A 72089-nucleotide genomic window follows, 5' to 3' on the forward strand; every position below is an offset into this window, starting at 1 on the left:
AATATACATAATGTATAGTTTAGCTTAGTTGTGATAAGATAACAAAATTATTTTCACTGAAGCTCCGGATATCTATTACTGAATATTAAAAGACGTGCTGGCATATGCAGTATCGAACTTACGTGAGGATCCTCCCGTAAAAGTTGCAGACAAAGCAGACAGGCTTCATTTCAGGTTTGTCTGAGATTTAGCTTTTTATTCAAAACAGTACATGACACTGAGTGAAATTTCTTTTACCTCTTTTATGGCCGTGTAAAAATTAGATATGTAGTCTAACTAGACCTTTTGTCTGCTTTTAAATTCATTGTGGATAAAGAGTTACCCATCGAGGACTATTTCTACCATCGTTCCTCACTTACCAACTACTATTGGACTAATTAATTTCCAGAGAAGATGATATCAGAAAGATGGTACAAGGCCGATCCTTTGTATGTTTCACTGGAATAAAACATTATGCAGATATAATCTTAGCCACACACTCATTCCATGTGTGCTCCAGGGAAAGGTTTGCAAGACCAGTAAAGTTTTTAGATCTGTTTCAGCTGCTGATGCTTTTGCCACATTGATGAGACCCTGGCAGCTGGCTTTGTTATGATGGCTCTGCAACCAAATGTGTACATGCCAGCCTTGTGCCTACAACTGTCTCAACACCTGAGCTGGAGTGATTACAGTGATGACTGCAGCAGCACAGAGCTCAGGACAATCTAAATGCTAGGAATTTGACCAAGGTTGGTTTGGACTCCCTTCTGCCATAACTACACAACTACTGGCATAAGAAGTAGCTGTCCCAAAGCCAACTCAGGGAGCTCCTACCATGATTCAGTCTTAACTTTTGTTGTGGTATAGACATGTCTCAGATGTTATTTAAATGCCAAATATCCCTTGTGCCAACAAGGATTTAATTCTTAGTTTCGGAATCTTTAGGAGTTGGTACCTCACCAAGAGAGAAATATAGAGAAGAAGGTCTCCTGGTCTCAGAGGTAAGGAAAAGCTGCAGAAGCGATGGACAGGATCTGGAGCAGCTAACTCCTTTCTAAATCTTTTGTAACTACTAGTGGAGCACACATGCTGCAGTTCCTCACATAGTCACCGGAGAGAGACAGTTCTCTTTGAAAATACCCAAGAGTGTGAACCACCAGAACCAGTTTTACTCTGCTCCAAATAAAGGAATAATGGAAAAAATGCATTTTCCCATAAGGTTTTTTTTATGTCATCTGTACCAGATTACATCCCTAGGATCCCACATGCATAATGTTCTTGTTATTTACATCCTGAGCCCTTAATAACAAGAGGTTTCACACTCAAAATAAGTAAGGTATACCCTATAGCTAAGATGCAGAATTGAAGTTTAAATAGTTTTCTCTGTTGCTTAGACTGCTTCTGCAATAGTATGAGCACATGGCATGGAAACGTCAAGCAAGAAGCCAAGATCAGCAAATATTTAAGACAGAAATTTGTGCACTGGAACATATAGAACAATCAAAAATATTCATTGAACTACTGACATGATCCAGGCATAGGGCTTTTAACTACCATCTTCACCTTTATGGCTCTATTAAAAGTTGCACATTGACTCTGCTGAAGTTGTTGGGGTTTTGGGTGATGTCCAGAGTAGATGGGAAGAGGGAACTGATATGGCAAAGATAACAGAGGGTTCAGAGGTAAAATAAATTAAGCTAGAGAAAGGCATTGAGGTAGTTTCAGAAGGTAAATGGGAATATAAGAACGCTGGTGTGTCAAGAAAGAGAATAGCTATCCTACATGGAAGAAAAGTGCATGAAGAAAGGAGAGGAAAAGGTGAAGGATGGAAAGGTGAGATGACAGCCTGTGGCCAAGGATAACAAGGTATTTGTGTACAATAATAAAATGTGACCTGCAGGCTGGAGTTGTAGTTTGGTATGGCCTGACTAGGAAGGTATGCGACTTCATAGGATTTTTTTTCGTATGTCTCCAGACCAATATGGTTTACTCTTTCAGATTGAAGGATCATGAGTAGGGAATGGGTTTGGCCCTGAGTTTCTTTTGGCACTTGAATCCTCTTCACAACAACACAGAACTGAGGCTGAAGTCTCTTGCTTTAAACACTGAAATCTCATAAAACAAGAAAATCTATTTGGAGATGGAAATTGCCTGCCAAGTACAGTTTCCTGTGAAGGAAAGCTTTCCTGTAAGAGAGGTTCCAGATAGCATGGTTGACATCAACTAATGCTGACGATTAGTGCTTGTCCGGAATGGACTTTCTTTTTAACTGAAAAAAACAATTACGTATTTGTTTCAAACCTGTATGGTTTTCAGTTCAGAAGTTTCAGTTTTTCTTAGGAAACTGGTGTAAAGTATTACACAAAGAATGCTCTTTCACTCCTATGTTAGACTGCAAGATAGTTTAAGCATAAAAAATGTGGTGATACCACTAAGCCTTTTCAAGAGGTTTAAATAAGCCTAATTCATATGTCTTATAATAAGTACATGATCTCTACACATAAATAAAGTTTGAAAGGGTACGTAATTCACAGACAGGAGGTCTGCAGAAAGCACCTCTAAAGTTGGTCTATAGTCTCTCAATCTATATAGACTTCATAGTATTGATGCATCTCAGTATAGTTTCTATTAGAAAAATAAAATTTTTTCTATGGTCCTGATAACATGAAAGAAAACAAATAATTGGGTGATACATCGTGTCTATAGATCTATTCTTCCCATAAATATTGCATTGAAATATCATTTTACTCAAATTATGTACTGTAAACAATAACATAAATGTGGCCTTGATGTTTTAAAATATAGACTGAGTCTGTTATATAGACTATTTTATGGAAAATTTGTTTCAATAGATTGGGACAAACTCTGGTCACATTTACACTAGAGTAAATCCAGAGTATGTTTGGGAAAGTGGCATACTAACAGAAAACAAAAATTTACTTCACTTTAAAAAAAGAAATATTTTGAACTATCAGTTGAAAATAGTAGAAGGGAAAAAAAAAACACAATCTGATGTGGCGATATAAAATGTTACATTCAGTTAGAAAATATAAGGAAATTAACGTTCAGGGACATGCTGATTTAGTATATATTAGAATACTGGACAAGTTACAATTTCTTGGGTCCTGGCATGTTTTGCTATGATAAAGGGTTGGCAGGGTTGGTAGGAAAAACTTCTTTACGCATTGTATGTAAGCTGTATAGCCTTTGCTGTATCAAGTTTATGCTCCAATAAACAAGACAATAATGACAAATTATCAAAGCAGTCCTCAGATGTGACCCTCAATTGGAAGAGCAGCAATTTAATGAAGACAAAAGCTAGGTGAAAGCTGCTAATATCATTTACTGATAAACAGATTTTCTCAAGAGGCTCCTAGCTCAATCCCCTGAGGCCCCATAAACCTGCATAATTCCATTTAAAATATTGTGCAATTCACTAAATTAGTCTTTGAACATCCTTACTATCCAATTACGAAGCCCCAGCATGGACAGAATAATGAAATTTTTCAAACCTTGGAATGCATGTGGTCTTAACAAACTTATGACAAACACTGAAATTAGCTTTCAGTTTTGAAGCCAATGTAGACTCTTGCTAATGCTTCAAGTCAGAGATAAAACAATAAAACACCATTGCAGTGGTTAAACAGGATGTAAAAAAAATAAATCTTTGGCTTATACAGAATTCTCAACACAGCCTACCTTCAGGAAAAAAAAATCATAAGAACTTGAATGATGTTTTTGCATTTGCAAGCTATTTGGCCTGCTTAAGTTCTAGTAAAAGCTTTACTGAATAAAGGGTACAAAATACCTCCTGGACAGTTTTATCTTCCAGGCAGGCGGAAAAAGGCGAGAGTTTCAGAAGTGAAATTTATTTCTCTTCAAGCATTGCAAGCTGTATTATTAAAGTCATTTGTCATGGTTTGAATATTTCTGCCTGATTCACCATTAAATTGGCCTTCTAATTACCAACTTTGTCATGAAAAGCAGTTGGACTCCTTCATTCACCAGAAAACTTCAATCCCTTAATAATAGCTTGGTTCAAATAGTGGGGGAAACATGGTTATGCTTAAAATTTAAAGTAGATAGGACAGACATTATAAAAAAAAATAATCAAAATTGAAACAAAATCCATTAACGATGTTTTCAAATGCTATCCAGAGAATATTTAGACTTTATTTTTAATGAAAGATTTATTAATTTGGGTGATAAATATTTTATCTTTTAAAAATACAAATTCATTTATTGTGAATATATATACAAAACTGAAATGAATCCGTGTAACTTAGAGTAGTGAATATTCACTTAGATGAAAACTTACAGCCCACTTCCTGATGTTATAGAGGCTCAGGATGAAAATGTTTGTGCAATTATTTGTCAAATTTGTGCATCCATTTAGAATGATCGTGCATACTGATGTTGTAACAGCACTTCTAAAGGGTTAGGCAAACATCAAACTGCTTTCACATATCAGATATGTTCATGAAACTGTGACAGAGAGGTTGTACATGCAGTTGTGAATGACTGACTTTGATATCTGTGACATGCCAAGCACTTGCCCTGGCAGTTCTCTATGGTGAGCACTCAGCCTCAATGGAGTTCAGTTTATATGCCAAATCATATTTAAAAGGTTTTTGAAAGGTAAACGTGGGCTTTATTGCATAAATTTCACTATATGAAAAAATTTTATCTTCCCTCCGTGACAAGCATTTTAATCACATGGATCAGGCCACATACATGTATAATATATAGCCTATACATTTACACACAGTCTACATCTGTTATCTATCCATCTATGCATTTCTTTTAAGTTACTACTAATCTATCTCAAAAATTTAGGTAGCTGAGGATTAGTGCCTTTTTCTGTAAAACAGATAGACTTTTAATCAAAACTTGGTATCATTCTGCTCTCCTGAGGCCCTTCTTGCCCTAGCATAAAAAGAAAGATTTTCCACACTAGGTTAAGGCAGTAATTGCATTAGTTCAAATAGCTCCCTTTCAGTATTTGACAAAAGATCAGGTGAAAAACCTTCCCAGTGTACTCAAACAAAAGATGTAAAACTTTGTTAGTTATATCTAAACCCACACTGGGATATCAAGTTGACCTTCTAAGGGAAAGATGACCTTTGCTTAAAGAAACATGTTTTAGAAGGAGTTGAGATGATTTGGGTCCTTAAAATTGTCCAGAGTTTTACCACTGTATCCTATGACAACTGAGGAAGGTCTGCTAAGCAATTCCAAAAAAACATGGGTATGGCTGTCAGAAATGGTGATAGAATGAGGAACCAAAAGGTAAACTAAACTGTAAGGATTTTCCATTTTTATTACCCAGGACTGCTACTGACAACATAATGATGTGTTTGCAACAGTTGAGCAACAGGAATAGCAGAAGACAGGGAGGAACAGATACTGAATATGAAAATATGAAGAAGAAGAAAGCAATGCAATGAACGACCTTCTGTTACTTCTTTCCTTATTGTCTTTGACATAAGCACAATGCACTCCCTTTTCTGAAACAATAGTCGTAAGAGAAATCAATGCAGGAAGAAAACACACTTACGAAGGTGTTTGGGATATCAGTCCAAAAAAGTTGGAAGTTCTTCAGGTTTCAGAAATTTATGAAATGCGAAAGCCTGCGAGTACAGCTGCTAGGTCAGGATGCGTAATAATCCACTGGCTAGTGCCCTGGTGTGCAGTAAGAAGTCTTCGGTCCTTCTGAAGCCTATCTCAAAAGCCTGCAGCATGAAACATTTTGCTTTGATCACGATTGTACAGAGTATCTTCTAAACTACAGACTGTGAATCAAATCTACCAATGACAAAAATGTCATGGGTACCATAATTTCTGCAAAATCCTTCTGTTTCAGTAGGAAAACGTATTTAACTGCAGGGTAGTTTCACAGAGGATGTTCTCATTGACTGCTGTACATGACCCAGGGGATCATGCACAGGAAATTGGCGCAGATTACAAGAAATTACAAATAAATGAATCAGAAATTTCGAGTGCTAGGATGGGAAAGAGTGGATGAAGGTATGTGGTAGCAGCAAACCTTCGGAAGATGACAGTGCAGTGAGATGCACATAGAAAAGGAAGGATAAATAGACAAGGACCCTACTTGTTTGAGAAAAGTCAAAGGATTCTGTCACTTGGATTTCTGTCTGTCCTTGCCCAGTATAGTCCTTCTTCATAGTCTTTCCCCCCTGTCCCACTGCAGGTCTCCATGAAATACAACAGGAGTTGTAGTTGGTAGCTCTGCTAAGTTGAGTTTCTGCCCTCAAGGATGAAGTAGCTAAAGCTAACTGTTTCTGGGTTGTCTAAGTGACTGTGTTTGAATGTGAATCATTTGCCCGCTTGTGTCTGAACATCCTTGCTAGGGAGGGCAGTTGGTCTGCTCTGGACTAGGGTCAACACAGGAGCCAAAATGAGGGAGACAATTGGGTAGTTTGGGCTACAGTGCAACTCTGAGACCTCATCTGTTACAGCAGCATAGACAGAGCCAGAGGAGCCAGTATCTCTGTCAGCAAAGCACAAATGGAGAATGCAACTGACACGTAGCTTCCTGCGGGCAAGTTGTAAGCATATCTGACCAAGTAGCCAGAGAATACCTAGATTTCGTCACCTGAAATACAGGGATCTGGAGAAAATCAGGGACTCATGATCCCACAGAAAATTGATTATATTTTGATGTTTTTTTTATTGTAGCATAAGTCTCATATCAGCATCCTGGAGGAGATAACGCTTGAGGTCTACACTATGGAGAAAGGGGAAGATTAAAGGAAGAAAGAAACGTAGAAGAAGAAAGGAAATAAACACAAAGATCTTTCTAGTAGAGATTCTGTCTTTGTACAATGTCAGCACAACGATGTCCTGACTATTTTCTAGATAACAGCCTAATACAGATGACAAATTAAAGTTATAACTAATAAGGAGACAATGGTGGAAGAAAGACATTCTCAGAAATAAAACGTATTGCCATGATTGTAAAAGATTAACATTTTTCTTGTTAAATGATGAGCTTGCTTTTTAATATCGGCATTATAATAGACTATACTATGAATCTCTTTATCATACCTAAAGCACTGTTAATTCATCTTTCATGAATACATTAGAAGAGAGGGTTTTCCCATAGGCAAACACATCATACATATTTGCAAATGTCTTACATAATGATGCAAACACTATGCATAGAGAGTAGTTGTATTATGGTGAAAGGAAGAAACAGCACATGCACAGAAAAGACTTTCATTCAATTTCATTAAATACTTAAACCGACAAAATAAAGTAAGTCCAATTTGCTGTATATAAATCTTGCAGGCAAGGAAAAGGCTGCTACTTAAATTTATTCTTTAGTTTAAATTCAACTATTCATAATAAGGAGTTGACGAGTGTAGATAGAACAAATGATTTGTTAACACGTCGATTGCATTTGTTCTTAAAATAAAACACTGCTCATTTTGCAGCTATATCTACCAGTAAATTCCTAAATATCTTCTTATGTGGGAAACAGTGCATGCACCAAACTCTGCTTTAAAAAATCTTATTGATATACTAGAGTACGGAAATGAAATTGGAAATCTCAGCCATGGACACAAAATAAACAGTAGTCATTTTATTTAGCTTGTTACCATCTACTCTAGTCCAAGAATATTACCTTAACGGCAGACTCTGAATTCATGAAGAGTTACATAAGGGCCCTGTTTTCAAACATAAAAACAACCCATTTAGTCCTCACTTTGCATCTACACAGGAAGTTTTCCTTCATTATCCACCAACCCCTAGATCTTATTATAGCCGTTGTTTAATTTGGGCTCAGTTTTACAAGAAGCACTTGTACAGGTCTCATGGGGCTGCTGATAGAAGTGTGGCTCTCTCCTTCCCTTGTGTCAATTCTTTTGTGAACCTTTATAATTAGCCACTTAACAAATTGAGGAAAATGAATCTGTGGTTGCGAAGTGCTCGCTGGTGCTAAGTCAACCATGTGACAGTCCAAGCTGATACCTAGAAAGTCATGGTACTCAGCTGTCCAAAGAGTTAACAAAACCTCATTACGGCAGATTGATATATAGAAATGAGGTATGCGATCACCAGGAGAACCTACAAAAGTTAGAACCGTTTTCTTCAGTTAAAATACATATAATTCTTTCAAAATCGTAAAATCATAGAATCATAGAATGGCATAGGCTGGAAGGGACCTTAGAGATCATCTAATCCAACCTCACTGTCATGGGCAGGGACACCTCTCAACTAGATCAGCCTACTCAAGGCTCCGTCCAACTTGGCCTTGAACACCTCCAGGGAGGGGGCATCCACAACTTCTCTGGGCAATTTATTCCAAAGTCTTACTACCCTCGTACTGAAGAATTTCTTCCTAAAATCTAATCTAAATCTGTTCTCCTTCGACTTAAATCTATTTCCCCTTGTCTTATCGGTGGACACTCTTGTAAAAAGTCCCTCCCCAGCCTTCCTGTAGGTTCCCTTCAGGTATTGGAAGGCAGCTATTAGGTCCCCCCGAAGTCTTCTCTTTTCAAGGCTGAACAATCCCAGCTCCCGCAACCTGTCCTCATAGCAAAGGTGCTCCAGCTCCTGGATCATCTTTGTGGCCCTCCTCTGAACACAATCCAACAGATCTATGTCTCTCTTACGGTGGGGGCACCAGAACTGGATGCAGTATTGGAGGTGGGATCTCACAAGAGCAGAGTAAAGGGGGAGAATCATCTCTCTTGACCTGCTGACCACGCTTCTTTTGATACATCCCAGGATGCGGTTGGCCTTCTGGGCCGCATGAGCGCACTGCCGGCTCATGTTGAGCTTCTCATCTATAAACACCCCCAAATCCTACTCTCCACCCACTCTGTGCCCAGTTTGTATTTGTGCCTAGGATTGGCCCGACCCAGGTGAAGGACCTTGCATTTTGACTTGTTGAAGCTCATGCAGTGAGCACTGGCCCATTTCTCAAGCCTATCAAGGTCCCTCTGGACGTCATCTCTTCCCTCAAGTGAGTCCATGGCACCACACAGCTTGGCGTGTGGTGCCGTGAAGGACTTCAACTCCAATGCCTTTCTCGGCGCAAGTTACCAAATTACTCAACAGAGTGAGTCACATGTCATGGCTTAAAGTCTACGCTGGACAACTCTCAGTGTTTTATCTGTGGGACTTTATAGGCAGAATGTCAACTCGGCATTTGTCTCTTGCAGAGAAATACGTGTCCCAGCTTTTAGGATGTCACATTTCCCATGTTCCTGTAAGATACACCACAGTTAATTTTCTGACGTTAGCTTGAATAAGTAATGCTATTTCTAACACAAATGTAGCCTTCATTCATACACATTTTTTCCTACAAAACACTCTTTTATCTACTTTTGCAAAATATTTCAGTCTTTTTTGTCTTTTCTATTGAAAAACAGTATCTTGCTTCAGTTTTTAGTAATCAAAACCTGACATTTTATTTTCTGGGTTTGGCTTTTTTAGTGTATGTGCAAAAATGATTTCCTTAAAAAAAAACAAGCTGATTTTTTTTGTCAAAAATTGTTTTTTACTGGGATTTTAAAAATTGGATTATTGTCTGCTGGTTCTATTGTCAATATAGCAAAAGGATTTCAGGGTGTTAACTTCATATGCATAAATATACATATATACATACACACATACACACACACTTAAGTGTTAATACATATCTGTAGATGTCCACCCAGAGCTCATCATGCTTACAGCTATTAATGTATCTCAAGATGTGAACACTTATTTATATGAAGAACATATTACTTACTGCAGAAGCAACCTCTGAACCAAGAGTAGGAATCAGAATCTCCCTCATTCTCAGGTGAGTGATTTAACTACTAAGCCCAATTAGTCATGACATCTTCTTCCTATGTAGTGGGAGGACACCAGTGAGGAAAGTGGAGGGAGCCCTCCCCCCTTACCCTGAACAGATGGTTGCTCATTGATGAGGGTGTCCCTTGAGAATTGGGAATGGTGAGTTTGAACCTCTGCCAGTGGAAAAGGAATTAAACCCACGTCTTTTTTAAAGCAGGTCTTCTAGCCACTGAAAAAGAAAGCTGCACCATGAAGACATTTTGCAAGAAAGACTGCTCTTTGAAAGGGATGTAACACAGTTATCTGAATCTGGAAATAACATTTCAAGCTATGAATTCAGGATCATGTTGGTTCTTCACTGAGCAGGGCCTCTGAGCCACTGGGATATAAACCACGTTCCTCTTCTAAGCATTTCAGACTAGCTAGCCAGGGCAACGTGACCCCCAGTAAAGTAGCTCTGGTGAATGTTGTTCTGATGACACTGTCGGTATGAAGTACCTAACATTGCTCAGGTACTCTGGGAAGGATTTAAATCCAGAACACAGCCCTGTGAATTTCACTTCAAACTTTTATATTTCTGGATTTTACATTTCAAAAATGTTTTTTGTACTATGAGAATGCTCACCAGCAGTGAATTCAGCTGCGGAAGCACTCACTTATCTCTGTATCTATTGTGTTGATATGGGCAGCCCCATAATAACATAATATATACAGATTTTAAGAACTGAGACCTATATTTGTGTGTAGCGTAGTGAAGACGGTATTTCTTTTCATACACCCATCTAGAGCAGAGAGAGATGTGAAACTTAGTAACAGGATTGTGTTTGTGTTCATCGGGTTTTCTCACGCAGTCGTTAGTGATGCCAAGTAGTTCTGCAAGAAGATGGAGCACGCTTCCCACTGTCCAGGCAAATTCTAACCTTTGTGACTGCACAGCCCAGCGGCTGCGGTACGCTGTTACAATAGACACCTCATTCCTGAAAACATGTGGCAACAAATGAGACTGGGGCTGTGCATGTCATAAAAAAGCCGGCACATAACAAGATATGCAACATTTTAACACTTTTCCAGTCTTTCAATGAATCACATTATTATAGCATCAACATCAGACATGAAATTCTTTCTTGGTCAGTATCAGCTGGGCAGCCCTTACAGGAAAGAGGCTGGGAAATGCTTCAAACAGATGTGGTGCAGTATATTGCTTTCCTATGTGAAAGGAAGGTTGGTGGACAGGAGAAGCAGACAGATGAGACTGTGGACTCGGTCGGCTTGGCCGTAGCAGAACAGACACCTATAGACAGGTTTTATCACTTGTTATGGTAGTGTACATGATGGAAACAGCTTCACATGCTAAAGGCATGAAACCAAGGAGCCAAGGTGAGCAGAAGACTACTCATGGTGTGGACAGTTGAAGACAGGTACAGAAATGTAGAGTCTGAAGGGAGAGAGAGATGAAAAATAAGACCCATCTTGCACCATCAGTAGTGATGCACATACCAGTGAGCTGTGTAGGGGATAGCAGGTCCCTATCTTAACAAAAATCCTACCTTACGATCCCCTTCTGGAACATAGTCTTTATTGTAAGTGCTTCCCACTTCCTTTATCTTCGGAGTCATAAACTCCTCTGAGGCTAATGAGGGAGATGGCAGTATTATCTTCTCTGAATACAGTATGTACCTAAGTTTTCTAGCTTAATATTATTCCACCTGACTGCAGAGAATTAAATCAAAGAGGCTGCTAGGGAAAAACCAAGCCAGAAACAAAACGGCAACACAGATGAGCTATCTCAGAGAAATGCCAAGCAACAGAGAAGAAGGCAGGGAGCTATTAACTGCAAGACAGGTATCTGCTTGTCTCCAGTCAGGCTAACAGGTGTATTTTCCCTGACCAAAGCCTAAGAGAAAAAGAAAATTAAATTTTTTAGAAAAGAAATAAATCCCTGGCTAAAGAAGGGTGTTGTAGGGAGTATTTAGTTATAAGAAAATGCTGCCGGGAGGCAGTGAAAGTAGGGGAGGCAACAACTGCCTGTATCTGCCAGGCTAGGAAAGGGGTGTCCACTCCAAAAAAAAAAAAGTTAACAAAACTCACAGGAATAAGCAAGATTCAGAAATAGGTCTTCTGCTGTTTTATCTTCCTTCTCAGAATGCTGTGTACTCTGCAATGAATAAATAATGCTCTGGTTTGAAGAAGCGGCCTTGCGGGCGCCAAATACAGCTGGATTTGCTGCTTTTTCACAGGTGAAAAAACAGAGGGTTGTAGACCAGTGATCTAGTCTAGGGGCTGTGCAAGTACCTCTAAAGAGAGGCTGTGAAACCTCTCACTAGCAGGGTGTGTTTGGGAGAGATGAAAAGGGCCTAAAACTTAGCTCACTATGATAGTGATAGCCACAGTTTGGGCTGCTGGAAGTTGTACTCTTTTGCTTCTTTCAGATTCTGTTGTGGATCCAAGAGAAGCAGATGCCATATATGCTGGGTGCAGTGGAGTTTACTATGCTTTTGTAACCGTGCAGATTGCCAGGAGTCATGAGAGCATCAGAAAAACAGAGAAGCAACAAAAATAATGGCCCAGTATCCCACCAACTTTGGAAATAACTGCAGAACTCATCCTGGAGACTTGTGTAAATTTGGGGCCCTGAAAGACAAAAGATATTTTAATGAGAGTTCATTAGGGCTGTGAGTGTTCATGGACCTCATAAGCATTTTCATTTCTAAATAGCTATTGAAAACCACTGCACATCAGTAATAACCAAAAGTGGCTGCTGACTTAGTGCCATCTATAGCCTAGAAGATACATATACACCGTAGGGATGGTTTCTACACTTACATATTGAAAGCCTCAGTGATGAAATGATGCTTAAAGGAAGAGAATAGTAATGTATGATTCTTAAGGACATTCTCACCACGGAAAAAGCAGGGTGTTTCAGAAGGATGACATGCTGAAGCTTCTTCTGCTACAAACTCCATTGCACTTATTCTGTGACTAGAGATTATTTATACCACTTCGATTCTCAGCCTGGCCGATCACATAAATACTGAATTCCCTTCTAAAATATATATATACACACACACACATAAAATGACTACAGGCACAAAGACATACAAACATATACACAACTTAACTATATAGTTTTCCTTTCTACATTTAATTATTGCATTATTGAACCATATTGACTTATATCTCTTCTAAGCGTGTATCATACAAGTAACTTACAATTTACTCTGTGTATTTAATTCCCCTTGGCAAAGTGAAATTTTAAATAAAATGGCCTAGAATATATGATCATGATGAATTGAAACAAATAAGATGTATTGCTCTGTGTAGGAGGCAGTATTGACCTATTCTGAAATGCATTATTGGACCGATTTTAAAGCAGAAGAATCAGAGCAATTGATTAGCAGCTGTTGGAACGCATCTTACATCAATACGTAAGTATGTTTTCAACAGTTTTCAGTGTGCTGTTACAAGAACTCATCTGCAGCCTAAATTTTACTCACTCCTCCTCCAACTAGCTTGAATATCTTTATCTGTTAATACCTAGATGTGAAGTGGCAAATTCTCTGGACTCGATCCTACTATCCATGCTGCTAGTGTAAATCACTTAGAAGGAAATGGGATTATTCAGGATTCACACTGGTTAATCAAGTGCTTCCCTTCAGAAAGAACTCTGCTGTATTGGATAAGATTCCCTGGCAGTCATATACTTTGGAAATAACTTCAAAAAGTCGGGCAAAAAGCAGGAGGAAAGTTGAGCTTTTTCTCACTGCTCGGCTGCATCTGCTCTGTAATCTATACTGTTTGTGGGACTACTCACATTAAAAAGAAACTCTTTGAAAATCTTCAGGCCACAAAGCTACACAAAAAGGAACAAATAATCAAAATCAATATTTGAAAGAGACTGTTTTCCTCATATTAGGAGTAAAAGCATTTAGAATATTCTTCATTAAAATGCAAGGTAACAACAACAACAAACACTGTTAATTAATCTCTTTATGCAGTTGAATTAATGGCCTTTTATATGTATTTATATTCCCTAATTAACACACAATAATTTCTATCAATTTCTATCTAATTTCTATCAGTTAAAGAGCAAAGGTTGTTTTACTCATAAGGATAAAATAGAAGTAAAGTCTTTGGTTAAAGATTAAAAGGCATCTGTGCTGAAACAGCATGAATTAAAGGCATAACATTTAAATACACAGGATTCTATTGTATTTCACAGCTTTTTACATACAAATAAAATCTGTGTGTGTGTGTATGTACTCATTTTATATATACAATAAAAGGCGTTTTCACCTAGGATGAATTGTATTTCTCATTTGGTACAAAGCCCCTTTCAGAGAAATTGTTGATTTTTCACAGAGGCTCCTATACTTCTCCTTCCTTTTGTATTATTTCAATCAGCAATGGATATACATCTTTGTTAGCCTAATTTGGGGGCCTACAGAGCAGGAAGAAGGAAAGCACAAAGGAGCACACTTGACATATTGGTCTATTTGCTACCTCTTTTAAGCTCAATGCATACTAATGAAAGTGATCCAAACTATTCGTCTCCACTCCTCACTTAACAAGCATAATAATAAATGAATATTTAAACTAGCTGCAAATATATTAAGTGGAAACAAATAGGTTTCATTTGTAACAAGTGCACACAGGTTAATTAACAAGAAGGAGCTTTTGTGTTGAAACAAGGCTCCCTGATGCTGTACATGCAGGTGCCGTTAAGGGCCAATTGAGCTCTATAGGATAATTATGAAGTACCATTGTGCTCTACCGTTTGTTAACAAAGTGCTGCCTGCAATTTGCCTAAACCTATAAACCATCATCTGTGATCCTCAGCAGCAATTAAGTGACAAACATCTTCTCATCGGAGACTTGGGAAAACAAAAGAGACATGATAGCATTTAAGGAGCCAGATGGATATTTCAGAATGTCAGCCCTGACAGCCTCCCTTTCAACAACAAAATATAAAACAGGAGTCTGCTCGGTACCATGCTGAGGGGGAGAAGTCACATCCAAATTATTAAAAGGAGGGCAGCGTTAATAATCATAGGAACGCTCATTCCAACAGCTCTTAGTGGGGAAGCCTCGGACTAGCAAATAAGCGAAAGATAAAACCCTTTCCTCTCCCAAAACAGCTGTAACTGCAGCTCTCTCGAGTCTGGATTGGTTTCTTTTCCTTTTAATTCCTCCATCTAGTGTCTTATCTTCACAGAAGATAGTTTCTTGCTGTGAAAAAAAGTGTTAAAATTCTTTTTTTCTAAGGGGACAAACCAACAGACTGAATTTTCTCCAGGGCATAAGTTACTAATTAGTTCTGCAAAAATAGCCTGTATTAGGAAAAATGATAGATCAGCACAAAGAGACATTTTAAAACAAGAGATCTACTCCTACTGTAAAATAATTGATCTAGAAGTTTTGAGGATGTAATCTTTAAAACGCTTCTGTAAGCTCAGCAATAATTCCAGAAGCTATAAACTTCATAAAGGCTTAGTTGAATTAGTTCAATTAATTGCCTCCAAAACTTGTGGAAGCTCTTGTTTTCATAGATAAGGATCTTCTGGGCATTTTGTTGCCTGTATTAAATGATGTTGTCTGACTGATTTGTGTAATTGGTAGAGCTAAAAGGCTATTCAGTAACATGAAAAAAAAAATTATAAATGTATGACTTTCACTAGCTAGTCTACATTTTTTTTCCCCCTATTGCCAAAACAACAGCATTTACAAATGTTTTCAGTAACCATTTTGAAGCTACAGCTGAGTGTGTTTTAATATACCATCAGGTCAACAGCTCTCTTGAAAGAAAAAATCAACCCAGGGCCAAACAGTCAGACAGGCCTAATTAAGCACTTCAGGAGTAGGAGAAGCGCTCAGATAACTACAGCTGACTTGACCCTTTTCTTTGTACTTCACTGGGTTCCTGTATACCTTTGCCACTTTCCTCTGGATTTATGTTTTTATGAATTATTTAAAAACAGCAACTTCTGATCTACAATTAGTTTTCAAGGAAACAGATGTGAGAAAATAATCACAACTTAAACAGCTTAAAACTGGCTCTGATCTTGACAGAATGCAAAATGCCAGGTTTCCAGGCCCGCAGAATTCATCACTTGGCAAAGTGTCATTAATCCCTGCGTGCTTTCTGGCCTTTCCATACAGTGCTCTGTCAAACGTCATGAATCACCTGGAAATCTGAGAATCATGACAGGGTATTTTTTTCTTTAACATAAAAGAAACAGTGAATTATTTCAGTTTCAAGAAAAAAAGACAAGATAAACCAAAGGTAATCCATGTAGGCATGCTTTAGCTTTGTATAGCCTTGCACCATGTAAGCTCAATTGTAACAGAAAACTGATGATAAAGTATTTTGTCATGATGGGGATTTTATATTTGTTTTCCACTGTGTATTTTTTTACTGTAACAAATACAAGACTGACTGAATCTAGAGTAATGAGTTCTTTTGCTACCTCCAGTGGCATCCCTGATGACCCAAGATTCATGAGTTGTTTCCTCCTTTCCCTCCTGGAAAGTTTTCTCCTTTACCTTAAGAGAAGTCCTGCATGATGCATAAAGATGCATCCAGCAGCTTTTCTTTAGGCAGATTGATGAAAGCCTGCTCCCAGCATCATGAACGTCACTGGGTAGCCTTCCGTCAGTTCCAGTAACTGTGCACCACCACCTACCTCACTTGGCACAGTAAGGCTTTGAAGTATTGTTTAGGGGCACTTGGACTTCAAAGTATATATAAAGGCCAATCCCATAGGCAAGGAGAGATGTACCAATGGAAGTGAAAGTTGGAGCCACCAGCATCACCCTGAGAGGTGCGCAATGTCTAAGACTGTACAATCTGAGACAGCAGAAACTAAATCCTTGAAAAATTGCATTAATATATTTTAGTCTTTTCTTTTGGGGAGACCAGGACTTCGTTGTTATTTTTAAGATGCAGTTAGGTGTCATTTTGCCACTAAAATATCAGATCAAATAACGTGAGGTTAAATGAACTCATCTGATCTAATTATTCACTTTGTGAGCAGAATTTACGCTTCATATCCCTGTGTTTATCTTTTTATTCTTCACATTTCATTCTGATTATGTGTTCTTAAAAATGGACACATTATGATTCACAATACTGGTGGTTTTAAGGTAACTATAGACCTCTCAAGCTTTTGTTGGAACTCAGGTAACAGGAAACAAAGCCCTTTGGGACAAGACTGCAAAGCCTGATTCTGTATTCAAAGTCATAACTGAGGTGTATTTGCTGGGAACTTCTGACTTTCATTATGATTCTTCATCTTAAATGACTTTGAAGACTAGCTCTTGTTTCAAGCAAATTCTAGGTGGATCTTCAAGTGACCTGGCTTTGTATTGATGCAAGATTGAGCTCTAAATAAAATGTAGGGTTACATAAACCTATGCGACAATCTCCAGTTACCCCAGTAAAACTACTTGCCTTGGCAAGGGACACTCAAAAAATGCGTAACACTGAGTTACCATCACTTATATGAAATCATCTCTATTATCAAACTGTTTACAATTTAACATCTTCTCTACAAGATTCAATTTTTTCCTGAGCAGGAAATATCTTTTTTGTGCAAGTATCACCTAAATTATTGTAAGAGCTGGAATTATTTCTTCACTGATGTATTTTCTGGAACAATATCTGAAAGAGTCATTCATGACTGTGATTCAGTGAGAACAATTTTAAAAGTCTAATGAAAGTGATAAATGTGTTATTTAAACATCTTTTCAGTATTTAGTTTGCTAGCCTACTCAAATAATTCATTAATTGCCAGTTATGCAAATTCCATTCTGTACTTACAGGATGTTTTTCTACTGAAAAGAAATGCAAAAAATACCTACCATTATTGTTTTATTCTCCACTGGCTAGACCTTTTAGAATATTATATCCTGTTAATTTATAAACACATGGATTGTCACAGCCTATATAAAATAACTTTCAAACACTGTGAAAGAAAAATACTGCTTACAACTAGAGGCTTTTAACCTAATTAGCATAACTAAGCATAAAAAATAAATGATCAGAGACTATAACATGAAAAATAATTGAAAACAATGGCTATGTTTTAGAACTGTACAAATCAGACCAATGGTTTGTCTTACATTATTAAGGTCTGAAGAAGAAGGATGGTAAATAAATGGGAAATAAGTACTGTAAAGATGTATTTTGGGAACTTACATTGAGAATATGCAACCCAAATTACCCAAGTGGATTTAAATATTTGAGTTTTATTTAGATCTCCTGCCTGTTTTGGCTAGGAGGAGAGTTAATAACAATCCATTCATGCAGTCCTTACCCATAAGAGTAGAGGGCTGAAGGCAGCAGTTCCTGAAAACGACGTGGAAGTCAATTAGTGGTAACATGCATAGGTACAGTGCTTCCCTAGGGGGTCCTAACTTACCTCAAAAAGCAGCAATGATAGCAAAAAAGGTGATCAAGACCGACAGAGGAACTTTTTTAAACTGACTGGTTGATATAAGCATAAGAATAGGTAGAATTTGAGGAGCCTGCCAGCTTGGAAAAAAGGGAAATCAAGAAAAAGAGAAATCCACAGGGTTTTCCATCGTAGGTCTGATCTGGCTCCCGTTTGAAAGGATGCATAAAGAATGTCTCTTGACATGTAATGCACCAGACTGAAATACGAAGAAGGAGTATTTGTCCCTAAGAAGTTTTTCCAAATAATTCAGCCTCAGAATTTCTGCTCTGGGAACGAAGTCTGTTCCACAGTCTACTGTGTTTTAGGATTACTTAGCAGAACACGTAATTCAAATTAATGTGATTTTTTTTAAAAGAAATTTGCCTTGGCAAAAGAACACATTTATTTCTAGGAAAAAATACAGCATCCGTTCTTCCCTGCTGTTTCTATCAAACAATACTTATTAGTTGACTTAGAGAATAGCTATGGAAAATTAGGCAGCTAAGATGGAATTTACCCGACTTGGAATTTGAGGAGAATTGCATATTTAACATTTGTCTGGGGATTGGCGGAGCGGGATTGTCATGTTGTGCAGAGGCATAGCAAGTTCTTCCAGTTTAATCGACTTAAATGTGAGAAACAGATGCTATGACAACGTTCAGCTCAGTAAGCAATCTCAAACTTCAGAATTTCATGGAAATTAGCAATATAGCAGTGGAACTAAAAAAAAATAAAAATAAAATATCTCATTTCTTTGTGCCTGCCGAGAAACAAAATGCCTTACATTGTACTATCCCCTATGTAGCAGTGACATAAGGCGTTTGGTTAGAAGCAGTCACCGAAAGACGTTTATGAAAAGGAAAAAGGAAGACTTGTGGCAAGTCTTTTCATGCCTACAAAGCAAGTTTGGCATAAACTATTGACAAATGTCTACGTATACGAGAAGCTGTCATCTATGTGACGACCAGAAGGTGGCACGATCTCTACATTGATTGAGGCCTGTCAGCTCCGCCACTGAGCGCAAAAAGCAGTTTTATTCGCAATCCAAGATGTTGTCGGTGTTTCCCGGTTACAGGCGCTCAGAGCTGCCGTTCATGTGGGTCACAGTTCCGCTTTTTTTACGGGTGGTTCCTTGTGACATCGCCACGAAAGTGACTTGTTGGCTTTATGGAGCTTTAGCAATACCATATAGCCGGGCTGCAGTGTTAATGCTTGAACGTGTTATTTTTCTCTTTAGTTCCCAGTACTTAGATCAGTGGTTTTTTAAAATTTTTTTTTTCCTCCCAGAGGAAAATAATCAACATTGTCTTTCTTCGCTAACCGAGTCATGTTCTCTTTTAGTCACTATGGACGCGATCCTGGACTTCTGAAGTCAATGGAAACCTTGCATAACTGTCCTCTAAGTGGTTAGATGCAGTCTTAGAGCCACTTACTGTCAATTTACTCCACTTTGTATACCTCAAATATAGGGATATTTTGTGAGGCAGCTGCCAAGCTATCTGTTGTATATAGACTATGTCATCCTGTTCAACTAAGAGGTCTAACTTCAGAGTAACAAGGCTGTTACCTTTCTTGGGTCCCAAGTATTCCCAGAAAAATTCAGGACTGATTGACAAAGCTCACCATTAGTTCCATTCACCTTTTTCCCTCATCTCTTCCTGCACTGACTGGGATATAAGAATGCATTCGTAGCTCTTCACTTATCATTGGAAATTTTGCGTGAAGGGCACTATTAAAAATAAATTGAGTTGACTGCTCAATAGACCAGTATATTTCCGATAGAAATACGAATCTTTTAATTTACTGTTAAGTCGCCTTTCAATGAAATATTGGATTACCTTTATGTACAAGAAACTTAGTGCAGGGAATAGCTACTTCATTTTGCCTCTGAATTTGATTTCTATAACTCCACTTCTGTCATTTGATAAACATGTATGCTTTACTACAGCGCTTCTAAAAGGAATGAGAATGCAACACGATAATGCAGTTACAGAGTTAATCTACAGCAAAGGGAGTTTGGATCACTCCTCTAGATTTTTCTTTTTTTGTTGTTGTTTTTGTTTTTGTTTGGTTGGGTTTTTTTAAATCCATAAAAGAGTTAGAGAGATGCTTCTTTGAGTTTCAGCATTTCCATTATCAGAAATTTTTTGTCTTCAGCTCAACAAGAGAAAAGAGAAGCTTCTATGCCTTTCATTGGCACTTATGCTTTCTGCCCTGGCTGTTGGTATAGTCCAGGTCTGCCTGAAAGCAGGCAGGGAGTCTCATGCACATGAGGACAGAGGAAAGGCAGCATAAGGGGTGCAGCAGACAACAGAAGCAGCTCAGGGGTTTAGTGTTGCTCTGCAGCCTCCTTGGCTTTGATAAGACCTGCGTGGGTGCTTCCTTGCACTGAGTCCAGCACAGAGTCAAGTCTGGGATTGAAATGCCTTCAAATGTCGGAAAAAATAGTAATTTACTGTCAATTTATAGCAATGGGAGAAAGTTATCAAAGAGCTTTAGAGGAACATTTGCTTCGCTTTTTCTCCACTCAGCTAGCAGGTAGCATAGGCAGCAGTCACCAGTATTGCTGTTCGTTATCTGTGCAGACTAGACACAGACCTGACACTCTGCTAACACAGACACTAACCAAATGGAGAGAACTTGAAAGGGTTTGTACTGGAAATTTGAATCACATTTCACTAGTTCTTGAGCTGCCCTGAATCTTGCAGTTCTGTTTAGAAATATGGGATACAAAAGTGTCCTCTTAAAAAAAAAACACAAACACACACAAACCATTCAATAGATGTTTCTAAGAATTTCTAGTATGGTATTCTTTCCTGCAGTTATTTGTTGGAACTTGCAGGGGGGAAGCAAATGAATTAGAGTTTTTGTCTGCATTTTTTCATGTTGCTAATCTGAAACCACATGGGTTGTTTTTAAATTTAAATGTTGACATTTTAGTTAACGTATCGATCAAAACAGTTGACATTTACATATATGTCGTACTTTAACCAACTCTGCTAATAGAATAGTATGTTGAAAGCTGGAAAAATTTACTTCTAGTCTTCAGATAGCCTCAAATATAAAACTAGCAAGATTAAGAAAACTTAACCTTGGAAAGCAAAGCAGATGAAAACACAGGTGATCTACTCTAGATCTTAAATCACACTGAAATACTCAATATGAGCTGGCAGTGTGCCCAGGTGGCCAAGAAGGCCAATAGCATCCTGGCTTCCATCAGCAATAGTGTGGCCAGCAGGACTAGGGAAGTGATTGTCCTCCTGTACTTGGCACTAGTGAGGCTGCATCTCGAATATTGTGGTTCAGTTTTGGGTCCCTCACTACAAGAAAGACCTTGGAGTGCTACAGCATGTTCACAGACAGGCAACAAAGCTGGTGAAGGGTTTGGAGCACAAGTCTTGTGAGGAGTGGCTGAGGGAACTGGGGTTGCTTAGGCTGGAGAAAAGGAGGCTGAGGGGAGACATCACTCTCTACAACTACATGAAAGTGAGGTGGTTGTCAGTCTCTTTTGCCAAGCAACAAGCAATAGGACAAGAAGAAAGGGCCTCAAGTTGCACCAGGGGAGGTTTAGATTGAATATTAGGAAAATATTCTTCACCTAAAGGGTTGTCAAGCACTGGAACAGCACTTGACGTGTAGATGTGGTGCTTAGGGACATAGTTTAGTGGTGGACTTGGCAGTGTAAGGTTAACAATTGGACTTGATCATCTTAAAAGTCTTTTCCAACCTAAACGATTCTATGATTCTATTCTATGATAATCAGGTAGAGATATTGACCTAAGGAATTTTACAAATTGCCTTACAAAATTGTTCTACACACTTACTTTCACAGCTACTGGATCTATTAGAGATCTGAAAAAGAAAAAGCTAAATGTGACTTGATTGCAAATATGAAAAATGGGTCTGAAATTTTTTGTTTTGAAATTGTAACGCCTGCTATATGAGTCTTTTAGGAAAAAATAAAAAAAGCACAAGAGCTTCTACATAATGTAAAAGCCCAGGTGAGTTATGCACTTTCAAACCTCTGTCTCACTCACTCAGTTTGACAAAATCTTACACTTATACCTTGTAAAGCTTCTTTTTGTCTCTACAGCCTGTTGAGAAGGACCATTTAAAAGTATGAGGCACAAAGTCAGATACTCAGAAGTCCTTTATCTTCAGCTCTGCTTGGCTTAATTGGAGTAAAGTACCTTTTTTTTTCCGTATAATCCCTCAAGCAACTCCATGTGGAAAACATCTCTTGTGCTTTGTGAATAAATCTAGAGGGTTCAAACTGTGAAGTGAAAGCAATTGGACATTTTTTATTTTATTTTTTTTTTAAAGAGGGAAAAAAAAAGCAGATAAGAAACCAGATTAACTAAATGAAGCTGAGGAATTAACTGAATGGAGTCTTTCTTGTATCTATCCCTTGGAAAATTCAGGTTCCTTCTCTTCCTTTTCTTTTAATACAAAATTCAAACTGCTGCTGAGAACCACTCTCATTGAAATTATTGGACAAAAATTTCTGTGAAATGCTTGGGCTTCAGGGAAACAGGGTTTAAAAATGTGTCAATGAGTAAGTATCCAGACTCATAATGTCTTGCAATAGCAAGATGGGTGACAGAACAAGAGGAAATGGGTACAAGCTTAGTCAGGGGAGATTCAGGTTGGATGTTAGGAAGTATTTCTTCTCTGAAAGGGTTGTCAGCCACTGGAATAGGCTGCCCAGGGAGGTGGTTGAGTCCCCATCCCTGGATGTGTTTAAGAATAAGGTGGATGATCTACTTGGGGATATGGTTTAATGGGGATTAGGGATGGTTGGACTCGATGATCTCTGGGGTCTTTGCCAACCTAGAAATCTATGAATCTATGAATCTCCAAATTCACTGAAATCCCTGTTGAAAGCACCTAAGTATCAGCTATGCAGACTTGTAACTCTGGACTCATTGGCAAACTTCTGACTATGTAGATGTCATTTTGTTCCTATTGCTGGAAAATGAGCTAGATTTTTAACCTAGTGAGGTGTGAAATATTATCGACAGGTCTCTGTCCTCTCATTACCCTACTCTTTATGTCAGACCAATAGCATGAAAGGGACGAAGATCTTGATAGCACGTGAAGTTTTGTTTAACATCCGATGCTGCATTAAGCATGTCAAGGAAGAATTCACTTTAAAAATTACTATTTTACCTTTTCTTTTTGTCTTAAGATGTTTAGGTAAGATCCCCATAGTTAAACTAATTAAAGCCTCATAGATCAACAAATACTCTTTCTGAGGCTGTCTCCTCAAAATTGACTGGCCATTTTTTAAGATTGACTGGCCATTTATTTTCTCACTAGAAATTTTATTTTGTACATATGTATACACTGTGTGATTAGTATAATCTCATAATCTTCAGGTTAATTAACACGATTTAACATAATTAAAAATAAGAACAATCAATACAAAAGATAATTGCTCCTTGCAAATGTATAGCTGCCAAACAACTTGCTCTTAGAAAGCTGGAGTTAATACACTATCCTAATGATGAAATTATTGAGCTATGCTGAGCCAATGAAGCAACGATCCTCATGCAACAGATGAAGTCCTGAACCTCCGGACCAGCCAAAAAAACTGTTATCAACAGAGACGTACTTTCTCTTCCTCTTACCTCCGCCTCTAAATCCAAACCTGAAGATTGTTAGGAGCATCCTTAACCAGTTACTGTTGCTGGGACAAAGGATGCAGGTAGTCACTTGAATAACTCAGACCAAAACCAGCTGGAAATCCCCTGCATGTGGCACACAATTTAACAAGTGGATCACCACCTGCCACAGAAGCTGGCTTTTCTGAGCCAGTTTTCAAGGTTGCCCCATATCAAGTGCATTGCAGCAGTCAAATCAGAAGGTACCAAAAGCAGAGATCCTCTGGGACCACTCATCAAGATAGGAAAGTTCCTATTATCTGGCTGCCTGGGGCAACCAAAACCCCACTTAATTACTGCCCTTCAGACAAGGTGGAGACCTGCATTTAAAAACTGTATGTGCACTGAGTGAGTAGCATAAAAAGCTGAAATGGAAAACTGGCTCCCTGCCTCAGAGTTTCCAAGTACATGTCCTTGAAGAGCAGAAAACTAACAGCAGAGGCTGCCATCCTGCCTGCTATTTTCCTAACTTTGTCTGCTCAGTGCAGACAGACAGTCACCGTTGAGACTGTTTTAGAAAGTGAGGATATGGCTCCCTCCCCAGAACGTGAGCTATTCGTATCTTTCTGTCCAAAAACACATCTCTGGCCCACAATATTTTTGAACCAGGTGCAAGACTTCTTTTTCTCCTAAGCCATAGTAATTGTATCTCTATGACTTGATCTCTTGGCTAAATATTCCAGGCTGGCACTAGGCAGTCTGTGCTCAGGTTAGGTAAAGGAACTATAATTTCGTGTCATAGCATGTTGCCAATCAATCAAGAATGCCAAATTCTTGTCAGTACAACAGTATTATGAGTAAAAAGACTTAATTTTGACTTGCACATGTACCTTGTACTCAGTAGCACCAAAGCCTTTTTCAACTACTAAGAAAATGCCAGTTATCAAAATGGATTTTTACACAATGAATGAAAAGCTCTTCTTTTAACACTGCTGTAACACATTGACTGTATGACTATAATTTCCCATATTGCTGCTCCTTCATAGATGTATGAATTAGGCAACAAAAAAGAAAACTCTGGATGATTCTGAGATCCCTGCCATGGTATTTTCCTTCCCAACCACCTGTGCATCTGTTGCAGACTGGCGAAGGTCTGGAGGTACGGGTAGAGCCATGCAAGTTAATGGGTTAAGAATAGGCTCGCACACACTCAGAAAATTTTTGTATGCCAACGCTTTTCCTCACGTCTTTGTCTCTTTAGGAAAATAAACCCATATTTGGGTTTGGTGCTTAGTAATCACCTCCACGCCTTCTCGACTCCAAGATTCCTGGTTAAAACAGTATTAGTTTCAAAACGGCTGGGTTTGGTCTGCGTTGTACAGGGATGTCTCAAATTATCTAGTGTAGTCTGACACAAATGCTCTTCATCCTCAAAGTTGCAGCTACGAGCCTTAAAGTCTTGCTCTGGGCATATGTGGCTATATGTAATGATGGCAACTAGTAACGTTGAATTTTGAAACTTGAGTGACACCACTATGAATCTGGGGAAAAAATTAAAGAGAAAAGGACATCCATCTAGATACAGTGCAGTTGCACTGTCCAGTTCCTCTTTGTTAATTTAGAGATGGTCTTAAATTATTAAAGTTAATCTCTCTTTTCTCTTATGAAACAGAGACTTCTGTGTAATACTGCTGACTTTCACATTAACATTTTTGATGGTTCACAGTTGGCTTTAGGAGGAAAGGGTTTGACTGAGACAAAATACAAGAAAATACTCAGAAAAAAACTGTCTTTGCCATGGAAGGGAAAAATTCAAATACATACAACAAACAGACATATAAAATAATTTCGGGGACAGAAATTAGTATGTACAATTTCTTCTGAGAAATTCAGAAAACACTATTATTATGTATGTGATGCAGACCCCTGCACAAATATGAGAAAGGATGTTTTGGAAAGGATGTTTTGATGTATTATAAAGTGGGATTCACACTTTTACCATGTTTCCCGCACCCAAGCCTTGCAAAACAGCTTTTCTATAGCAATAAAAACCAAACATTCCCTCCTAAATAATTAGTGACATTTGAAAGTGAAGACGAGTTGTCAAAACCGCTCTGTTCTTTGAGAAGAGCATAGGAAGACACTTATTTATCTCGCAACTACACAGCTGGTTTTCTGTACAATTTGAGATTGCAGTGATATTGCTTTAGTTATCCCCTACAAACTAGCATTAATTATTCCTCACTCTTCTGATTTAACATTGCTTCTCCACGTGTACCACAAAAAGGACAAGCACAGAGGGATTTTACTCTGTCTAAGTTCCACCTCTGTAATACACGCGCCTCCTTACTGCATGTACTGCTTCATTTAAATGCTTCTTTTCTTCTCTGTTAAGAGGCACAGGAACAAGAAGTCTAAGGTGGTTAGTGTCTTCAACTCGGCACGTCAGCAGCCGAAAGTACGTGCTGTGTTCCCAATCCAGCCAAGCACGGCGACAGATGTGCAGGGCAAAGCACGCAGGTTCACCGTGCCTGGGATTACTTCTCTGTTTGCACTTAAGCGGGCTCTCGAAGGCTTTAGTAGAGTGCAGCTATCAGCAGCAGACAATGCACATGCTAGATGTGTCCAGGTTATTTGTGTCGTAAGGAACACAGGCTGTTATAAAACCACGTCCTCATTTTTCATCATCCAAAGAGCATCTACTGCAATCCTCTTCTAAGTACCAAGGAAGAAGAGGATGGAGAGATCTGCAAAGATAGACACCCTACAATAACTAGAAATCACTCTGCTAACAAGGAATGAGACTAATGTCTCTGGAAAGAACTTATTTCACCTAACATCACAGAAAAAAAAAGCATCAGAAAAGAAATACTGAGCAGATCTTCCAAATACATGTCAGGTTTTATTTTACTAAACTTACATGATATTGCAAAAGTTATACTAACTGGCACACATGTGCCTCCTGTAAGGGGCGATTCTCTTTCCTTCCAGCTATGGCTTGTACTGTCTGCTTATCTGGGATTCATCTTACCAGATAGGGAGTGCCAAAAGCCAGACCTCCCAGGACCCTGGGGAAAAACCTGTGGAGGACAGGGTGGGTGTGATGTTTGATTCCTCTCCTCCTACTACAAACATAAACAGTAGCACAGATGAACTGCTGTTTAGGAGTGCGTATTTCCTTCCATTGATGTGCTTATACGTAGGCATTCGCTACAGGCATCTGTACCTTTAAAGAATTAAGTAATCCTAGTTTATTAGTCTGGCAAAAATGGGAGTTTAGATTTATTTTTTTTAAAACAAAAGTCATTGTGGGCTTAGTTGTTTTTTATGAACAGTACCATGACTAGACTGAAGCCGGCTTGTTTGTAGTCTTTTCCTTTGATTCATTGTATGTAACAATGTTATAACAAAAGTTAAAATCACAGCAAGCAAGCCTTTGAAATTAGTTGTAACTACAGGACATGCAAAGAATATATAACAGTCTGACAAAGGACAGATTATTTATTGTATTTCCTCGAGTTATTGATAACCTTTAACTCATCAATAATGAGTGGGAGAAATGATGTATTCAGGGAATGACTCTATGTTCTGTTTATGCAACAGCGTTTGATGATGAATGTGCTGCAAGGAGGAACGGCTGGGCATTCAGAGCTAGGGAAGTTTCTGTGAAGGACTTTGGGGTCACTAGGAGTGAATAATACCACCCCACACATTTTTTTTAACCAAATCTCTTCTGATTTTCTTCTCTGGAACAGGTGTCAATTTTTGGCTGCCAGTGAGTGACAAGTAAACCTCACTGAAATTCTCTGAAACTGTAGAATTGGATCAGCACAGCGATAGTCTCTGGGGTAGGTAAAAAGGTGTTTAGCTTTGAAAGACATTTATTTTCTGTTTCTGTGCATTCATTTGTTCGCTCATCCTGAGCAATATAGTTACAAATATCAATAAGAAAAAATCATCCCTGATAGAAGAGTTTTCTATGATTCTGTCATTCTATGATTCTATGATTAGAACTGGTTGGTTGGGACAAAAACTCCTAAATCATTCACCCCACCCCCCCCAAAATCCTTCCTGGGAGTGAGCTAATTAAAGTACTTGCTTCAACAGTGCAAACTTACTTCATTTTGATCTCTATAATTTAGACTTTCAAATTTCAAATAGAATTTCAGATTACATTTTCCTGAGTGTCTGATTTCCTAGGAAATTATTTAAATTCCATCTTTTCATTTGAGTTGGAAAGAGAAGGAAACTGAAACATAATTGTTCCTTACGGGATAATTCTGTAATTCCAACTATTACTAATGACGGGCAGGACTTCTTTTTAGGAATTAGATTAGAAGGTGTTTTAAGAGCAAGAAGAATTTCTAGTGAGGGAAAGAACTGGTAGTAATAAAATTTATTTGGAATACAAGTTTTAATTGATGAGGAAATAATCAATCATCATAAAATGATCTGTCCCTGTTGTTTTTTATGATCTTATTTCAACAGAGCACTTGCATTCATGCTTGGGATCGTCTTGGAGTATCTTAAATGAAGAATTTACACAAGTCCTTAACTAAATAAAGACCCTTCTAGCTGAAGTGTTGTCTTATGTTCTGCCTAATGTAAGCACAGTATCATATAATTCCTATTGTAGAAGTACCTATAGAAAGAAAAGAATTAACTTGGTAAAAAAATATTAATTTAATAGGAATGAAGAGATTCCAGAGGAAGAGGTGTAGGGGTATTAAAACAGTCCTACATGACAAGTTGCCTTTAGAAACTTGTCATGGTTTGATGGGGCGGGGGGGGGGGGAGGTCGGGGTGGCAGAAGCTGCCCATCAGACCGGACTTCCATCCCCCTCGGGGCTTGAGTCATTCAGTGCCTCTGCGAATTGCCCTATTTATGTCAGGACAAAGGAACTGGAAAGGTGTGCCTGTGCCCAGGAGCCAGGAGAAGGGAGGGGGGCACAGCCCCCGCTCCCGGCCAGGCCAGTGGCCCATGCTGGGCCGGGGCCATCCACTGGGATGACCGCGACAGAGCTGCTTGGGGAACTTGGCAGAGCCCTGCTCCCGGGGTGCCCACCAGGCCGAGTTCACCCAGAAAAGACTGAGATCTGAGAAACGGCCACACAGACACCAGGTCAGTGAAGATGGAACAGAACAACGTGTGCCACGGTTGAGTCCCCCTTGCAAGCGGCCCCTTTGCAACCAGCCCTCGGTGGAGCAAGCAGAGACCCACTTGCAGCCCGTGGAAGATCCACGTTGAGAAGAGATGCCAGAGCCTGAGCACGGTACGCATCTAGAGTCCGTGGGATGACCCCCGCCAATGGGGAGGTGCTTTGTTAAAGGAGATGCCTGAGCCCGAAGACTATTGTGAATTATGAGCACAGGTCGAGGCTCATTTACGCATTTGTGCATTTACACATCTCAGTCTGGGCGCATTTACGCATTTAAAGTCTGTACAGAGACGCGTTTAAGGTCGATATGACGACCCACACCAGAGCGAGTGGTAACAACTCCTTAAAAGTCCGAGATGGTGGTAAAGCCCGCACTTGGGGCAATCCGATGGGGTAAGGATTGCCTCTGAGTGGGTAGGACCTCATGTTTTCCCCGTGAGCGGGGGAACCACTGAGGAGCAAGGGACAATAGTGTAAGGACTCCTCCTTTAAGGGAAGCAGCAGTAACAACATGGAATGAACTGACCTGCACTCCCCCATTCCCTGCCCCCTGTGCTGCTGGAGGGAGGAGATAGAGCCGGGAAGAAAAGGCAAAGGGGGGGAGTGGTGTTGTTTTTAAGATTTGGCCTTGTTTTCTTGTTATCCTCTCAAGTAACTGTTTTTATTTGCTTTTCTCCTTGTAGGTAGCTGTTAATAAATAGTTTTGCTTTAAGAAAACAGCCTCTTTTGCCCGGACCGTGGTTGGTGGGTGCTTCTCTTTTCCTGTCTCGACCCTCAGCTCTTTTATTACATTTTTCTCCTCTCCATTTTACTGGAGTGGGAGAGCTGCGTGGGATTTAGTTGCTGGATTGGCCTAACCCATGACAAAACTAAAATCTGAGCACTATATGGAAGTGCCCATGATAGTATCAACAGCCTATATGAAAAGAGAAATGTTATGTCTAGCACTGCGATTTCATAGAAATATGAGTGATTTTAATAATATGCATGTGTGTACTCCTGTTGTCCACTGATCATGAAGTACTTGAGAATCATGCCTGATTTGAGGCTCAGGATACTTAACTCTCAGCAGACACAAGGAGTTTATAGCCATCTACTTCTCACAGCCAAGGTGCAACAGATGAGCTACTTCAGCTGTGTGTGCTGGAAGTCAGGCAGTCTCTCAGATGTGGAGAACTAGCTGGTTTGATTTCATGAGAAGCTGAATACTTCTGCTTGGACCTAGGTACTATGTCTACGACACATCAGAGACAACTTGAGAAAGAACTGCACTCCCAGACACTCTTATTCATGAGGGAAAACCTGTCCTTTTTCAGTTTTTATAAGTGTACATTAGGTTCTTCTTACAACCTTTTGTGGCTTGTAAGAGAGGGATAGTGAGAAAAGATTTCATGGTTTTGAGATAGCAGGAATAAGGGAGCTAAGAAATCAGGAGAGACAAAAATATCGAACGCGCTTAATCTCTCCAACCTCCCTAAAAAGTGAAAATATCTTTTGCCTGAGTTTTGAGACCCAGTGCACTCTTTGTTTACTTCATCCAAACGATCTCATACAGAATTAAAAATAAATGAAAAGTTAGAAAAAAACAAAGCCCTAAAATCACCATGATTATAAATCACTAAGGGATTATAATGATTTTCCTCTATTGTGGCTTGCAGCCTAGAAACAGGATATACAGTAAGTGCTACTACTGTAGCTAATGCAGATTCTCCTTTAGCTCAAGCGGTAGCGCTGTTGCTTTGGGATAGGAAGGTTGTGATGTCTTGCCTAAAGGGATATAAGTGTTGCAATTCAGGTCCCAAATGAGAACAATTCTTCACGTTGGTGCCCAATTAGTGATCTGATTCCCGGTGTTAAGTCTAATGCAATTTAGCACGCACCTGCTGAATAGCACGCATGCCAAATACCAACTGAACTGCTCCGGCTCTTCGTCTTTGTTCATGGAGAGTTGAATGTTTTGTTGCAGGGTAGGGAGTAGAGCATAGGGGCGAGGGATATTTGCGAATGTTTGTGCAAATGAAATCTGCAGATTTGCTTCAGCAACATTTCGGAGCTGCTCACGTTTGCTCTGCGCAGATGGATACGGGTATACGAGAACATGACCTGAGTACATGAAAGTTACACTAACAAGGGGTAATACCTTCCTATCCCAAGTGATGATAAGCTGACCTATTGACCTAAAAGACACCAAAAGAGACAATTCCTGCCTTGACTTCACAGTTTGAAACACAGAGAAGAGAAGGCCCCGCATATACCCTAGCCTATCTTATTTAATTCTTATGATTCTGGATTTCCTGTGGACATTGTGGAAAAACGTAAAATTTGGAAAAGGTTTGAATGAGATCAGGTTAAAGACTTTTGCAACACGTAAGCTTGTACTGAGCTGACATAGTTTTCTAAGGGTAGCCACAATTAATTCATTTAGATTAAAATAATTAAAAAGATGCCTGTCTAAGGCTCTAAACTCCCTCACATATCATTAATAATACAATAAAATCCCAGAAGAATGAAAATAATCATACTAACAGGAACTCAGCCAAGCAGCATCCTACAGAGACTCCTTTCCAACCTTTTATCATCATGGGAAACATACCTTCTGCCCTGTTAAAGAATGTTATTGAACAGGTGTCATTTGGAGATGAGCATATAGAGCTACTTTGTGCCAAAAAAGAGGCTGAAGCTTTAGAGTCTCAGGGAACCCCAGAAAGCACCCAATTATGCCTCTGTTGAGGAATAAGAGAGAATTAAACTTGAGCATCAACTCTGATGAGAGATAACAACTCTAGTACACACAGAAAAAAAAAAATTAATTCATATTCGAGCCGGTTTCAGGTTCTGGAGGTGTGGCAATTTTTAACAAACACATTAAGCTACAGAAGTGAACAGATGACTGTGAAACACAAGGGTGCCGATATACTTTTTTTAGTGAGAAGCCCTACGCAGAAAACTAGCTGCTACATTTTGTCTCTGAAGCTGTCCTAACTTCTGTCTTCATGTGGCTTTAAAGTATTACACAGGGTAAACCAGACAGCAACAAAAACATTCAAACCACGGCTAATAATCTCAAGAGTACCAGTCAAAAGAATAACTTGCAATCTCTTAGCTAGACACAGCTGAAAAAAAAGGTATTGGCAAATTTGCTATACACTGATTGTCAAAAACTGGCGAAGGATCCAACCATCCACTTAAATTGGCATCCTAAATGGAAGCAAGGGCACATCGAGCTCTCATAAGGATTCTAATTCTTTCTTGCCCCTTCTCAAGTGCACTGCTGTTATCAGCATCTTATCTGATTTGGCAAGATTTTCTTGGCAGCTCCCTTTTTTCCAAGCTGTCATTCTAGATGTTTTCTCATATAATCCAAGTTAGACAGAAAAACAATCAAATGTCATGTGTTTCTAAATTAAATTATAGCAGTATAGTATAGGAGTATAGCAAAATAACCAAATAACTTATGAGATGTGCACCAGTTTAAAACTAAGAACATGCAAGTTTATGTGGTCGTTTAGCAATAATTGTCTTATCAGAACAGATCTGGGTTAAAATTAGAGCATATACTGCATTAACTAAAGCACGAGCACAAAGCTTCAGGAAGTGCAGGTAAGAGCTTAGGCCTCTTTCAACTCTGATTTGTGGTCCATCAGAAGGAATTCCGAGTTGGAAATGAGAGGGGGTAAGGTGCTGCCTCTGGTGCAGCTCTCTGAATGGCTCGGATGGTAGTTTTCTCCTCATCTGCAGTAGGGCCAGAATGTTACCTTTAGAGTTAAAGTTCCAGATATCTCTCTCAGAAGACAAATGCAGTCCTGTTAGTGGCCTAAAAAGGAACAAAACTCTCAGAGCTCCCTATAGCTTTTGCCATTCCACAATGAGACACAAAGGCTGGAGTTGACAGCAGTCCAAAGTGGAATAAAATTAATATTTTTAACAGTAACTACTTTAACAAATTACTAAGGGACTCGTGAAATTATGGAACAAGGGAAGTCTTCATCGCCTTCCTGGAAGATATGTTAAATCAAAGTTACTGGGCTGGAATTTGGATGTGCTGTATGAAATACAGGAGGTTGGGCCATACAAGAATTCAAAGCAGATTATTTTAATTATTTGAATGATTTCTTGTGATCTTTAAACCCATGAAGAGTGGATGTATTATCTAACTGTCTAATATCTCTGATCTAAATCATAAAATCTTTGATTTTAACACAGCATTCCCATACAGTCAGAAGCAGCTTACATTTGTGTATTAATTTTTAAACAGGATCCAGTAGAACTCAAAACTTGTGAAAACATTAACTCTTCATGGCACGGTTGAAAACTTCTCATCTTTTTCTGTGCCTCCATAAGTGAAACCAACAGTATCTGCAGTTCACCCTCTACAATACAGCTAGGACAAATGGGTTTGCTGTTGCTTTTGCTTGCTCACTGGTTTCCACACAAAAGAGAAACAGGCCGTGTTAAATTAGTTGCACAAAACTCAGCATGCTAGCTCTGAGAAAAAGAAACTTTTTCATTTAATTTCTGGACATCTTTTGATGAGCCACCCAGTACTGACTCAGCGGTGCTGGACCTTCACTTGGGGCCCAGAACTCTGCAGCTGCTCTAGCTCTGCGTTTGCCTAGAGCAATGTGCCAGCTGTCTCTGACTGTATTACACCACAGTAATGCGAACAACTGGAAGCAATAATGTGTCTCCCCATTTGCCTAACAATACCAACATGAACAATAATTCAGAAGACTGAAGATTTGTGCTGTAATTTAATAAACCCCATGCACATTTCTACAATTGAGTATCACATCTGTGCAATGGATCCTAGAAGTGTAATATTCTTTTATAAGGGACCATTAACCAATCTTAAGTTTATAGGTTTCCTTAAATCTTTTTCATCAGCTGTTAAACTACAGTAAAGAGAAAATTGCCTCTTATGAGACAAGGGATAGTAAAATACAAAGACTGTGATTAAACGTCAATCAATTAAGGATTATAATATAATAAAAATGCTGACTGATGATTAAAATGAGTACTTTCTGGCATAATTTTATAAGCAATATTAAGAGTTGTTTAAAAAAGTCAATAGAATAAACCCCACTTACATCTTATTATGTATCAGGGACACAGTCTTAGATAGCTCTATTTAGAGAAGAGGAGGAAAAGAATTTTTATTCTGACAAAAATACCTAAGAAACAGATTGTTGTCGATCTCCACATTAAATAGGATACATTTCTTTCTGTCATTTATTTTATTATACCCCCGACTCCTCCATTTTAAATCCATTTCTCAATGGAGTAAATAATGCTATATATTTCAGTTTCAGCTGGCATTTGGCAAGTCCATGCAATTAGGCTACATTTCATGAAAACAGGTAACAGATCATGCAATAAACAATATAAATAAGCGACACACAAAATATTATTTCATGTAACAGACCTAAGAGACTAGCCCAGCTGAGGGCAGGAGAGCTGCAAATGCAATGTTTGCATGGGTTTCTACTGAAGATGCTTTAGTGATCTTTCATGGAAAAATCCTATGGGATTTAGAGTTACACTAAGTGGATTCTACAGAAACTCCTACATAGAATGTACACTCATAGCAAATAATCAGCATTTTATAGTTCATATGAAACATACAGAAAAATGCTGTGGCAGGAATATAGTTTTCTATTAAATTCTACAGTCCGTTTCAAGAGAGCAATAGAAATGCTTTCGTTTTCATAAGAGGAACTCCATATAATGTACATCTTGCCTAATATTCACCTCCTGTGCTCCTGCTCCCACACTGCTGAGTGACTGTGGGTAAAAACCACATTACCATTCAGAGGGTTTTATCATTACTTTTTTTTTTTCCTCCTTCTGATTCACCATCTGTCAAAACAGGCCGTATTTGTTTCTCCATCCTCCTTGGACTTTGTCATATGTTTGCCAAAAGTCACCTCTACTTTACAAAACTGTCTCTTGCTTCTGGACAGGTCATACTGTCCCTTTTAGAGAACATCAATGTTACGCCAGACTTCGTCTCTTCCTAATCTCCTCCCACTTTGCTACTTTTTCCTTGTTCTACTCTCTTCAACAACGGCAAATATTTCCTACTTGCTTTCTTCTAACCTCTGTATAGTCCTTAATGTTACTCTTCATCTTCTCCTCTCTACTTTCATCCTCTTTTTAACTAATTAAGTGGACCTTGTCCTATCATAAGTATCTCCTAAGAACTAAAGGCTATGTAAGCATCACAGTGAAGGAAGACAATTTATTTGAATGAGAGTCCTGCTATTCGAAGTAGTGCAGAATCAGGTCCTTGTATGTATAATTAAAAAAACAAACAGACAAACAAACTACGTTTGATCAAGGAGTTATAGATACTTGGATGGGAAAGGCGCTATCATAGCAAAAGTGCAATTACACCAATGTGAGATATTGCTGTTCCATACCTCAAACCTTTTATAGTGGCAGACTAAAAGCAACTCTGACCCTAACCTGGATAAAAAGCTTATCTAGCTGAACTTTTCTATTATGTGTCTTTCTCAGTTTTGGCATCTCATGACAGTAATAACCTGAAAGTTATCTTCATCTCCTGCCACCTCTTGACAAGCATACTAGAACATCTCACAAGGGATGTTATCAGTTTACTGAAGAATAATAGTGGCAATGATGATAAAATAAAGAAAAATCATTTAGGTCACAACTGCATGTATATGTTAATGTCTTGGCAGGAGTGAAAATTAACTGAATGGCTGTCCTAAAACAGCAAAAGATATATTCTTGCATTTAATTTGTATCCAAAATAGATTTTAATGTAAATTTTGGTTGTGTAAGATTAACCAAAATAGTGTATTAGAATACATCTCTTTTAAAATATGAGCTTGTTCCTTATAACTTTCAGCAGTCACTCCTCACTCACAAAGCACTGGAATTAGACATGTCTACTTTGCGTCTTCAAAGTCAACGACAGAACATGTGTCAGTCGTGGTTTGAGGATTGCAGGGTTTTTTTTGATGGATGGAAATGGAGGGATTGAAAAACCCTTTGTACAGAAAAAAAAATTCCATTTGTGTTTCAATCTAAGTAATCATACATTTAAGTAAGAATGAGAACTGTAGGTAAAAATAATCAGAAATAAAAATAAAAGACCTTTTGTGAGAGAAAGTATTTTATAAAGATGGCTAATAGTATTTTAGATATTCTCTCTTGAATACAGTAGAAGTTCATTATTAAATTCTCTTTGTCATGTATCAGTTGTAATAAATAGGGGCGAGGGGGCTGTCCCTTCACATAGTATCTTAATAAAAGCATTCTTTACAGTTTTGTTTATTTTATTATTCATGTACTGGACTGAGTTTAAAACTAAGGTAAAGGTAATCAGAAATCAGAAAAAAGCTCTCAAGTTACAGATTGAATAATTCTCTCCATCCTTACCATGTGGTCATTTTTGCTGATGTAAGATGTGTTTTATTCAGCTATCACAGTCTTTTTCCTCTAAAGATTGATGACTGAAAATGCTGTGCTGGTAGTTATCCATCACGTATGCCTATGGATGACCACGGCCTTGTCTGTGATCTGTTCTTATACCAATTAAGTTTGGATCTGTGCCAGCTACAGGGCCTTGTTACGCCACTCAGAGAGAATCAAGGAACCTGAATGATTTCCTGATTATTATAGATTATTGAACCCCTTCCAGCCTACTCATGCTGAAGGCTGGACTTGAAAAAGACAACTCAGAAGCCAAGAAAAAAGAAATAGATACTTTATAACACTGCGCAATTTTACTTAAGAGCCTAGCAATGTTGTTTTGATTGGGAACTGAGACGCTGCAGAGTTGCTTCAGGGAACCACCTTTAGAGAAACTAATAGCAATACTGTTAAAACATCTTTTTCTGAAAATTTTCTTCTATAAAACCCCCTCCTCCAGTTCATTCTTCCTTGTGCATTGTTATTTGCAATCAGTTATCAAATATGTCAATTACAGTTGTTCATTTCAAGAAAATACAAAGAAATATTTGTGGCCCAAATTTCAATGTAGAATGTACTAACCGGTTTAAATTACTCTTCCTTACAACACCGTACACTCTTTAGAAGAATTTAGACACATTTATTTGTGAGAATAAGGACATGCTGCTGCAATTTATTTGCTTGACGAAGCATAGGAAGGAAGTTTCAGTATGGCCAAAGGGGTAGGTCAAATTCTACCTTTACATGTTAATCTCCTGTGGCAGATGCTATTCTTGTCATACTTCTCTCTTCTGAGCAGCTGAGGAGAATTATACTAGCTTAGTCTCATCTATATTCAGCTACTGGAGTGCACCAGACTAGGATTTCATGAGTAAGATTAAGGACTTCAGATTTTTTCGTATTGGTCCTCTGGTCACTTAGGCATAAAAACATGATTGGATTTGCTGCCTTACTTCCAATAAGTTGACACTATTCTTTACTATAGGTCTGGTTGTCATTTGCATCACCTTGACTGCGCAGAGGTCTAGGTAGAAAAGAAAACCAGGCCCCAAATTGCTAAGTGCCTGATTTGGGACTTTGGATGAAGGGGGTTCTAGATACCTATGCAAAAAAGATAGATCAAAGAATTGAAGTAGTACTAAAAGTCTGGAGAAAGCAGTGAAATATACATGACAGAGTGAAATGATTTCTTCATTTTCAGCCAACATGAATCCTAGGATGTCCTGAACAGGGTTTTCAGAAACCTCTTACCCCAACTAGTTATTCCAGGGAACAGTATCCTTCATGATGTCATGAATCTAATTGACATTCCATTATGAAATAAGAAAGATTTTTTCCTATTGAATTAAACTAGCTAAAAATCTGTTGGGTTCCTAAGGCAACAAAGCTCATGTGTGTGCTTGCATCTGTCCTATCTCTGGCTTAGATAACTTTGCACAAATTTTTATTCACTTTGGCAGCAGTATAGAGGTCTCAAATTTCTGTAAGGTTGGGCAGCTGAGTAGAGGGGAGACAGCCCAGAGCAAAGGGCTGCCACATGAGACCATACTGTCAAGTTATAGATCTATAAACTCTACTAGTTTCTTACACTTCTTATGACTTCAAGAAGGTGTATCCCAGTCAATGGCAATAACTTTTTACCAGATTAATATTAGATACCTTAAAATATTAGCTTGTAGCTGTTTGCAGGCAGTGAAAGACTGAAAGAGATAATCTCCAGAAGGAAGCGAAGAGAATTATGGAAAAAGGATATTCAAGGTTGAATGTACCTTACAAAATGAGAATGAAAATGTAAATGTTTACAGCTAGGTGTGCATGCATGTGATCGGAGATTTCAATTCAGCTGCCCAAACATAGACACAACATTACTCTTTTAGAGCATCTGAAACAACCACTTGGAGTTGGCAGATACTGAACAGAACCTACAGGAGAAACACATAGGTTGGAAACTCATCTGGAGGTTAAGGGAGACATAGAAGGCCATCTGTAAAGGGTAGACACCTATATTTTGGCAATTTGATAGCCTTACTGAGCTGTTCAGCTGATTTTATGTAAGTTTAATATGGGTGAGCTGAAGAGCTTCTTTAACTCCATTGACTTTACTGTCTAAATTGCCTTTGAGTACAGTGGGAACTTAGACACTAAGACAGACGGACACACAGACATCTACATCATAAATCTCAATTTAGATGTCTTAATCTGTGACTGGATCCTGTCCCTCAAACGTCTCTGTTTCCTAACTCTTTAAACAGAAGCCAGTGAAGTGATCAGCAATGAAGCAAAGACTGCCTACCCAGGTGACAGAGTTAACCCACACCGGATGTATTAAATGCTTGACTTGTGAGAGGATGTGGGCATGAAGAACTTTGAATTTATGAAATTGTGACCTGCTGCTTAAAATCTACCTGTTGTGGCTGCTGTTCAGTTAACAGCCCATCTAGCTTGTTGTGACTGCTTCTTGTCTGAGCAACCCCTGCTTCACACTGTATCCAGACTGGATGTTTTCTACATAGAAACACAACAAAATGAGGACATCTCATCTTCCAGCTTTCTCTCCCCACCACTATGTCCTCTTCCATCTCACACTGCCAGGCTCCTCCTGCTATGTTTTGCTGTATAGCTACGTGATCCAATTAAGTGTAGAGAGGTAATAAGGAAAAAAGAAGTGGTTTTCATTAATGGAAAATTTCCGATATGTGAGAACTGGGATCTGAATTCATGACTGTGTGTCCCAGTTTTAGCTGGGACAGAGTTTTTTTTTAACAGCCAGAAGAGCTCCCTGTTTTGGTTTCACTCAGAGGCTCACTCTGAGAAGAATGTTGATAGCAAGCTGATGTTTGTGGTTGGAAGTGAAACTCCAAGGACTTTTCAGTGTGCGGAGTACAGAAACACGGCAGGATAAGGGGGGAGCATAGCTGGGACAAGGGGGACACGATTCCCCTTGTCATTTGTGTGGAACTTAAGACTGAGGGCCAAACTGGCCAATTAGTATTCCATATCATGCAGCGTCATGCCCAGTATAAAAGCGAGGGTCAGCCGGGAAGAAGGGCTTTTGCGCTTTTGCTCTTTTTGCACTTTTGCTCTTTTGCGCTTGCTGCGCTGTTGCTCTGCTGTTTTTTTTTCTTTCTCTCTCTCTCTTTCTCTCCCTCTCTGCCCCTCTCTATTTCGGGGCCTCGCGTTCGTCCGGGATTTGCAGTTTTTTCGGGACGAGACGGGCTTCGCATACGAGGGGTGGTGAGCACCTACATTGTATTAAATCATCTGTATTAAATCACTCTTATCTCAACCCACGGGTTTCACGTTTATCCTTTAATTCTCTCCCTCATTCCTGGGGGTGGGGGAGGGGGAGTGACCGGCTGTGTGTGGGGCGGTTCAACATAACCCACGACAGTCTTAATTGGCGCCCAACGTGGGGCACGAAGGGGTTGAGATAACGATGTGGCTGGCCGGAATGCTGTTTGTTATGCTTGCGTACATGTTACCGGACATTCATAATTTATTGTCTTATCTACCCTATATGATGTTAGGCGGAATGTTTATGCGGTTTTCTGGCTCTGGGTGTTGGACCGGCATGAAAAGTATGTTATCGGTAATTAAGGGTTTTGCTATACTGTACGGTATAACTCTGATAAGATCATCGGTGCTGGGTCCGGCTCAGTCTTTGTATTCGGCGGTGCAGAGGGGGATGGTGATGTGGAACTCGTTTATTAATTTTGAGCGTCACCTGGCGGATATCATCGCCAATTATACCGGTGACTTTTCATTCACAAAAGCTTACGTTGATTTTGATAATGCCGAACATCATTGGAATAATTTAACCGGTTTGATTGTCCTGCAAGGTCTCCTGAATATATGTTTAATTATCTATATATTCAAAATCAATCGGCCATTTAGGGGTGTATATCAATTTATTTCTCGGGTTATTGTGCTTGCCATCTCAACTCCCATGACAAGCACTATAGCTACTCAGACTACAACGTTATCAGTTGCCCCCGTAAGGAAAAGAAAATGTATACAAAAGTTAGACGACGAAGAAGAGGAATCAGGGCCATCACAACAACCAAATGAGGAAGAGCAACCAGGACCATCAAAGCAACCAGACAAAGAAGAACAACCGGGGCCATCACAACGATTGGAGGAAGAGAAACCAAGGAAATGTCTGCGAAAATCAGAACGCAGAGGAGAGGATGATGATAATGATGAAGAGCGACCAGGGCCATCACGAGAAATGAAGCGGGAGCGTTCTGTTTCGCCCCAGAGGAAATCTCAATGGAGGAGGAGTGACATCATAGATGAGAGGATAACCACCAGGTCTCTAAAAATGAGCGAGCTGCGAGATATTCGAAAAGATTATGGCCGCCTTAAAGGTGAGCCCATTGTCTCTTGGTTGCTCAGATGCTGGGACATGGGAGCCAATAGTCTGGAGTTAGATGGTAGTGAAGCTAGGCAGCTGGGAGCCCTTGCCATGGATGGAGGCATTGATAAAGCAATTGGAAGGCAGACACAAGTCCGCAGCCTCTGGAGACGACTCCTGGCAGCCATAAAGGAAAGGTACCCCTACAAGGACGAGGTGCCATGTAATGTAAGCAGGTGGACCAACATAGAAAAAGCTATTCAGTATCTGAGAGAACTGGCTGTGCGAGAGTTGATTTATCTTGACTCGAGAAGCGGACCAAGACTCGAAGATCCAGATGACGTCCGGTGCACACGACCAATGTGGCAGAAGATTATACGGAGTGCGCCAGCCGCATATTCCACCTCATTGGCAATAATGGACTTCGGGGACGATGAAGCACCACTATCCGTAGGTAATCTGGTCACCTACCTCCGACGATATGATGATGACACTTCTATACGAACCTGTGTTGCGGCTGTGGAAAAGCTGTCTGAAGAGGTCCGAGAATTAAGAGAAAAAGTAGATTTCCCACCACCCGAACGTTCTAGAATTTCAGCTGTCAGAACCAGGCGTTACCCTCCTCGAGAGAGACAAGAGAGACGGTACAGATCACGGGGTGAGCTATGGTTCTACCTCCGTGATCATGGAGAAGACATGAGAAGGTGGGATGGAAAACCCACCTCCGCTTTAGAGGCCAGGGTACGCCAGTTGGGAGGAAGAACCAACAGGAATAGAACTTTCTCCAATTCCTCCAGGACAGCTGTTGCCCCAGTCTACAGTGAGCAGTCCACTAGTCAAAATGGGAGGGCTGATCCTCCTAGCCATCTTGACTCCAATCCTGCTGATTCCTCTGATGAATATGATAACAGGCATTAGAGGGGCCCTGCCTCCAGCCAGGTGGAGGAGAGGGATAATCGAGTGTACTGGACTGTGTGGATTCGGTGGCCTGGCACATCATACCCCAGAAAGTATAAGGCTTTAGTGGATACTGGTGCCCAATGCACTTTGATACCATCGAACTTCAGAGGAGCAGAATCCATCTCTATTTCTGGAGTGACAGGGGGGTCTCAACAACTGACTGTGTTAGAGGCTGAAGTGAGCCTAACTGGACAGCAGTGGCAAAAACACCCTATTGTAACTGGCCCAGAAGCCCCGTGCATCCTTGGCATAGATTATCTTAAGAGAGGGTATTTCAAAGACCCAAAAGGGTATCGGTGGGCTTTTGGCATAGCTGCAGTAGAGACAGAAGAAGGCAGGCAGCTGTCTACTTTGCCTGGTCTCTCAACGGACCCTTCTGCTGTGGGGTTACTGAGGGTCGAAGAACAGCAGGTGCCAATTGCTAATACAACAGTGCACCGACGGCAATATCGTACCAACCGAGACTCTCTAATTCCTATCCATAAGTTGATTCGTCAACTGGAGAGTCAAGGAGTCATCACAAAGACCCGCTCCCCTTTTAACAGCCCTATATGGCCTGTGCGTAAGTCCAATGGTGAGTGGAGGCTGACGGTAGACTATCGTGGCTTGAATGAAGTTACACCACCGTTGAGTGCTGCCGTGCCAGATATGCTGGAACTTCAGTATGAACTGGAGTCAAAGGCAGCCAGGTGGTACGCTACAATTGATATCGCTAATGCGTTTTTCTCAATTCCTTTGGCACCGGAATGCAGGCCACAGTTTGCTTTCACTTGGAGGGGCATCCAGTATACCTGGAATCGACTGCCCCAGGGGTGGAAACACAGCCCCACTATTTGCCATGGACTGATCCAGACCACACTGGAACAGGGTGATGCCCCAGAACATCTGCAATACATTGATGACATCATTGTATGGGGCAACACAGCAGAAGAAGTTTTTGAGAAAGGTGAAAAGATAATCCAAATCCTTCTGAAAGCAGGCTTTGCCATAAAACAGAGTAAAGTCAAGGGACCTGCCCAGGAGATTCAGTTTTTGGGAATAAAATGGCAAGATGGGCGTCGTCAGATTCCGATGGACGTGATTAATAAAATAACAGCTATGTCCCCACCAACCAACAAAAAGGAAGCACAAGCTTTCTTAGGCATTGTGGGTTTCTGGCGAATGCATATTCCTGACTACAGCCAGATTGTAAAACCCCTCTACCAAATAACCCGAAAGAGGAATAATTTTGAATGGGGCCCAGAGCAAAAACAAGCCTTTGAACAAATTAAACAAGAAATAGTCCATGCGGTAGCCCTGGGACCAGTCCGGACAGGACAAGATGTCAAAAACGTGCTCTACACCGCAGCCGGGGAGAATGGTCCCACCTGGAGTCTTTGGCAAAAAGCGCCAGGGGAGACGCGAGGTCGACCTCTTGGGTTTTGGAGTCGAGGATACAAAGGATCCGAAACCAACTATACTCCAACTGAAAAAGAGATATTGGCAGCATATGAAGGAGTCCGAGCTGCTTCTGAAGTGATTGGTACAGAAGCACAGTTGCTCCTGGCACCCCGATTGCCAGTGCTCGGCTGGATGTTCAAAGGGAGCGTCCCGTCTACACACCACGCAACTGATGCCACATGGAGCAAGTGGATCGCGCTGATCACACAAAGAGCTCGGATAGGAAACCTCAATCGCCCAGGAATTTTGGAAGTGATCACTAACTGGGCTGAAGGTAAAGACTTTGGAATGTCACCAGAGGAGGAGGAGGTGACACGTGCTGAGGAGGCTCCACCTTATAATGAACTATCAGACAATGAGAAGAAATACGCTCTGTTTACCGACGGGTCCTGTCGCCTTGTAGGAAAACATCGAAAATGGAAAGCTGCTGTATGGAGTCCTACTCGACAGGTCGCAGAAGCTACCGAAGGAGAAGGCGAATCAAGCCAGTTCGCAGAGGTGAAAGCCATCCAACTGGCTTTAGACATCGCTGAACGAGAAAAGTGGCCAATGCTCTATCTCTATACCGACTCTTGGATGGTAGCAAATGCCCTGTGGGGATGGCTACGGCAATGGAAGCAGAGCAGCTGGCAACGCAGAGGTAAACCCATCTGGGCTGCCCCGTTGTGGAAAGACATTGCTGCTCGAGTAGAGAAGCTGATTGTGAAAGTACGACATGTAGATGCCCATGTACCCAAGAGTCGGGCCACAGAAGAACATGAAAACAATCAACAGGTGGATCAGGCCGCCAAGATTAAAGTGGCTCAGGTGGATCTGGACTGGCAACATAAAGGTGAAAAATTTCTAGCTCGTTGGGCCCATGATGCCTCAGGCCATCAAGGAAGGGACGCCACGTACAAATGGGCTCGTGATCGAGGGGTGGACCTAACTATGGACACCATTGCAGAGGTGATCCATGAATGTGAAACGTGTGCTGCAATCAAGCAAGCCAAGCGGTTGAAACCTCTTTGGTATGGAGGGCGTTGGTCGAAATATCAATATGGAGAGGCTTGGCAAATTGACTATGTCACACTTCCACAAACTCGCAGTGGCAAGCGTTATGTGCTTACAATGGTGGAAGCGACCACTGGATGGCTGGAAACCTATGCTGTGCCCCATGCCACCGCCCGGAACACGATCTTGGGCCTTGAAAAGCAAGTCTTGTGGCGGCATGGCACCCCAGAAAGAATTGAGTCGGACAACGGGACTCATTTCCGTAACAATCTTATAGACACCTGGGCCAAAGAGCATGGCATCGAGTGGGTATATCACATCCCCTATCATGCACCAGCTTCTGGGAAGATTGAACGATATAATGGATTGCTAAAAACCACACTGAAAGCAATGGGTGGTGGAACCTTCAAACATTGGGATACGCATTTAGCAAAAGCCACCTGGCTAGTTAACACTAGAGGATCTGCCAATCGAGCTGGTCCTGCGCAATCAGAACTTCTACGTACTGTAGAAGGAGACAAAGTCCCTGTAGTGCACATGAGGAATATACTCGGGAAGACAGTTTGGGTTATTCCTGCCTCGGGTAAAGGTAAACCCATTCGTGGGATTGCTTTTGCTCAGGGACCTGGGTGTACTTGGTGGGTGATGCAGAAGGACGGGGAAGTTCGATGTGTACCTCAAGGGGATTTGATGTTGGGTGAAAATAGATGATAAAATGAATTGAATTGTGTGATATTAATCGCTGAATAACCCTGTCCCTGCATACCATCATCACTATGGTTGTCACATTGTACTAATGTCATTATATTAAGAATCATCCAGGTTAAATGAAGAATGAACTTCGTCAGAATCAGAACTGATTCCAAACAACCAGCAACTTCTTCAAGATCAACATCTTCAACCTGCAGACAGCGGCCGGATACACCAACTACGAGCTCCAGGCGCCACACGCAACAAAGACTACATGTCATCCGTTCTACCGACTGAGCGAATTCCACGTCATCTTTCCTGCCCTGAGAGACTGCTGTAACAGATGAAGACACATTTTGGAGGGATGACCCATGGCTAAGGGAATAGTATATATGTAAGGTTTGAGCATGACATGCATGGTATGGAATAAGGGGTGGATACTGTCCCAGTTTTAGCTGGGACAGAGTTTTTTTTTAACAGCCAGAAGAGCTCCCTGTTTTGGTTTCACTCAGAGGCTCACTCTGAGAAGAATGTTGATAGCAAGCTGATGTTTGTGGTTGGAAGTGAAACTCCAAGGACTTTTCAGTGTGCGGAGTACAGAAACACGGCAGGATAAGGGGGGAGCATAGCTGGGACAAGGGGGACACGATTCCCCTTGTCATTTGTGTGGAACTTAAGACTGAGGGCCAAACTGGCCAATTAGTATTCCATATCATGCAGCGTCATGCCCAGTATAAAAGCGAGGGTCAGCCGGGAAGAAGGGCTTTTGCGCTTTTGCTCTTTTTGCACTTTTGCTCTTTTGCGCTTGCTGCGCTGTTGCTCTGCTGTTTTTTTTTCTTTCTCTCTCTCTCTTTCTCTCCCTCTCTGCCCCTCTCTATTTCGGGGCCTCGCGTTCGTCCGGGATTTGCAGTTTTTTCGGGACGAGACGGGCTTCGCATACGAGGGGTGGTGAGCACCTACATTGTATTAAATCATCTGTATTAAATCACTCTTATCTCAACCCACGGGTTTCACGTTTATCCTTTAATTCTCTCCCTCATTCCTGGGGGTGGGGGAGGGGGAGTGACCGGCTGTGTGTGGGGCGGTTCAACATAACCCACGACACTGTGGTATCAAACATGAGTAGCCAGCTAATCAGATTTTGGGTAATCACTATTCCCACTCAGGTTCTAATCAACACATGATTTCAACTGTCTCAGGAAGTCCACCCTTCAAAACTTGCTTAACTTTTTATGGAGAAAAGTACGTTTTCTATTGCAATATAGCTACAGCCAATATTTGCATTTTAGTTGTTGTTTCGCATTTTCTTATTTCTATCCTGAGTTTCTGTAATGAAAATACTTTTCAAATATATGTACATGTGATACTTCATTTCATATAAAAGTACATTTTGAAAACATAACTAAATTTCGTTATTCTTAAGTAATAAAGAAAGTATAATAAACAGCTTTTTTCCCTCTCTTAAAAAATAAGGTTTAGGGAAGATAATTTTCTTTACAAACCCAAGCAATGTTAAGTAGGCTAACACCTAAGGCATTGGAGAATTTTATTAGATTACAAAGTAATACATTCCCTGGTTCCCACTTTGCTGGGGTTAATTAAGACATTGTTATGCATCTTTTCACTTGATTGTTATAGGACGCTGTACTTTTCCACTATTTCCCCTGCGCTGCTAACCTCTAAGACTTAGGCAAAACCCACTGACACTCTTTCTGGTTAAATCAAGCTATAATGAAATACTTTCTTGGTGACTTGAACAAGTCTCAAAGGAAAACACAGTAAAGGAAATGTCAGGCATGCATCCTTTAATATTTTTTTTTCTTTCCTAAAATCTTGCAGTAGATCCTGAGTGACTCCACAGCACTGTCTATGGAGTAGGACCCTTAAATAAAACATCACAAGTGTTTAAAACTGACAGCTATGTGCAGGGAGGGGACAGAACCCTATTAAGGACCAATACAATAAAAGATCCAACAGTCTGATCACTGTTCTGATTTTTTAAATGTCTTTCGAAAGGTCTTCTCAATCTTGTTTTGGAACGCTAGATTGCATTGTTGTAAAACACACATGGATGGATGGCTGAAACTGTGGTCTGCACACACTAGGTGAAATGTATCTATTGACTTACAAGCTGGCTGCATGTGTCAAAATGCAATCCGGTATTTTTGTAATAATAGCTAGCAGTCATAGTTGTAAATTATTTATGGAGACTATTCAGTGCAAACAGGTTAGTGCACACATCCTCTTCAGCTTGACTGCCCTGGTTTTAGATCACTCAGACATTCAACTCCTTAGAGATCTGCTCTTATCATTGCAAACCCTAAAAAGGTACCAAAACTGCAGTCATTTCAGCGACTCAAAGCAGCTCAGCCATTTGCTAAAGTTCTACCTCAAGGTTCAGTGAATAAACACCATTTCTACCCACCTCTTTCACACCCACCCTGGCCCTGGCGATGTAAGTTAATATCAGACATGAAGAAAGATCGATCTCTAGAGCTAAGACACCAGTGTGCTTCACTATCTTTGTGCAGAAACCTGGAAGAATGTACACAGCAAGGGCCACCGGTGATCTTAACACAAAGTGACGTTTCACTAATGCTGTGTTTCAGAAGATGGGAGAACGACAGTCACCCGACGAGGACTTCTGGGTAGATTTAAATGAGTACAGCGGCCTATTGCAACGCAGTACACTGATGTTCCTATGCACGCCACTATTGAATCTCGTTAGCATTTCGCCCTCACCAGTCCACTTCAAGCAGCTGCACCCACCCTACACAATCAGAGGACTGGGGGTTACTGAATTTTATGTTTGGACAACACAGCAACAGACAGAACTAATCCATCACGTACAGAAAAATCCCGGGACTTGACTGCCGTGACAGATATAGTACGTCGAAACACTTACTGGGTATTAGTCTCTCTCTAGGACAGGTTAAGCTAGCAAGAGCTTCGTAGAGGTTGCTTTTGCCATGAAATATTCCTGGTAGTTCTGAACTTATGATGATAGTTCAATTTAGTTTCGCTTGGTCATTAATTTGCAAATGGAATAAAAGTTTAAAATACACTAATAGCACTGACCTCTACCAGTTCTGGGTGAATTTTCTTGCGGATAATTTTGTCAAACACCAGCTTCTGCCTCAGTCGCAGGAGTTTGGATTTATCATCTGTGGCACTGGGCAAAGAGAAAATCCTTGTAGTCACAGTTGTAGGGGAAAAGGGGATGGAAAACCTGTACAGAGACAACAGACATAATTTCTCTTCAGTACTTCAGCCTCCTCACCTGGCTCTTCTACAGCTTACACCACCACCAATTCCTCTAGCATGCTCCTCCCTTGAGCCGAGAAGAAAGTCACTATCCACATATAAGCAGCTGCTCACAGACCAGCCAAAAGTAAGTCCAAGGCATGTTCTCAATGAGAAACCCACCTGGGGCTGAGGAGATTAAGCAACTGAAATCAGCCCTTCATACTCGCTCATATCTCAGAGCTCTTCTTGTCACACAGTTTGAGTCTCTGGGGAAGAACACGCGGCTGCTTATGATGGTTCTCCCCAGGGAATTTGGCCCCAAATCTGACATAATTTCCAATGTGGAGAGCAAAAATCATGCTTTGCCAAAGACACATCTTCCACCCATGAAGGACGGAAGCGTGCCCAACAGAATATGCACAATGCAGTATAATGACAAAGAGCAAACATGGAGCAGCAAGTATATCTATTTGCAAAGAGGGGAAAATAGTCACAACACAATGCAGTATGTGTGTGACACACAGCAGTGCTGGTAAAAATGTGATATTGAGTGACTAACTGCTGTGGCACGATAACAGTCCTGGGTTTCAAATGGACCCCACAACAAGGGGTCAGAGCCCATGCATGCCATATACTATCATTACTTTCACTTTTTCACTTTTTTCTCCTATTCTTTTCCTGGTCCTGACAGTAAAATTAGATCGCTGAGAATATCAGCCAGAAAGTCTGTCTGGGAATGCACACAGTTAACTCACACCCGCATCACAGGGCTAAGAAACAAACAACTGTCTCTGACTTTCCTCTGTATTGCACCTTTAATATACAAGGGACAAGGAAGAAGATCCAAAAGCAAAATCAGGAAAAAAAATATACAAATAAATACATTAAAATAAAATTAAATAATTTAAATTTTAATTACTGAAATGGAATTATATAATTCTCCAGTTAAAGACTGTTCAAAAAGAAAAACCCAACGCCATGGATACACATTTCACAGGAGTCTGGGAGGAATTCTACAAATCATAGGAATTTTCTGGGGCAGCTTTCAGGCATAATTACTCTAGGTGTTCAATATTTTAAAACTATAACAAGCAACAAACGGCAGAAACCAAATGCAAGGTGTTTTTTCCTCATTCATACATTTTTCTGGCTTTCATTATCACAACAAACAACCCCAATCTCTATTCCCGATGAACCACACAATTCCCACTGCCTGAGTATCAGTTTATTGCTCTGTGTTAGGCCCAAAGCATCTCAGCATGGGAAACAAGCTCAGTGCAGGAGGGTGTGAGTTCAGAGTATACTGAAAAAAAAAACTTTATTGTGAATAAATCCACCTCGTGGGTCTTAGTGCTTAATTATCTGCAGTCCTTCTTTAGAAAATGGAGAGACACCAGCATCTTCTGAGAGAGATTTATCCCACCTGAGATAGTAGCAGAAACTGATTTCCTTCTGCATGTGTAAGAGGGATATTCAGCCCCCATGTTATCTAGAATTGCCTTTGGAGCTGCCCATGTTTTTCTGTCCTCTACAGAAGGAGATTCAGTGACTAACGTGAACTGGAATTGTTAAAGGCTGAAGTTAGATGAGAACATCTCATCCTAGTGATTCAATGTGCGTGAACAGAAATACTTTATTTCAGCAGAGGTGGTCAAATTTGTTCTTGTTGCACTTTTGAATTTATCTCATATATTTTTATTTGAAAGAGAATTTCTCTCCAATTGCAAAATTAAAGGCAATTAAACTATTTTGAAGAAGACTAGCTTTAGCCTTCGTATGATCTTCTCATTAATTAATGTAACACTGGCATTAAAAAACGTTTTGTAGTTTCTTTTGACAGCTTTTCTGTATGTTATCATTTTTTTTAATTTTTACAGGACACATTATATCGAAATACAGTATAACTTTCTGACTGAATTTCAGTATTTTTAAACAGAGCAATTTCCTGCCAAATTAATAGCCTGCTTTTGCTTATATGTACATTAAGTAGCAACAAATGTAGGCACCTAAATCATTTGCTTACACTGAATGTTTAGACTTTATAAACTCTAGAATATTGGACATTTATGAGGTAGAAACCTGGCAATGTTTAAAACTGGTACCATGAAAAGAAAGAGTTCTTCATATGAGATTTGGAAAATTAGATAGCTGATAAGTTTAAGTAGTGCTGAGAAGGTTAATTAGTACTTTCACAGTGAATGTAGAGTATTTGCTCATCTAATTGTAATATTCAAAGACCAATTTAAGAAAAAGAAAAAAAATATCCCAAAACACTGGCAAAAATATCCCAAAACACTGGCAAAACCATGGAAAATGTGAAAAATCTAAGACAACTGAAATGCTGTCTCCATAGGCTACTTCAAGTCTTTCAGTCCAAGCAGCTCAGCTCCTAATGTTCAATAACATTTTCTGGATATAGATATGTATATATTCATGTATACATGTACATCAATACTTATGTATGAAGGTCTAGGCATATATAAGCTAACAATTTTTTTTTGTTGCATTCCTCTTTAGCAGAAGGAATTTATATTATGGTGAAGCAAGACCTTACAGCAACACTAATGCAGAAAGCTAAAAAGGTTAATATCCTCAGCAGACAGTATCATTTCATCAATAAGAGAACTATTCAATGACCCTGTATTGGAGTGAACTCAGCATAATCAATTAGCTTTGTCAAGTAAACAGATCTGTCCCTTTGGCTGCTGCGTAACTTGATATTCCGTCCTGTTCTTACTGACTCCGTGAATGGAGAAATAAAATACCCCGAAATTATAGCAGCTCTGACTGAGGAAAGAGCTATTTAAAAAAGCTGCTTCACTGAAAGTGCCTGTCGTTCTTAACCAGAGGTTTTTGTGTTTCAACGGAGAAGGGCAGTAGGACAGGGCTCAGTCCAGCACCGCAGAAAGCTTAAACAAAAACAATACTTTTCACATTTTGATGAATTAGATGAAAATCAGTTGGCAAGTAAAATAAAATAACTAATGTGCTCTGCACAATTTGACATAGCCGACGAGTAATTATCTTTGCAATGTACCATCCTTAGCTTGCTTCACCATTTTTCTTTCTCTTGTTTTTGTCTAGCCTTTAAAAAAATAATAACATAATTACTATAACGCTAATTTGAACGTAATGATTTCTATACACATTAGCAGGCTCTGAGACACAATCTATGATAGGTCATGAGATAGTGGTCTCAGACTGGCCTCGTATAGTTTGCATTATGAAAAAAAGCATGGGAAGGAGAGATCATTACTCTGCATAATTAGCAGGCTTAATTAAAAAATGGCCCGAGATATCAGCTGTAGCACCAGCTCAACAAACCCCCTAGGGCTTGTTCATAGATTCTGCTGCACTCTGATTATACCAGTATGAATCTAGAAACAGCCACCTGGAATCACTCTCTCAGATGGGCATTTGCTAAGTGCTAGTACGCTGTTATTAAATCGGTTTGTTTGGCACAATTTCGTAAAACGATACGGGCTTTTAGACCTTCAGCAATGTGAAGAGAAAGCACGGCCAGCAAGGTGGAGTAATTCACTCTGTGGGATTTCCAGTGTTGCTCCTTTCTAATAAACAAGGGCCTTCAGAAGTGTGCTTGTCCAAATTTCTCAGGTTCTATAAACCCTAATCAGTTTGGGTTTGCCAAACAAAACTCAACTATGACAGCTTTAAAAAATTAAATCACCTTGGATTTGAACATCCACATTTCAAATAAAAGTGGGCTGCATTTTCAATTTCTTTATACATAAATCACATAAAATCATATTTAAAGTTTAACGCCTCGCTTCTTCTAATTTTATTTTTGCCCATGCTAGGCAATACATAATACTTCCTTCAGAGGAACATCAAAACTTTTCCTGCACGCTACTGACCGTGTAAACAGGACATTCATTCTAGACAGGCAATTGTTTTTGCAGAGTATATCTGGGGATAGATAGCATCTAGGAACATAATAGGGCATATTAGAGAATGAAGATTTTCCTGTGTTATTAAATCAGAGATTGGTTTGATCCAGTCAGAACATGGCTGTCCAAAGTGGAAGGCCACTAGGACATTGGAGCTAGCAATGATGATTAAATATTAAGTCCCCTTTGATGGGTATGTACTTTACATGTACCAGTAGTTAAAAGGCAAAGTTGGAACCACATCAGAAAAGCAGACAACTAAGGTGCTTCTTCAAAGGGCTTTTCTAGGCTGATTGTGGGCAATTTTTTATCATTATAACTATTATTTTTACCTGTTCAATAAAGCTTTCCACTGCATGAAGGAAACCAGAGAGACTGTTTATTTAACAGTAAAGACAGGACTTTGTGTTCTTTCCCCAAAAACATCAGGGGCTGTGAACAGGCAAGGAATAGATTCAAATCCCTCAGGCCCAGCCCCTGGTAGCTGGACACCCCGCAGCACCCCATCGGAAACCAGAGGACCTCCATCGCCCTGGGGCAGGTTGGGCACATCGCTTCTCCGGGAGGCTGCCCATGAGCACTGGAGGTAGGGCGCTCTCATCAGCACCACTCTCACGAGTCAGGAACCTGCCCTCTCCAGAGACCCATTTAACTACAAATCCTATTAAGATATTTAGATAATATGGCAAGATGCTTTTTTTTTTATGCTGAGCCCTTCCAGCTGATTAGATGGGGAAATCCTTGCTATCTAGTCAAGAAGCTTTCTGGCATGTTTAACATCTCGGGAGTGTATTTTTGTGTTTCTTCAGGTTAAAGATATCCTCCTAGGAACTTATCTATCAGAGGATGGAGGAACTGAGGAGTATATATGTCTGTGGGGAACAGACAAAAGTTTCTATTTCATGGGAGAATCTTGAACCAACAAAGTCCTGAAAGGGAATGAAATATCGGTCAATGTATTCTCTACTGTCGAATACAAATAGTGTGCTTTCCAGCGGGAATGACAAGCATTTCCCTATTTGTAACTAAAAGGAATGAAGGAAAAGTAGAAATCACCAAGAAAAATGACTGAAGGATAAATCAATATGAGGTGAAATGTCAACAAGCGGCCTGCTGTTAGTCTGCCAAAAAGTATTTAATATGTTCATTTGATATCATTCACATTCTGCAAAAAATGATATGAGAGAGAGAGAGAGAGGGATGCAGCAATACATCCTTTTTGTCTTGGTGAAAGAAAAGGTTTTGCTGAGAAACATGCGCTGATCTAAAAGTAGTGTTTATCCCTAGAGCTTTGACACCCCTTGAGGGTTAGCCATTATTGCAAATGCAATGACAATCTTTCAATACAGACAAATTAGCTATTTTCTAGAGAGCTAATTCAGTTCTTCAAGTCACATTAATTTATCACAGTTTAATTACCGCTAAAATGATACTAATTCAAATTAGAGGTGGCAGTCATGTAACACATGTTATTTCATACCTCGTGTGAATTCTTGAAAAATAATGTTTGTTCTGTTCGGACAGGACCTAGTAATAAGGATGCATGCATTTAATAAAGATTTTTAACAGCTCCTAACTCAGAGAGCTCCTGTAGATTTCTGTCTTCACCCCACTATTCAGACTTTTTCATAAGCTGCAATTTAGCCTGTTCTCTGCGATGGAGAGTGTTTTTGGCATTTTTCAGTCTTATGTTTAAAACTGTTACAGCTCTCTCTAATTAAAATACTGCTCTAATTACAAGGCAAGGAAATTACAGGGAAAATTAATAAAACTAAGAACACTACGAAAATGCTTCCATAATTCGAATGCATTTAAATGTCCCAAACGGGACAGGAAAAGTATTCCAACGATAAAAGGTTAGACTAAAAAAAATAAAAACAAAAATCGAAGAGAAGAAAAGCATGGAAATCAACCATAAAATGCCAGGAGACTAAACAGCTAACATACATATAAGTTCAACTGAGAGGGATACAGGAAATAGGTAGGAGAGGAAGATACCTGTGAGGTCAGCACAGATACCTGTGTGATACAAGTCTTTTGATAAATGGATGAAATTGCTATTTTAAAACTACTGAGGCTTTTCCCACCAGTATTCATGCTGAAAAGCTGTGCCAGTGTCCTGTCTTAACATAGATTCATAGATTCATTCATAGATTTCTAGGTTGGAAAAGACCTTAGAGATCATCGAGTCCAACCATCCTTAATCCCCATTAAACCATATCCTCAAGTAGCTCATCCACCCTATTCTTAAACACATCCAGGGATGGGGACTCAACCACTTCCCTGGGCAGCTTATTCCAGTGGCTGACAACCCTTTCAGAGAAGAAAACATGTGAACTTTCTTCTGATTTGCAGTCTAAGTTCAGTCTCACTAACTCTAAATGCACATATTCTTTAGCAAACGCTTTCTCCTTTGCGCTGAACCAGCATAGTAGCCCTGTTGATGTACAAAAAGCAATACTTTCCCCTTTCACCTTCCCAGTCTTTGCCTGTATTTCCTTTCTTTATTCCCCCAATTATGCTAACAGACTCCATTGCACCTGTATCTGGTTGAGTTCTTCCTTCTTAAAACTGGGTGAATCAGAATCGCATTTAATATTTCATTTCTCTCACGAGTACCTTGTACAGATGTCCCATTAGTTTTTTTTCCCCTGTGGGGAATATCTCCATTGCATACTTGCTTGGCTTTGTCCCAGCTCGGGCCAGCTGGTGATTCACAGGCATTGAAAGATTGGTCTGCAGTGCACACGGATCTTTAGTCTCAGTCTCACTTGGTGAACTCACAGCTTGTAGCTGAAGTTCTTCTCGTCGGTCTCATCCCCACATTTCTTTGTTTTGCTCCGTTGAATTGAAGAACTCCGAAACTTAAATGCAACATTTTAAATCTGTGTGCTTCAGGACAGGCATTAAAATCCACATTTAATAAGGAATTCAACGAGAAATCCTAGGAACTAATCTAATCTAAATCCTATCAATTTCTGGGTACTCAGATACTGGCTTTTATAATGAAAAACTATTAGATCTCTTTACTCTTCAAGTCAAAACTTATTATCTTATGCTCTAAACTCACAACATTGCACACATCCATTTTTGCACCATTTGGAACATTTTTTGTCTTCTTTATTTCTTCAGGTATTTAGTTTTGCAATTTTTTTAAAAAATTATCTGAGTAATTATCCTCTTGAAATTTCCAGAGGGATCCTTTTGTTCAGCAAATCTGTCTGAGAAGAGCTGACCTGCGTACCACCTTAATGTAACAGAGTAAGTCCAAAGACTCCTGCAATTTGCAGAGCTAGAAGATAAAAAGAAATTAATAAAAACTAAGCTATTCAGGAAAAACTTCTGTTGGTGGTTCTTGGGTTTTTTCTTAGTACATTTCAAATAGATCACAAATATCTTGTGCAATTCATCTCATCGAACTTCAGCCATTTAAAACCTGGTCATGTTTTCCTAGCTCAGTTTCTAAGCTTCCTCTATAACCAATGGAGAGAGACTTCTTACACTTTCCAGCCTGAAATAGGTGTTTTAGATAGATGACATTTAATGTTTTATGATTCATTCTGCCTATCTTTAGATTGTCTAGAAGTTCATATCTTTCTTCACTGACTATAAAAGGAGTGTATCCAATTAGTATAGACCTTCATGGGTAACTTGGGGACAGACAAGATAGACAAGATGAACCTCAATCTTTGATCTAATACATTATTTGAAACAGGAATGGTAATTAAGGTCCATGCTGGTTCTTTTGAAAAATCCAACCTTCCCCTTTAATGAAGTAAAATTACTTTAAATGAAACAAAGGAAAATGAATTAAAATATCAGCCTCTTCAAATGGTCAAGAAAGAGAGGCTTAGAAGATAGTGACCTCTAAACAAGAAGGACAAATTATAAATTAGGCACTCAGAGAATTCAGTAAGTGTGAATATACACACACAAAAAAAAAAAAAAAAAAAGTGTTAACAACTTGAAAGCCAGAGGAAACTTCCCTTAGTAAGAAAAACCATCAGACCATAAACTGAAAATGAAAGCTCTGCAGGATCTGGGGGGCTCAAAGTGAGACTTAGATCTATTATGTATTGAGGAGAAAGCCTAGGACGTTTCTCTAAGACAAACTGTGAGAGGCATTTGGTACATCAAGGCTACGTTTTGTCTGTGGGCAAGTATTAGTAACTCCTGGTGAGTCCATGGGAGCTATGCATGCTGGCTCAGAAGTGGTTTAGATGTAGGGACAGATGCTGGCATAGTAGTATTCACTTGACCTAAATTGAGCCCTCTGGAAGTCATCAATTCTAGGCTAAGCTGTGTCTACAGCCAGCACAGAGAGGGAGAAAGAGAGAGACAATCATTTGCAGAGAAACTTCATTACACATGCTAGCTACTTCATTTAAAGATTTGAGGAAGTGTATCATCACCAGCAATTACAAATGTAAGACTTAAAAAACTGATTTTGTCTTAAACCCACAGGATTAACTGACTAACTCTCATTAAATGTTAGACTCTCCTGAGCACTTTCAAGCACAGGAACCACAGCTCTCAACTCACTGTTGTAGGTGGTGTCCAAGATCACAAGCCACTAAGCAACTTCTGAAAAAATTTAGGACTTCAATTTTAGAAATCCCATTGACAGTGACGGTAAATTACTTCTAAATGATTCTTTTCAGTGATCATTTTCACTTCTACTATTAATTTTGAGACATTTTATTAGAGGATAAAATAATTTATTTGAAACAGAACAACCATTCCAGTAAAAATCATGATAATAACCATCTCAATAAATAGAATGGAGACATACATAACAACATCAGCGTCTGATTTCAGCTCTAGAAGAAGGCTAAAGTCATTGGCAAACTTATTAGAGAAAAAAAAAAAGACCTGTTCAGAAAATATCATCAGATTTTATGCCTCGCCCCTTCCTCAGGTTTGAGTCGCATAGTCCAACTAGCACAGCAAAGAAGCATTTTGTTTCATAGGATGAGCGCACACCTCTGCATCCTGCAGCTTGCTTATTCTGATGCTCCTGATGTTGCTGCAGCTTCAGCATTCTCCGGTGCCTCTACACGGTATCAAGTTACCAGATGATGTGTCAAGGGGCACACTCTAGAGCTCCGTATGCCACAATTAGGAAAATTCATCGCACTCTCCAAAAAGCAGAGGCACTGCTGCACAAGGTCACCAAACAGTAATAACAGTAACTTCATGCCACTGGAATTTATACAGACAAATCTTCCTCAAAAATACTTGGATGGAAAACAGTAACTTGTATTCCATCAATATACATGGATAATGTAAAGATACTAAATGAATTGTCTTTATAAGAACGGTCTTTTTGTTAGCTACGTGTGTGAAAACCACGAGGCAAAAATGAATGTTGAAGATAATTTTTGTTACTAATACCTTTCCTGTGAAAATGCTGAAGAATCAGATTCTCCAATACCTGTAAAGGGGCATGAGAAACTTAATTTCAAGGTCTATTTCTGACTAGTTTTCTGTTCCCTGTTAAAATAAGTGGCATTTTTTCCCCTTTCAGGAACCCAGGATTTGCAATACTAAATTAGTCCACAGCTCTATTGTATCCCATAGTCTTCCCACAGTGAAGTTGTTACAAGAAACAAAAATTTCCATAATGTGCACCAAGGTCATTACACAATGCTGGTTAGCTTAAAAAAAAAAAAGAAAATCCCTATGATTTCCTCAGACAAAATTTGTCTTTTAACATGAATAAGAAGCAGTATTTATTTTAAAGATCTTTTGATTTGTTCTGTACATTTTATCTGTTTTATAATTAGGATAGTCATTTATTACTCTGTCATGCTGAGAACATATCCACCATCCTCACTGTGGTTTATGAATGCCATGGTATCTTGGTGATCTGTTACACAACATCACAAGTATCTCTTATGTGTAATTATTTCTTCATTCCTTTCCTCAGTGGAAAAGACATTGCAAATTATTTACATACATATGTGTACATATTATTTATATTTCTGTATTTTTAGATTCATAGATTTTTAAGTACACAACGGACTATTATAATCATCTGATGTGACTTCCTGCACAATGCAGTGATTCCTTCAGTAAACCCAGCAAGCTAAGCTGTAGCTTATTCTTTAGCAGTGTATCTACTCCTGCTTTAAAGATTGCAAACAAGGATATATTACATTCCTAGGCAAATAAGCACTGTGGGCATTTATTATAGAATGCAAGATTCAAAAAAGATATGTTATGTTTGGAACTGAAAGCAAGAAATGGAAAATTCTTAGACTTTTACACAGAAGATTGTAGACAGTCCCAATGTGACAAGCAGCATAACAGAAGCTTCTTACAATGGTTTAAGTGTGAAACACTTGCAGACAGAGCATTACAAGATTTGAAAATGGGAAACAAAAGCTTGATTATACACATTATTCTTCAGGAGGCCAAGCATAGGCAGAACTTGCTCCTCACTTTTTTAGCGAGGATTCTGTGTTTCTGAGGACATGCATCATGGTGAACACCAGTGGCAATTTCTTCAAGGCATAGATTCTTCTAACCATTTGAACTGCTCAGATATAGAATCATAGATACACAGAATGGTTTGGGTTGGAAGGGACCTCAAAGATCATCTAGTTCCAACCCCCCTGTCATGGGCAGGGACACCTTCCACTATACCAGGTTGCTCAAAACCTCGTCCAACCTGGCCTTGAATACTCCAGGGATGGGGCATCCACAACTTCTCTGGGAAACCTGTTCCAGTGCCTCACCATCCTCAATGTAAAAAATTTCTTCCTTAGATCTAATGTGAATCTATCCTCTTTCAGTTTAGACCAGAAAAATATCACAATATGTTGTGAAAATCACATCCTTTGAAAAGATGACTTGCAACCTCATGGCCAGACTGAGTTCAGAGTGTGCAAGTGAACGCTACAAAGTGACTTTTCGCATTTGTGGGTACAGATGTTCCATCAATTGATAATATGTCTCGAGTAACACCTTAAAGTATGAAAATTGTCCAGTCTGTTCATGTGTCATTTTAGTCTGTTTTTCTTTAACCAACTGTGTGACAATCGTGCTGTTGAACTTCAAAACACAGCAGAGGAGAGGGAGTCTTTGTATGGACAGGCACTTCCATTGACTCTTTCATATTTTTGTAAAGTGAAAAACCCAATGCTTGCTGTTGACTTAGTTGTCAGGGATATACGAATTGTTCTCATGACAATAATTCACTTGTCTCCCACACATCAGCTCTTGGGAGATTAAAAAACTAGCTACGGCAAGTTGCTGTAAGTATTCGAGACCCATGTAAGAAAGAACTGCTAAGAATCAGTTTTGGAAGAATGACCAAGTGGAATTTGGACCTTCAGATGGACAGTGTTTGGGTGCCCAATCTAAGCTCATAGGAACAAGGAAGCAGTACAAAGTGTCAGGAGTATAGGTGATCACGAGTTTTAAAAAACACACTATGAAAACATGCCAAGGTACAAATCTCTTCAGAAACGAAAGTGATGAGTACAGCCCTTAAAGTTTGCATCCTAGAGTTTGATGCTCTGTAGAAGTTCAACTGAATAAGCTCTGTGGTGTCTAGCAGGAAAGTGTACAGGAATTATCCCTTGCAGGATCAATTTTCCTAACCACAATTTCCTAAAATTAATATTTATATTTTTTTAGCATAAGTAGAAATGATGGAAAAGTGTAACATGCACCTCCACCGCAGCACTTTTGAAATTCCGTTCCACTGGTATTTTAGTTGAAAAAACATCACCTCCATCTGAAAAAAATCAGCACATAGAATGCTGAAGGATAAGAAAAATTTCTTAGTTTTAAAAGAAATTCATGTTCTGCTAGATATCCTTCCCTATCTACAGAAACCCAAAGAATTCCAGTATCTTCCACTGTAATCTTTAAAGTTGAAAGAAATATCAAAAGATTAAATGACGTCTTTTGAGTTCTGAGGCAAATAATTTATAACCTTAGCAATGAAAATAACAGAAACTAGAATATTATGCTGGCGATTATATCCTACAACTGTACCAGTTATCCTAACAACCTGAAAAGTAAATTAAAAAGAGATAATGAGCATTAATTTATGGTGATCCTAGATAGATAAATTTTATTCCTTCTAAAAGTAAAGAGGAGGTTTTCTGGTTAGCCAAACATGTACATTTAATCTGGAATCTGCAAGTTAAACTGTGATCCTTGGGATTTTGAATCTGAATTGCTAACAGAGAGGGAGGAAAAAAAACTGTTTAAACTATTTTTATTCAGTGAATTAAACAAATACATCTCTGAGACTATACAGACTGCAGAACTCTACTCAGAAAATACAATGTCTATGCAAGTAAATTCAAGAACTGTAACAAACATTGAAAAATCTTAATATTCTTATCAGGTTTCACACCTTTGAAATTCACCTGAGGATGCTCTATGCCTAAGTACCTACCTGTGCTTTAAGATTTGTTAAAATGTAGGAAAAGAAAAAATTAACACACACACACAATCTGATTCCAAGATCTTCCCTCGCAAAATACTTACAAATTAAGACTTGTCCAGTATATGAATTCCTATGTAGCCAACATTCTCCTGCCTAATTTTTTGGAAAGAAAAACGATTAACCAAAGTGAAAGTCACTGCATTTTTCCTTGAGTCTTCAGTTCTAATCCACTAACACTCCAAAAACTTTATCCAGAATATTAATTCTGGTAATAGTTTTAAAATAAATTATGAAACTACATTTCACACAGCATATTAAAAAAAAATAAATCTTAATTTGCAAAGAGATGAAAGCCATTTACTGCACATATGCATGAATAATAGGTGTTTGACGAAAGTACAGTTAGCAAATAGAGAACCTGGAAATGCATGGATGATAATGAAAGATGGAACAAAACAGGTTTCTCTTCTAGATAACTGGCTCCTCCTACAGCTTTGTTGAAAACTCATACTTCATCTGAATTTTCATTGGAGCTTCCTTGGTGTATCATTAATATCTGCAGAGGGACATACTTCAAGGAAGGGGGAGAGTTAGAAACAAAATTGTGATTCAATAGGGAATTTCTAATTTAATAATCAGCTTTTACTAAATTTTAGGCCAGAAATGATTGCTTGATCATTTTATCAGACCTAATTAACCTGACTTAAGAGTATTTGTGAAATTTTCATCCTGCTACCCTTGATTTAAAGGCAGCGCTGAAGAGGAGGAACTGGGTCATATTCCAGTGATAATCCTAGTGAAGTTTTAAGTGCTAATAGTAGGATTTGACCAACTTAACTTGGGCATTTTTGAGGTCATTGTCCAAGCTTATCATTCTAACCAGTGATGTAAGTTCTGAGGAACGATTTAACTGGTCATTAAACAGGCCTGCAAGACAGATGGGAACGAGTGTGTCACTGGCTATAGAGGGACCTACAGTGTGGAGATGGTGGAAGCCTTTTGAATTCAAATGTGAAGGGGACAGTGACACCTTACAGCCCACCCTACAGTTGCAAGCAGCAGTGCCCTCATGTACCGAACACACCCATCTGCAAGCAGCATGGGCAACAGACTGCAGGGAAGAAACAGATATTTAAAAGAGCAAGAATGAGACCTCTCAGACTTAATCTTTCATGTTTTTATATGATGACAGTAAAAACCATAGGGCTGCAAGATGAAGGACAAAATACTGCCTCTAAGAGCTTACCAATTTGCTAAAAGCTATTAAGAAAATGGAAGCTATTAACATCATGCCAAATAACGGTTCAATAATAGCAGCCTAATGTGAAATTGAGATACTTTGTATCACTCTAAAACGATCATCCAAATAATGAACTGCAAACTCTTCAGCAGAAGATGGTGTTTTCCCACACATGTGCACAACTATGCCATCAAAGTGCAACGGTTCAGGTAGTTGTTCTTACGTAGCTGTTTTTTTTACAGTGGCAATCTGTGAGTTGTACACGTACGTTGTAGGAGTAAAGGCCCTATTCTATACTCCTTCTTCAGGGAAAAATCCTACTAAGTCCAATTATTAGTAAGGATAAATGATTAGAAAACGCTTTAAAATCTTCAATTCACCAACTCTCAGGAAAACTCTGGCTTGTACAAAGTTCAATGTCTTTTACTAGCAAGTGAAGAATAAACTTTGAAATCTCAAAGAAGGGTTCCATAATCTGTTTTTAAAGTATTGTGCATTATACTATATTGGCCAAAACACATTTTCTATAATATGAATAATACAGATTTTAATTTATGTGTTCTATATGATAAGCATAATAATAGTACAATAAGTATATATAACATTTACATTTTATTGTAAACTATAAATATAGTATTTTATACATCTATAAAAACCATAACAGTAAAACATTTAAAAATATTCTGTAATACAACTTTAGTTGGTTACCAAAAGGTATTTTCGAACCTGGGTGTTTCCTGCATATTGTTAAATGATTGACTAGAAAAAATCATGAGAGATGCCATAAGTCAGATTATCAGAGGGCTGCATAAAGCGTTACTAGTTGATGATGTTGTTACGATCAGCCTCACACAGCTGAAAGCACTAGCAGTTTTACTGGTGGTCTCCTTTGGCAGGCTCCAGTCTAACAGTCTGGGCCCCATCCCACCCAGAGTAGTGAGACAAGGAGACATGGAGGTAAAAATGGAGACACCCACGGAGAAGAAATCCAGCTGAAATTATTCCTCTGTGCCTTCAAGACACTTAAATGCTGCCCCATTATTCTAACAGGTGCCAGTATAAGACACATTATGTCCTCCTTATCTTTCTGTGAAAGTCCACAATATAAGAGAAAGACTTGTACAAATGTATTTACCCGAGATGCAACAACTGAAAAATTGGAAGCTCTAATTTCAATTTCTTTGCGCTCTTCCTGACCTAAAACATCTGAACTTTTCAATATGAAGCAACCCTAACCTCAAAATAGTATATACAATATTAGCTGGACTATCTTTTGCTAATTGTTCATTTTAGTCTCTCCAAGGTAGAAAGGAATTAGAGTGCTTTGATGAGAAATAATGGTCAAATATATTGATCTGCACTGCAAGATCTGCAAGCGAGTCCAAAATGAAATTATAACAATTTAAAATCATATAAAGAACGTACTGACTGTCTGCAAACTAATTCAAATGTGTCCTAACACAGAACGATGGCTGGTAGTAGCTCTGGAATTGGGCCAGTAGTCTGACAAATGACTTGTATTCATCCTATTATTAGACAATTATTCAACAGAAATAGAATGGAATGATCAGGTTTATTCTGATGAACAAACAGTGTGGTTATGACTGTTTTAACACAGTCGGTTACACGCTCTTACTTCATTTGCAATGTGGTGAAGTTCTCTGAAGTCATAAGCATGCCTTCACATGCTTCGTCTGTCATGTATGTCCACGTATGGATGTAAAAATATACTTACATGTATACATTACAGATAGACAGATGGATAGATATCCATGTAACGTATTTAATCAGAGCTGTGAACAATGTGCAGCCAGAGCGGATTGATTAAGACGATTTTTACAGGATCACCGGAAACCCTCAATAGCACTTGACAATAATCAAGCTTTAAATACAATAGCAGGAATTGAGTAGGAATTGAGCTGGCACCAGAGAGGCTAACTGTGCACATCAATACTTAAAAATGAGAGTTGATGTGTGAAAAGGAGTGCTAAACTGGAGAAGCGCCAGCTGTTGAAAGCCAACATTTAAGGCTGAGCCTGAGAACTGCCAGTGTTTCCGAAAGCAGAGCAGAAGAGCAGAGGACGAGTCTGAAAAAGCAGCGTTCACCCACAGTGGATGGGGCTCAGGACCCACAACCCAGCACCTACGCTCCACTGCCTCTGTGTCAGCCTGGTCTCAATATCCCTGCCTCTCCATTAATCCGTCTGAGAAGGATACTTACTTTTCTCGCAAAATGTTGGGTACCTGTACACGAAAACACAACATAGCAGAGCAAGCCATTTGCAGAGCTGGGCTGAGGAATTTGCAACAATTTTTAATACCTGACCTGCCCTGATAATTGCTGAGGCCCTGATCCTGTGAAGAGCAATATGTGTGCTCAAATTTACATGCTATAATTAAACCCAAGGAGACTACTTTCAAAGCCTAGAGTTAAACAGGGAAAAGTTTGTAATGAGAAGTCATATCTTTCATTAGATCTGCAGATATAATTGGAAAAAACAGACAGACTTTCTCACATACAAGCCCTGTTTCATGTCTTCAGGTCTTGGCAAGGAGCCAGGTCTTTGCAGGAATGAAGCCTAAACGTTATCAGCAGCATTTCACTAGGTATAAATGCCATTGTAAAAGGAGCTTATTAAAAACCTTGAGTTTCTTTGCTCAGAATCCTCCCCAAAACAACCAAAAAATACGGCTTGTTCTCCAACTGACTCCTCAGATCACTAAGAGCAGTAGGACAATTTTTATGAAAGTATTGCAAATGCTCAGCTTGATCGTTTGTTGCAAAATGGTTTGTTTTGTTTAAAAAATAATTAAAAATTAATTGAGCCTAAGCATGAGGGAGAAATTGACTCTGTAACCCAGCATTTACAGAACTCATCTGGGATATGGGAGACCAGCATTGAAGCCTCTGCTTTAACAAACAGTTCATTAGTTTTACAAAGTAGAACAACTTTATCAAAGGAGATTAGCGAGTCTTATTTTAGAGGAGCCAAAATCCTGGTGATGAGGAATCCTTGGGCTGATTCCTTGGGATGTGAGATTCACATCCTTTTCCCAGAGTTGGGAGATGCTTTGGCTACTGCCACGCTGTTAAACCACACACTCTGTGGTCATTTTTGCCTGCAAGAATAACTGGTTCCTTTTTGAAATTCACTGGGCCATTAAAAATTGATACATATTGTTTTAAAAAAACTTTTATAGAAATCATGAAAGCTGTTAGTTTTGGAGTGAATTCGGGACTTTCTAGTTTTTGCTTCTGGATCTTAGCAGTAATTTCCAGTTTTAGTAAGTTCAAATCAATACATCTCTGCCATCAGACACATGATCGCAGCTCTCACCTTGAAAATGTGCCATTTTTATGGACAGATGTCAGCTTTAAAGGTTTCACACAAAGCTGGGTAGTTATTAAGTTATTTTCATCAGTTTCATTGAGCTTTGGGTCACCTCCACAGGTTTAGACTAAAATAGGTCCTGAAAGAGGTGAGATGGAGTCTGTTTCTCAAAACATGAGAATGAAGACGGCAATGTCTATGACTAAGTCCGGTGTAATGGTCCTGACAATGTCTCCAAAATACCAGGTCCTGGGGAAATAACTGCATTGGAGCTGCAGTATATTCCAGATGGCAATCTGATTTTGATGAATGGTGAATCAGGACCACCAGTTTCACCACAAAGCACATATCTCTCATAGTTTAAACATGGACCCTGAGTTTTATAGTTTGGGCTCTAGCAGAGAGCACACTCTCTTGAACTTGGGTAGAGAATAAGTTAATCAGGACAGTGGTCTATCTTTAAAAAGAAAAAAAAGCAAGCACTTTCAGGTGTAGTTTTCATAAAGAATCTGAATTGCGGTTTGCTGAAGGCTGAGATCTCATTCTGCATAAAGTGTGGGTGCTTGCTCATGCTGTTTGCATGCTCTGCCCTAAGCATTGTAACTGAGAAACAGAAACTGGACAACACAAACTCCCATCTCATCTCATCCTGGCCTTTTTCTATTCTTTATATTCATGCATGGAATTACCTGGTGACTTTTGTAGATGTACAAGCATGTTTCATGGTTTTATTATGTTTGTTTTACAGCTTCAGTGGTATCCACCCCCTGCCCAGACAACATGGGAAGTGGTACCCAGCGAGTGTGGGACACACCTGGTACCACCAGCCCTGTGTCTGGTGGTGGTCTCATCACCTGACTCTGACAGTTGGGGAAATGAGCAGGAGGAGGGATACCTGGCTGGCCAGGGGCTCCCTGTCTTTCGCCAGGGTTTAAGCCAACTCTCCTCCGCTCTCTGCCGGTTAAACAGTAAAACCAGGGATATTTCGGATGAACAAAATATACAGCCTACAAAAGAATAAAAACTGTCATTCCCATGGAAGTGTTGCCATCTTAAACAGCACATACAGCCATGAGAAGTCATGCCAAACTTTGATTTTTGAAAAGTAATGTTGACCCCAGATTTGCTGCCTCGATTCACCTTGACGTAACATTGACATAAATGTACCCCTGAGCACTCCCAGAGATTAGTTAATTTTTGTCACACTCTCCAAAGCCCATGAAACACTAATGCACTTTCGTTGCTCCTTTCCTTTGGAAATCAGCTCAAAGCACACATCCTTAGTCTGACTACTGCTCTATGTCTTTTGCTCCTGTGAAAATTCTTCACATTGAATGGCTGCAAAGGTTAACAAGTAAATGATAAAGGATAAATTGTTAAATAAATGTGACAAAAGACTTTTTTCTATTATTTTCACCTTAACCCCTAACATTCAGTACACATTTTATTTCCAGCCGTCAATGTGTTACGCCTTCTTTGGCCAGGGTGAAAGTAAAGAAAATTTAGGCCTCAGTTTTTGCAAGACAGTCAAACAACAGAGTTTGTACATAAAGATTTTCCCATAAGATCAGTCAACAAGACAGTCAACAAGTTGTCAACAAGAACTGTCAGCTTTGCACACCTGGTTCACTTTCAGACAGCAGATGTTAAAAGTAGAAAGCCCCAGCACCATGAACATGCAGAAGAATTTCATTCACGTTTACATGGTCATCATGTTCTGGACAGCTAGCAATGCAAAGGTCACCACCTAATGACCGCTAAAATTCATGGGTTGAGAAAACAAGTTGCTTCCTACAAAGAGCAGTAACTTTTTTCTTAAAAAAAAATGTACAAAAAGAGAGAGAGGGATTTGAAATAGAGTTGGGAGGGGGACATACTCAGACATTTAATCTTTCAATATATACATGTCTTTTTCTTTAACACTACCGTAACATTCGTATCAATGAACAGTTTTTAATATCTTCAAGTGCTTTGCCTTTTTTCCATTCACTAATTGAGTTTACTTATTTGCAACAGAGAACAAGGGACAGAGGGAGAAAGATTCCATTCCCAATGAAGATTAACCATTCATTTCTTTAGAACCAATTTGGCAGCCCTTGATCACCTACTGGAAAGCACTGAATCAGTTAGGCATAAGGGATCATATCCCAAAGTTCTTATTCAGACTTTTTCAAGGAAAACACACTTCATTCAGTGAGAACTTAACCTAGAAAACGATGCAAATTTTGGAATTTGGTCCAGTGACTGTACAGTGGTGTCATGGTTTGATGTGGAGGGGGGGGTGGTTCTGGTGGCAGGAGAGGGATTTTGCTCCCTGCGACCTCCCCGGTTTTGGATCCGGGTTAGGCTTAGTTACATTTCATTTTCCTACTGTTACTACTGTGCTTTAGTGTTACCTTATTGTACTTTGACGATACAGAATGAAGGCTTTGTCCATGCAGGAAAGGATAACTTACTGAAATACATGAAATCTGAAAAATATGGGAAGAGGAAATAAAAAACCTGACTGTTTAAAGAGGTAACACCTGCTAAACAAAAAGTCTATACGCTTGAGCTACAGAGGACTAATTCAATTTGTCTGTCAGTGAGATTTCTTCCTGTCAGCTACCTCTGGCAAATCAATAAATAAATCTATATGGAAATAAATAGTACAGTAACTACTATTTTTACCTTATTCGGTAAATGTGGATGAACAAAAACTGACCCAGAAAGAATATTTAAAGGTCACTTTGGTAAATATAGCAATCATGTAAATTATGTTGGTAGCTGGTCAAAAGGGAATTTAAATGGTATAACTTCTGTTGATTTGGCAGTAAGTGTAAGCTGAAAAAGTACGTCCCATTGCTTCAGCTCATGGTGGAGATCAAGTTACCAGCCCTAGCATAACCTGGAAGAGCTTCCACTGAAACTAATAACAGTTATTCCTGCTTCATTCAAAGGTAGAATTGGTTTGCAGGAAAGATCAGAAAACCAGTGGCTGTGCTCATGTTTGCTGCCCTTATTCCAACAATGTCTACAGAGTTTGTACATTGGCCCATAAGATAGTTCGGGTCTTTTGCCAAATCTAAGAGAAAATCAGGTGTCTAACGTGAAATTCTGCCTTTTAGGTCTGATTCTCCTCCTGTGATTATGACCCACTGCATCTAAACTTGTGCTCCCCTGAAAACAAATGGTCTTTTGAAATGAGGTCTCCGCAGCAACTTCGAACGACCGTAATTGGAGCGTCAAATCAATTCTCCTTAACATCAGAGGAAATGCTTGTCGCTGAGATGAGTGTGTGATGTAAATAGATTATTTTCTCTGCAAGAATGAAAAATTACCCATTTTATTTCTTTGTAGTCCTTTCAGCAATAAGGCTTATTTACTCAAATTATTAGTTTAAATCTCTTATCTGAGAGTTTGCTCAAAGTGCTCACAGTTAGAGCTGATCAAATAATAGTAAATATATTTGAATAATGTATTTGTTAAGTGGCAAAAGAAATTACCAAACTTAGTTATTTGGTAGTAGTTGAGTTGAAAAATATATTCAGAAATAATTTATTCAAGAGAAAGTGCTTATCAACGACATTTTTTAGAACAAATATTTGATTATCTTTAGTGAAAAAGTTTTCCCTTGCTTCAGATCTGGGCTTTATTGGTTTATTTATACGACTTTAACAATCTTAGTGTTTTTATAATAGTTAGGATGGGACTAAGTAAAAAAGTGGAGGAACTGTTAAAGTGGTTTCTGTCCTACTTTTCTGATTTTTATCTTTTATCCAACAATTATGTAATTTAAAATACAGCAATCTGACAGTACAGTCAAGATGTTCAGGCAGCCACTCCCAGAAATTGCTCTTCAGAGCCTGACTCTGCTGTGTCTTTCTGGTGCCAAGACACACTAAATGGGCTGCTAGGCTCTAAAGGAAAAAATCCTTGCAAAATAAGTCTAAATTTTCTTGGTAACTGTAGCATCATGAATACCTAAAAAACATGAGTTTGTTTTAAGGGCAACAGTATTTTGGTTGAGAATCTGATAAACCAAAAATATTTCCAGTCTTGTAATAAAACTAATGCCCAGATGTCATTTCACAGATTAGGTTCTACAGAAACCCTTAGATTTGACATCCTTCATGAAACTTGGGTCTGAATCTTCACTTTACAGCTCAAGACCTTTAAACTCTAAAAGCAATCCCCAAGCAGTCAGAAACTTGAGAATCCATCTTTTTTATGATAACTGGGGTATGGCCAGCATTGTGCTGTTCTTTAACCCCACCACACTGGAAACCACAGTAGTGAAGCTGGCACTTAAATTTGACTTTTAGTTGTAAACTTGAGAAAACATCACCTACTTCTTGAAGCACTTTATCAAAATAATTAAATATGAAGCATCTCAGGACACCTAGTGCTGGACTTTTTGCCTGAATAGCATCTGCCCTGTGAAAAGAAAGCATTCAGTTGTCTACAAATGGAACATCATATTACTTTTCAGGGAGGCTTTTTGCCAGCAGTATCTAGAACAAGTAGATCAACACATGCTCTAATTATATTTAGCATAACAACCTTATTTAAAATGTAAATGGTTATAGTTATTCTTTAATGTCACTTGTAATAAATCCACATTGCATTAATTCCCCGAGTTAGGGTGCATTATTTAGTTCATAAATTAAAAAAACAAAGTCTTTTAAAAATGTTTACTGTTTACAAACAATTGTAAATACAGGTTCAGAGGAAAGTTACAAAACAGGTAGGTTTTTTACTGGCTTAGTTAGAGGAGTGTATTTTTATTTTGATTATTTCAAAATTTCTTGTAAATGTTTTACTTGTTTTCCCTCTTTTAAAGAAACTACATCAAAGACCTAACGCCAGACAGACATCTCATGTCACAGAACCTCTCCTCACTCCATGCATTTAGCAGGTGACAATGTCAGTGAATTCAATATATATGCAATTTGATTACAAAGCAAAACACAAAGCTCTACTCCCTAGGTACTTGTAGAGGGGATGAGTAATACTAAACATCTCTTAAGGCAAAATGTCCCTAACAGAATGCTAGAACATTGTGGCTGTGTCCTCAAAACCTTCAAAAAGAGCATCACTGAGGAACAAAGCCTATCTTACAATAAAAATGTGCCCTATTCTCTTGTTTAGGGAGAGCACTTTTCATTTCTTTAAGCTTTCCAAAATAGGCATTTTGTTATAACGAACTGTGTTTATTATGTTCCTTGTATGGGAGGGCTTTGTAAATTCTCTGTGAGATTGCAGATTCCCTCAAGAACTTCAATGCACTTTTCTGAGATCAAATTCTACCCCATCATTGATGAAAGCTTAAATGAACTTACCTGGCTGGTTACCAATAGAATCCCTTCTGCAAGGATGAAATTGCTAATATTAGACCACTCTTCATTTTACAGAGCCCATGTGACTCAGTTTCACAATTCCCTTCAACCTTCAAATGCAATCAGTTCTGAGTTTTCTCTCACTCCCCACCATTACCCATCAAGATGGTTTTCCTGAAAATGTGAACAAACTTATTTGGGAAGTGAGTTCAGCTGGTGATCACACAATCCTGTTGATGATTTCCTACCCTTGACTTCCCACCCCATGTGTGACCTTCTCTTTCTCATACACTTAGTACGAAAACACAGTACGTCACAAGGAAGTAGGCAGGTGAAATAAAAAATTGAAAATTCAGTCAAATTAGATCCGAATTACAGTTTTATGAAGTTCCTTTTTAACACCTGAAGTGTGCAAAAATCACAGCCTTTGTGATACAGAAGTCTCTTATGATTTGTTGATACCATAAAAGGCAGAGCTAGTACCTATGTGTATATCAGGTTCAGGTGCGAAACATCTTGCTATCAAGGGTAGTGTTGGCCAGAACGAGGCAGCTGATATACAAATGTGTGTATGAGAAAATACAAACTATATATATGAAAACATGAGAAAAATCACATTGCTCTTCTTTTTCATTTTAGCTCTAGGTTTGTAGCAACACAAAAAGAATGGGCAAACATCCATGTTTTAAAAAGAAAGAAAGAAGAAGAAGGAAAAAAAACCTCTCCTCATGGTTTATCCCACTTACAGCAATCTACCAAAAGAATGAGGGGCATTTGCTCTCTTTCCCCATCAGAATGACTGCTGCAGAAAAACTGACACATGTTCACGGTCACACCAGCTGCACATCCATCTCTCTTCCAAGCACCAGCTCTCCATCACTTTGGGGATGCAGCTGTCACTGCAACACAATCTTTATTTATTGTTACATTTGCCTATGTTTTTATATTTAATCTGGTTTGTTTAACACTTCTCTCCTGTTATTTTCTCATTCTTATGTATATATTCAACTCTGCAGTTCAGCCAGTCTGGAAGCCAAAAACACTGGAAATATCGTATTTCAGATACTTCACATAATTTTGAACATTTTCAGGTTGAGCCACCACCAGAACACAAGGTATTTTTGACAAAATGAAGTTTGTCAGACTAGTCACACTTAGGTCAAAGTTTGTTTTTTAATATCTAATGTGTACGTTTCTGAAAGTTTACAACTTCCTGAAATAAGCATTGTCCCTCCATTTCTGAGAAGAAAAGCAGGATAGCTTGAGATAAAATTGTGTCACAGATCTCTCAGTCCAGTGTTCCTCTCGAAAGAAAATGAGGCACCCTTCTCAGACTCAAGGAGAGATACAGTGTGTACAGTAATTAATAAAAGCTGCTTGTTTCCTCATTTTGCACATACAAGGCCAAGAAGATTCTTAGCTCCAAACAGTGAGAAAGATCTGTAAGAACTGGCATTTCGTTGGACAAACCTGTGGCCAGAAAGAGATGATGGGAGTGTTGTGTAGAAACGAAAAAGCAAAAACAAGGCTACCTATTTCGTTTACAAAGGCTTCTTCCCAGCAGTATTCTACCTGAAATGCTCGAATATCTTTGTGATACTCGCTGGAACTGCTGTGAGGTAATTATATGTAGTTACATAAAGCAGCCTAATGCTAGCCCAGCAAATTGTCTAAAAGAAAGGAACGTATTCCTTGTTAAATGTTTTGTCATGATGACCATGCCCTTTATTTATCTCTAACACAACATGCTTATTCTGCCCCATCTACTGTTTTCACCCTGC

The sequence above is a fragment of the Tauraco erythrolophus genome, chromosome 1 (assembly GCF_009769465.1).
Source record: "Tauraco erythrolophus isolate bTauEry1 chromosome 1, bTauEry1.pri, whole genome shotgun sequence".
Taxonomy (NCBI): domain Eukaryota; kingdom Metazoa; phylum Chordata; class Aves; order Musophagiformes; family Musophagidae; genus Tauraco; species Tauraco erythrolophus.